Genomic DNA, 72089 nt, shown 5'->3' on the forward strand with positions numbered 1-72089 from the left:
CTTACTTTACGAAACGATTTGCATGGTGTTCCTCTGCCTGTCTCTCAGTGTCCTTCCAACCGTGCAAGGGGCCAGACAACAGAGCGGCGCTGTGCAGTGCCTAGCACTTTTCACGATTCACATGGCGACCCGATTTAAATTTCTGGCCACGGCTAGCACCAGAGTTAAATGATATCAGTCCTGATCTCTCGCCCTCCCCCACCTCTTCAGCAACCCACACTGACCAGCTGGATGAAATATGGTGAATAAAAACCCTCGATGGCTGATATGGCAATTGGGGGTGGCTGGGGGGGGTCTCCATCCAGCAGTGGATTGAGAGTGGCTGAAATGTCTTGAGTTATAGATCGTGGCTGACAATGATGTGCTGACAGTTGACATCATTCCTTGGGGGGGGGGGTCTATAACACTGGTACCTCTCTGTGGGGAAGTAAACTTTGGTTGCCTTAAGGATGGCCTCGCCCCCGTCATGGGAATGTGGACATTGCATCACTCGCCCAGGGCTGTACACAGGAGATGAGCAGAGCCTCGATGCTCATCTAAGCAAGGACGCTGTGGTGACGTCGTTGACTTGATGATGATGATGATGATGGTGGATGACAACGTTGTTGAGATGTGTATTTCACTGCTGTGACTGGTGGCACGTGATCTGCACGATCTCCGCCGTGCCCCCCCCTCCCCCGTAGCTCTGCGTGTTTTGTTTAGAAATCCATTGCGATGTCGTCACGCGGTGACCCGGGTGAGCATCGCGAGAGAGACCCATGGGCCACATCGGTTCTCACTCCGCGTGAGTCTGCCGATTATGTTACTGACGTGAAAGTCGAGCAAACTTGATGTAACAAAAAAAGAACATCTAGACCAGCGTTTTTCGCTAATTTTCAGAGAAGGGTGAGGCACTTTCGCCGACAAGACATCATCCGTCTGAGGGGCTGCCACGCATTTGAAACCATTGGGTTTGACAGCATCATGGGTGGGCTGTTTTGTCGGGGGCCGCACGTTAAGGGCCGCATTAGAGGCCACCAGGGACCGCCAGTGTTCCGCGGGCCTTGCAATGAAGAACACTGACCCAGACCCTACATAATTCTCTCCCCACCCACCCCCTCACCAATCCGTCAATAACCCGTGGTGGTGAAGTATGGTCAAAACTATCTCCCTGGCCAACACGGCGTGGGGAGTTCTTAATACAGCGGTGGATTGAAAATGGACTGTAATTTATAATCGTATCATCATCATGCAGCTGAAGCTGAAAACCAAAGCAATTGTAGAGGGGCCTCACTCAACCGCAGTACGTACGATCAACTAAGACAGAGATATAGCCTCTACAGACTGTTGGGCCAAGTGCTGTTAACGAGTAGCACCTATGAAGGCCTCGGTACACGAGGGGGTGGGTGGCCAGCACAACGCCCTACCGCCTGTGTTTCCCCAGTGGCGATATTTACACATCGCAGCAGGTATTAATTTGAGGAGGCCCAGGGCCGGTTCAGATAATTGTCGTTGGTTTTGGCTGTGAGCGGGAATCGAACTCGGGTTGCCGAGTTCGTAGCCGCAGCGCGCTACAACTAACCCACATAGCACAAACACACACAGACACATTGCGTGGGGGTGGGTAGGTACAGGCTCTCATCCAGCAGTGGATCGACAAAGCTGGGTTGTGCACATTCCAAGCAGCCAGCCACGTGGACATGACGTGCGGACTTATATAAACTTCTGTCTGCCCTCTCCCCCCAACCGCAACATTCACGGCCAGAAATTCCCCCTCCTTCTCTTCCCCCACAACTGTACCAGAAGTAAAAAAAATCCTCAGCATTCCTTCTGTGCTCCAGATGGGCCGATGTGAATTTCAGCCAAAGGGGGGGGGGGGAGGAAAACGAGAAGAGGAAGAGAGCTGGGAGTGTTTTTTGTCGGTTGCTTTTGTTTAGAGAAAGTCTCGAGAAAGTCACAACATTTTAAAAGCCGAGTTTCGAATTCCGGGTGGTACGGATTTGCCCTGCCAACGTGCAAAACTCTTGAACTCTCATCCCAACGGCTTTCGGAGCTGGGCCTCCTGTTGCAGCCGCGGGCGAACCAGTGAGGTCGGGTCGACTTGCTGCTCGAGCTTTGGCGAGACACGACGCGGGAGGAGGAACGAGAGATGTTTTGGATGAGGAGAGAGAGTGGGGTAGGAGTGAATTAGTAGCAAAGCCAGCCGAACGGTATTCATTTTTTCTCTCCATATCTACAATCGGCCAGCTAGAAAGTGCTTATTTTAAATAGTGTCCCGATAATTGTGTTTTTTTTTTTGGTAATTGGTAGAAATCGGATGGAATCCATTTAAGCGCGCTCAGCGGGTAAGACATTTACGTGTATTATAAGTACGTGTGTGTGTGTGTGCTCCTAAACACATTTGGAGCGAATTGTAGAAATGTTATCCGTGGTTGTTTTGCGAGTGGGCTAATTTACATAATCAACTTTAAATGAATTGTCGCGGGTAATTGTGGCAAATTGGCAAAAAAAATTAGCCACCAAGGCGTTAAGTATTAGTGGCGTAATTACCCGCTTCTCGGAATTGTATTTATGTTATAACTATGACAATAACCTACATCTCGTGTGTATGTATTGTGTGTCTGTATGTGTAAAATGTGTTTGCTTGCCACCTTACGGAAAACATCAGTGACGAGTATCTAAACCAGTTCTGAGCCTCTCATAGGTCAACTTAGCCTGAATATGTGTAGCAGCGCTGGGGATACAAAGGCGACTGGACGTTGTGCAGGCTTCACCACCACCACCTCGTGCGCAGTTACGGCCGTCACAGGTGCTCGCTCTCGGCACTTGCCGTTACTGCCTGTGTAGACTTTACAGGTGATCTTTGCACGTTTGTAAATGTGTCCGTAATGCTGAAAGCGTCAGTGAAGGCGAATTTTAAGCTGGTGATTTACAAGTGAAATGTTGTTTATCCAGGGGAAGCTCATTTACCAGAGGGTCCTGCTCCATTGGAATATTTGACGAAATTTCATCAATGACTTATTGGTATTTCCGTATTTTCCGGATTATAAGACGCATTTGTCTTTCCTGTGTTCGAAAGCAAACGTTAGGGGCGCGTCTTATAATAAGTAATTGTATGTGTGTGTGCTTGTGACCAGATTAGTGTCACTTTCTTGACACTTGGCACAACTTCGACGATGCGTCTTACATTCCGAGGCGTTTTATAATTCAGAGAACACGGTATCAAAGAGCATTTCAGCGCCTGTCGTTCGAACGTTGTATTAGGCGTGTAACGATTAGCAAACGAGCGATATTCTATACTCTTTGTTTTTTTTCGGTAAAATCACGTAGGTATAAAACGAAACAAATCACGACGTTTCGGGCGCAACACAAGCGTCCATCATCAGGTGGGAAAGCTTGTGTTGCGCCCGAAACGTCGTGATTTATTTTCTACCTACGTGACTTTACCGAAAAAACCAAAAAGCATGGATTCCTGCAGTCACGAAAGCTTCAAATCTATATTGAGCGATATTTTGTCGATTCGCATCTTGCGTCAAGGGTAACACGTGACCCATGCGGCCACTAGAGGCGCCACCATTCATTGCGGAATAGACAAGCAGGGGAGAGGGGGCAGGGGGCGGGGTGCGACAGAGGAAGGTTCATTCAAAAGAGAGACTTTGACTTTTAAACAACTTTTAATGCCGCCAGCAGCAAAAACACTGGAGGCGATTTGGATATGAAACACACAGTCACCAGCAAACAAATGAAAATAAACGCTACAAATCGACGCGCTGTAGCGCTAAAAGCACCGCGCACAATACAAAAGAAAAGTCACGTGGTGGTGGTGTCATCGCGCACGCCACGGTGACGAGCGAGCGCTTCAGAAGGTGAACACGAGGGTGCCGTCTACGCTGGTGGGCTTTTCCGGCTCCCCAGCGTTCGAAGAAGACGTGCACATCAAAAGAGAGAGAGAGACAGAAGCAAAATGCGATGGCTGGACATCGAACAAATCCAGCCACCGCATCGTGCGCTTTTAGATGCCCTCCTACAGCCGTTTGGAACGCTCCTTCTTCCGATATTAGGAAGCCACTATAGCTATGCGCTTCGATTAACAACTAATAACTTTAGAACTGATATTGTGTTTAGTTTGTTGTTCTCGCCCCACACCTCCGATTAGCACTGTTGGCTACGTACGGTGCGAAAGACGTTCAACATACAGACGTATGAGAGAGAGAACTTGGAAGCTAAGCCTGTTTTAGCCTGGATAGAGTTTCTGTGGGTGACCATACTAACTGCAAAACCCGAAGTAATATTAAAATGAGGCAGACTAGGTCAATCGTAATGGCCAATCACACCAGAGCGTGGCAGGAAAAGTGGCCGAAAGCCCTATGAGAGCGAGTAGCGCTTATAAAGTATGCGTTGGCTGAATGTGTTATCTAAAATTGCACTGCCCACTGAATGGAGCATTATATTGATACATGCTTAGAGTGTGTAATCTCCCGTATCGGGAAGTCAATTAGAGGCGTCGGATTATTAACAATTCCAAAAAAACAAACTCATGCAATGAAATTCAATTAACATTCCATTATTTTGAGCAGAATATTTTTGAAAAGTAGGACATTGCTTTTGAACGAATTATTTGTTAATTTAGAAAACCCATTTTCTCTATCAGGGTTTGAATAAAACGGCCACGGCAACCTTGGGGTTAAATAGCCAAGCCATCTCGTGAGCAAAGATAATACGCGAGGATTGATGCTGTTACGAGAAACAATGAGCTGAAGAAGCAAGAGACCTCGCATGCAGCTCGTGGTGTCCTTTTTTAACATTTTAACGCCGAGGATATGCGGGAAGCTCTCGGCAACCTCGGAAAATGATTTATTTGCCTTCAGATTTTACTTTGCTTGACTCATTCTCTAGAATACACAGTGCCATCCGGCTCCTGGTACGTCAAGTTCTCCAAACAACTGGCAGGGACAGCGAACATAGGGTCCAAGGCCAGCAACAGAAGTCGCCATTCCATCGCTAGTCTTGCCCCATTTGCCATTCATTCATCCCCACCGATGTTTATTTTTCAGTGGAACGGTCTGGAACGATGCTCCTGATCTTTTTTTATGTTTCACGCCACATCCCTCTCATCTTGTTTTGACCTCGTGGTCATCATTTTGGTCCACAAAATTATAGGAATAGAGGGCACAGAGATATAGGGTCAATATGAATAGGTGTCACTTGGACTCTCGTGGTAGTGCCTTCGGCCGGATAAGCCCCTCCTGAAAACCAGACGACCATCGTTCCAAAAGATATCGGGAGAGAAATTCAGCTCCGCTTCCAACCATGACTCTTGCCCAAAAGAGTCAAGTCATATATAATGAGCGACGTTTTGGGCCATGGCCCTTCCTCACTTCTTGACAAATGCACAGAGTCTTCCTTGTTCGTGCCTGCGCACCGCCACCCATGCAGAATCGCCGTTTTTTTTTTTGCCCAGGTCCAAGTCCACTCGTTTCCTTAACAGTCACGAACGCATCTGGCTTGCATTCATTTCCCTGACCCACGTGTCGATATCTCCGTCTCGCGGTGTTATTCCACGTGAACGCCTCCGTACGCTTCGCCACACGCATTGCGAGATGTAGTTCAATTATCTTTGCCACTAAACATCAACTTTTTTTTCCATACATCACAGCAGGTAGGGACTCAAAACTTTCTCTTTCGGGGAACATTTGGTTTGTTGCTCTTCGTTGCCAAGTTTTCCGACAGCACGCTGTACTTTAAATCATATTCACTCCGGTACTATTTCAATATTTGCCAGAGGTAACGATATTCATGCTCTGCTGTATTTTCCACTTCTCTCCCCAATGAGTTCCCTTTACTCTTTGGTTCTTTCCGTAAAGTCACGTAAAATTAATAATAGCTCACCAAGCTCGGAGAGAGACACGTATACAGAGAGACAAACACAGACACGGAAAGAGACACATACACAGAGAGACACAGAGAGAGAGAGAGAAACAGACAACTCCGTGTTGTTTGTCTATCTCTCTCTGTGGATGTGTCTCTCTCCGAGCTTGGTGAACTATTATTTATTTTATTTTTTCTTTCTACGTGACTTTACCGAAAGAACCAAAGAGTAATTCCTGCGGTCACGAAAGCTTCAAATCAAGATTAGTTCCCTTTGTTGAGAGCACTTCTTGTCCACTAATTTGGCTTGGTTTATATGTATCTCGAGCTCCATGGTACAGCCCTCCCTTCATATCCTGTTGCTCATTATCATTGCTTGGTTTCATTATAACTGTGTCCACACTGAATCTTGGATGGCTATAACGGTATCTGATCCAGAACTTCATGCTCATGTCTTTATATCTCCAAACCAGTTTTCAGAAAGTGTCTTTCGATATCGCTGTACGTGTTCGGAATCTCCCCGGGGATGGTGGTGATACAATGAACAAGCAATGTTGTCAGTAGCCTAACCAGGGGTGAATTTAGACCATCACCTATCTGGGGGAGTGGGGGTACTAAAATTAGTACCACATTGTGGGAAGCCTGTTGTTGTCCCACGAGTAGAGTTCTCTCTTTTTTGTTTCGTCTCGTTCACAGTGTATTTAGATTTATTTTCTCCACGACCTCAGCTGTTAAATCAGGTACGGAAGCTACCGAGTGAGTGTGCAGGCGGTGCAATTGCGTCGGGGTCCACTTTTGTCAGAGGGGCCCAAGGCCCTTGGCTACAAAGTGGTGGGGAAAATTTTGGGAGTTGAACTTCATTCCTCGCACGAGGTCACATTGCCAACCACCCCACCTACGTCGCTGTTGTAGATGTGTAATGTAGTAACTCCACGGGAGACGACTTCACGGGTAACACACTCTTTATTTTCTCAAACTTGGTTACAGGTGACTAACACCTACTTTGTATCTCGGGTGACAAACACCCACTTCGCTACTTGGCGACTAACGCCCACTGAGTTACTCGGATGACCAACATCCACTTAGTACTCGGGTGACAAACACCCACTTAGCTACTTGGCGACTAACGCCCACTGAGTTACTCGGATGACCAACATCCACTTAGCTACTCGGCGACTAACGCCACTGAGCTACTCGGATGACCAACATCCACTTAGCTACTCGGCGACTAACGCCACTGAGCTACTCGGATGACCAACATCCACTTAGCTACTCGGCGACTAACGCCACTGAGCTACTCGGCTTCACTAGGTCTTCAGCTCCGTCTTCGGGTCTTCAACTGGGTAACTCTCCCCGAGTGCTCTCGCGCGTCCCCCTTTATACCCCACCTGCGGACGTCGCTGCGAGCACCCACTTATTCGACCAATCGCCGGGTGCTGGCTACGATCCTCTTTTCCCACATCTCATCGTGCCTCACCACTCACTCCGCGCCGCCTCGTCATCTGTCACTCCCGGCGCGCGCGTCCACACCACGCCCACAACGCGTGCCCAACCCCGCACCCCGCGCCGCCCCGTGATCCATCACTGTCACAGTCGGCGCACGTCAATACCACCACTACATCACCCCCTACCACATAGCTCGCAGCCGCCCCGGCTGCTACAAAAATTACAAACCCTCCCTGTGTGCCCCGTAACACAACACAACAACAAGAACAACAACTAAGCTAACAACACAACACGACGCGAACACCACCATCCGCAATCCTCAACCAATGCCACCGCGACAACAGAACAATATATACAAACCGGCGAGTGACAATAGCAATGTGTATACAAAAAAAATAAATGGAAATTTTTTTTTTTTTCTTTCGACTCGTGCAGTGTCCCCTTTTCTTCCGAGCGTCCCTACAACGGGACATTACCCTGGCAGAGGGGAACACCGGGCGAGCTCGGTGTAGAGCAAAAAACGTCTTCATGAAAATTGTTGAGACCTAGCCCGAGTCCGCCTTGCCGGTCCGTCGTACGGCACCAGACGCGGTTGAACGTCCGGTGGTGCCGGCGGTTCAGAAAGACATCGGCCAGGCACCGAGGACCCGTGCGTGCCGCGGGGTTCAGGCTCCCGACGGTCAGCAGCCGTCAAGCCCGAGGCACCTGGGGGTGGGTCAGGTGGAAACACGTGAGGAGCAGCCTGCGACACCTCCCTCCCCGAGTCGACGGTCACATCACACGCCCGGTCGTTACGGCACAGAACGGGGTCACACGGTGCCGCATAGGGCTTCAGTCGGGAGGGGTGCACATACCAACGGCGTTTCCCCCATTTTATCTGTATACTCTGGGGTCGTGCAACCCGCACAATTTCCACCGGTCCCCTCCAAGGTCTCAACAACTTGGGGGACGTAGCCAACGGTGCATGTGGACAATGCAGCCAGGCCTTATCTCCTGGTTTCCAATCATGCGTATGCACCCTCCGCTCATGCAATCTCTCGTTCGCAATTTGCCGCGACCGCGAATTCAACCTCGCCGCCTCCCGTGCTTCAGTCAATTTTGCGATATTAAATTTGATGTGGTCTGCCAATTTAGATTTTGCACGTGGCTGGGAAATCCCTAGTTGGACGTCCATGGCCGGATCGGCCTCCCGCCCATACATAAGAAAAAATGGGGAAAACCCCGTCGCCGCATGAGGGGCCATTCGATAGGCCGCGAGTACCCCCGGCACCTGTAAGTCCCAATCAACCTGATCGTCGCAGACCTGTTGGCACAACATAGACGTAATCGTCCTGTTCAGACGCTCAACCATCCCGTCAGTCTGCGGGTGGTAGGGGGAAGTACGCACTTTCATTGTACCCAACAGGCCGCACACCTCGCGCAACAAACCGCTCGAAAAATTATTTCCTTGATCCGTCAGCAAGCGTTCGGGGGCGCCCTTGTCCAAAACATAACCCTGGACGAAGGCGTCCGCCACCGCTGCAGCCGACTGGTTGGCGAGTGGCCATGCCATGGCCCATCGGGTGAAGTATTCTACGCCAACCAGCAGGAACCTATTTCCCCTCGGTGTAGCAGGAAAGGGCCCAAAGATGTCCAACGCAACCAATTCGTTTGTGCGCGAAACTTGAATGGATTTCAGCAGTGGATTAGCTGCCAATGGTGGCGGTTTTCTTTCGGCGCACCCTACGCATCCCTTAAGAATGTTCGCCACGTCGTTACCCATCCCCGGCCAATAATAGTCTCGCTGGATTAGGGCGAGCGTTTTTTGAAAACCCAGATGCATGAGCCGTTCATGAGCTGCCAGAACGACCTTACCCCGCATAGAAACAGGCACAACGAGCACGTGACCCCGGGACATGTTGTCCCACTTCATCAAAAGGCCCTGTCTGCACACCCAGGAACCGACCCGCGCATCCCCTACCTCGGGAGCGCCAACTTTTCGACGTAGCGTAAGTAGGGAGCTGTCGGACATTTGGAGACGGCCCCACTCAATGAGGGGCAATGACAACAGCGAATCCCTCCCCGTGGGAGCGTCGACTCCCAATTGCACTTTGGACAAGTTAGCAGAACCGGCACACAACGAGTCCAACCACTCTGTCCCCTCATCACTTGGAGGATGCGACTCGACAGTGAAATCCGCTTGAGACACGAGCCGTTCCTCAACCGGTAGCGGCGCGGCGTGAGCCAGCACCGTTCCCTGCACAATTTCGGCCGGCCGCGACCCCGTATTCAGGACCCTTACGAACGGCTCACTGTCCCCTCTCACCATGGTTTTAGCAACCGCTAAGTCGAGGCCCCTTCTGGCCCTGTTAGACGGCCCCAACGGCCCCCCCTGTGCCACCGCGCCCACCTCGAGTGGCTTCCTCAACCGACGGGGTACCAACATTTTCGATCCCGGGGGCACCCTTACAGTCTGAGTTGCCAGCGCCTGCACCGTCGCACAAACCGTGCGTATTTTGGTAGGGCTCGTCAAGAACGCAAGCCGCCGACCTGACGGAAGCTCAATGCAGGCCTGATCTATGAGAATTTTGATGGGCATTCTGGACAAAAAGTCCGTACCTAGCAAACAGGGAACGGCCAGCGATGATGATACAAAAATAGGGCCCGCTAATTTAATGTCACCAATACAAATAGTCGCCCGAATCTGGCCGATGATCCCCAGGGATCCCCCATTCGCCGCATTAAATGGCACATCTACTGGCAGAAGGGGTCTACTTTGAACGGGAAGAATGTTATAAATAAGGTCCGAGATGATGGTGGCCGACGCACCCGTGTCAACAAGCACCCGGACCTCAACCCCGTCAATGAACCCCGTTACCACGGACGACCCGGCCGACGCAGCCACGATCCTGTGGGCCAATTCGGACCACTCGACTGCTTGCGGGCCGCGTACGGACCCCCCAAGCCGAATTGAACCCCCGGCACCCAGCCGCGAACCCCCCACCGCGAAGCGGCGACCCGAATGTGCCGTGTTTGTGGACCGAACGTGTGAGGTGCCGCGACTTGCCGGGTTTTGTTGGGATGACTTGTGGCCCTGGTCGTCGTCCCGACGTGGTCCTGTGGCGCGCTGACGCGGGGCCCGGCACCCGGCTGCGACGTGACCCCGAAGGCCGCAGTTGTAGCAGACGACGGACGTCGTAGGTTTCGGTTGCTCCAGCTTGCGGGGCGAACGTGTGGGCGAACGACCTCCCGTTCTCCACTCCCCCGGACGCGATGCAGCGAAGGCCTGCTCCTGCACCGCAGCTGGCTGAGGTTCGGCGATCGTGGCTGCCAGTACCGCGTTCCCCGCCAAATTGCAGACGACCCCCGGCCTGCGTTTGAGGACCTCGTACGCGTGAATGCTCGTGGCGATCGCCAGGGAGCAGATCTCCATCTCGTCTGCCACGTTGATGGGGACCCCCAACTCGTGGGCCAACACCAGCAGCTGCTCCGTCACCATGGCGTCCTTCCCCTCCTTATCCATGCGGGGAAAAGCCGCGTCCGCCAAGGCGAGCAGTGCCGTGCGGTAGGCTAGCGTCGTTTCCCCAGCCACCTTCCGCCGATCGTAGAACTGGTGGCGGCACGTGGAGGGCGGCCCGAACACCTTCGCCATCAGGTGTAGTGCGGCCTGGAGCGTAGAGCGGGACGACCTTGCAGCAGATGTGAAGGCTGCAAGCGCGTCGTCGTCAAGCATCGCTGGCAACGCACGCAGGGCAGTGGTGTCGGACCACCCCGACATCTCCTGATGAGCGAGGAACCTTCGTTGGAAGGCTCCCCAGTCGCCCCCATCCGCCTTGAACGCCGACAGCGCGGGCAATCTTTGCTGGAGGACCCGATCGTCGTCGACGTCGGAGAGATTTTCCCGCGCTCCGCTGGAGTTGTGTAAAATGTCGGCTCGGTTGTCAGGCGCAAAATGGAGGGCTCCGGCGCGCGCTGATGACGTGGGCTGCGCTGCGCGGAGGTGTCCGGCCACGTGGCGTCCGTGTTTCCCGCCAATCAATGGCGGCCCCTCAAAAACGGCGGGAACTTCCCGACTTTTGGCGCGAAGCGCCTCTTGGCGGGATCCCGCCAGCCTCGCTCCTTCATCCAACCCCGCAGCCATTTTCTCGCCCGCTGGAACGGAGATTGCAGCGGCGGCGAGCAGCAACTCCGCCAACCGGGAGTGTGCGTCTTGGAGGCTGGTGTCGGAGGCAAGCAGAGCGTCGGCCATCACCCCGAGGTGCTGCATCGGCGGCCACTCCTCGTCCTCTCCTCCCGAGGTTGGTGTCCCCGGTACGCCGTCGTCATCCCGACCTCGCTCGTGGGTACGGGTAGTCTTCCTTGTGTCCATACTTCTTGAAGACAGGTTTACTTCTGACGCCAGTTGTAATGTAGTAACTCCACGGGAGACGACTTCACGGGTAACACACTCTTTATTTTCTCAAACTTGGTTACAGGTGACTAACACCTACTTTGTATCTCGGGTGACAAACACCCACTTCGCTACTTGGCGACTAACGCCCACTGAGTTACTCGGATGACCAACATCCACTTAGTACTCGGGTGACAAACACCCACTTAGCTACTTGGCGACTAACGCCCACTGAGTTACTCGGATGACCAACATCCACTTAGCTACTCGGCGACTAACGCCACTGAGCTACTCGGATGACCAACATCCACTTAGCTACTCGGCGACTAACGCCACTGAGCTACTCGGATGACCAACATCCACTTAGCTACTCGGCGACTAACGCCACTGAGCTACTCGGCTTCACTAGGTCTTCAGCTCCGTCTTCGGGTCTTCAACTGGGTAACTCTCCCCGAGTGCTCTCGCGCGTCCCCCTTTATACCCCACCTGCGGACGTCGCTGCGAGCACCCACTTATTCGACCAATCGCCGGGTGCTGGCTACGATCCTCTTTTCCCACATCTCATCGTGCCTCACCACTCACTCCGCGCCGCCTCGTCATCTGTCACTCCCGGCGCGCGCGTCCACACCACGCCCACAACGCGTGCCCAACCCCGCACCCCGCGCCGCCCCGTGATCCATCACTGTCACAGTCGGCGCACGTCAATACCACCACTACAGATGTAACGTTAGCCTGCACTGTATATCTACTCTGGTATCTTCATGGTTGTGCTGCTGCACACACCTTCGATATATTTTCTGGCAGTTACCTCGTGCTGCTGTTGTCTGGCACGATGTCCGACGTTCCACTCCACGTGCAATGGAGCCTCTTCAGGAACTGAGTTGTACACGGCCAACGGGTTGTTTATGTATGCATTAATCGTTTGATAGTTTTGCATATCATTTGCATTCACTTATCTGCATAATCGGCTGTTAGGGGGAATATTAATTGCTTATATTGCCGAGCCTGAGACTCGATTCCAGTTGATCAATCGATTAACTGTGGCTCTCCTACTGGCTGGCGTCCTCTGCTACTAATGATCTCCCAGACTGCCCTTCGCTTGGGGGACTGTGCAGAGTAAACGGCAGCCTGCATAGGCCATGGGTCCAGGCCAGACCCCACTGGACTTGCCGCTTGGAGGGTGGCATCACTTTGGCAGTTAGCCTTTCTTGATGTGGTCATTAAGCAATTCGCGCTCATTGCCGCATACATGATTCAGTAGGCAGAGAATGTTGGTACTCGTTGCTGTTATGCCCCCTGTTCACAGTGGCCTCTGATAATTGATATAATTGCTTGCGAGAAACCGAGTTGCTATTTTGTAGAAATGCCAGCTTATGACTCGTGCGTGTGTGTATATATGTAGTCGTGAGGCAGTGTTAATGACGAATGTGGTTCTGGTTTACATTCAGATGCAGTCCTATTTAGATGCCTTGTAAGAACTGCCAGTGGGGAGTCGTGATTACGAACCAGACGGCTAACAACAGTGGTGAGTGCTATCTGGGCCATTCATGGCACCCCACCCACCCTTCACCAACCCGCAGTTACCAAAGCACTCAACGCACTCGTCAATAGGGCTGCGTTAAAACGAAAATACCATCCAAAAATAAAATACATAACAGGCGATGTTATCGACATAGCAACCTTATTTATAGCAGTTCAATAACCAGTGGGGTGAAGTATGGTCAATCTATCAAGCCGCCGTGAAGGACACAGCTCGGTGATGCCTTTATCCAGCAGTGGATTGGCACAGGGCTGTAAATGATTAATTAACGACACTATGAGACCTCCTTTACCAGTGGCAAAATATAGTAATAGGTTTTTACCCTTTCAACTGGTACAAAAACTGACACCTTTATACAAGGCATCATGTTTGCAATAACCACAACACAAGCAGTCAAAATGCAAACAAAAAGAAACAACTCTGATAATGATAATGATATGCACTGTCCGTGAAGTTGATCGGTCCACACCCGAGACAGCTTTTCTTAGAGCCTAGTCTCCATTGGTGTTGGACCAGACGACGCCAGTTGAAAGGGTAAAAACCTATTACTACGATTAATAAACGATTCTAGCTCCAGGTGTCCATGCACAGGAGTGAGGTGGACTGTGGCATCGGTAGGACCGTGAGACGTATGGCAACGGCATAGGGGAGTTTTCATCCAGCGGTGGATAGAAAATGTCTCATGATGATAATGAGGCAGATCATGATGATAATGATGATGATGAAGCCGCGTTGTCCCGTAATTGTCTTTATCAGTTTTATTTGATCCACCGCCGTCTGGGAGTTCTTTGCGTTATTTTCACGTCCGCTATGCTCGGGGTCACTCTCGCTAACTGCTCTTGAGGCGCAACCCGCGGAGAATTAAGCGGGCAAATGAACCGCGGTAATCCATTCCGGCGCGCGCTTTCACCAAATTGGAAGGCGCCTTTTCATTAAGGCACTGGAGGGTGAGTTGGTGGGGGGTGGGTGACGATGCCGCAAATTGCCGCTCGTCTCTGGCGAAAGACCCGGCTACAATTATTAACATTTCGAAAAAGAAAAAAAATTACGACACTGCTCTGCCACGGCATAATCGTCAGCACACCGCGCTTGCAGTCCGAGCAACTCCGGTGTCGGGTCGCCGTCCAGGCATGGCAGTTGAAGCAACGGGAAGGTTCACCGAACATCCCCCATGCCCTCTGTCCACCGAGCAGCGGTACAGATCTGTACGCCGCAGCTAGGTCAGTCGACCGGCAGGCCGTGCGTGGTGGGGTCATTTGTGGGTGCTCCCTCCTCCTACTCCAAGCCGTCTGGCCAGCGTGGAAGAGTAGGCCAAACACCCCGCTAGAGGTGCTCGCTGAAGCTGCATTTAGTGGAAGCCCTTCCACCGGCAGTGTCGTGCGAGCAAACGATTGCAGAGCTTCACCTTTCAATATTCAATAGGCGAATTCGACAGCCAGTGCGGAGACACACTTACTGGGGTTCTGCATGCTTGTGTGTGCTGTCAACATGAACGCAGTGCGCCGAGGCACGGGCTGTCAACCTCTGCCGCACGCAAGCGAGCGGTTATAGCCGCAATCGCTCATCCCTGGTGGTAATTTCCCAATGGGAGCACAAATGCTCATCGGGCTCGGTGACGGAATCATTCGCCGCACGCAGTTTTTATGACTCCGAGATCGCTCGGCAAGAAAGAGACGAGCGAGCGAGTGAGTGAGTGAGAGTGAGTGAGAGTGAGTGAGAGAGCGAGTGAGAGAGCGAGTGAGTGAGTGAGTGAGCGGGCTGAGTGAGCATTTTTTTTTTTAAGCAAAGCGTTTTTATTCCACAATTTTATCCGCGTTGCGCTATTGGCGTGAGAGCGAAATGTCCATTCCGAACTCGACGTGGCGCGGTATCGGAGAACAGACCCGATAAGGAGATATCGCGAAACTACTTCTGACATTCCTTCAAGTGGCCCTTTTATTTTAGCCACACACGATGTTCGGGGAGCACTATCTCGTATGCCCTGCTGCAGAGGAAAAGTTTTGCCAAGTCGTCGTGAAAATGAATTTTGTTTTTAATTCTCGGAGCCGGAACTTCACCAACTTCACTTGATGCGTTTTCCAGGTTGTACCACCCATGGATTGGCACGGTGTCTGCCTTTTCGCGCCACGTATAGTGAGCTAAATGGAAGAGCAGATCACTCTGTTTATGCAAAAAGAGTTGTCCGCTGCTGCTGATAACAACAATAATTCAGTACATTTCACGTTCCTACCATTTTCATAGTGCAATACTGCCGCGATGGTGCTATCGCCGAGGCTGACTGAGAAATATGTGCGGGACTGGACTACATTATGGAAGTGGTGGAAACCCTGGCAGGGTCTTGTCCAGCAGTGGAGTGACAAAGAGAGGCCTGTTATACTTACATGTGGAAAACACATTTCCAACGCTGGTGGCACCTGGCAAAGTAAAAGGGTCATATTATTCATATTTAGGCTGGTAAATACCGTACCCAAGCCAAAAAGCAGTTGGGGCGTTGGTGGCTCAGGATTTATTCAGGAGTTCTCAACAGACCGAAGTTTCTGCAGCTGGCTTCGGCCGAAATGCAGTTGCGGTAATATGGGCTGGTCAGATCGCAGGTTGAATTGAACGCTTTTTTTAAAGCGAACTAGTGGCCCGCGCGTCCCTTTGGACGTCATCGTTTTGTGTGACACACGGTAGAACCCTGCCGGCAGGGGACGGACGGTGTCCCTCTGTGCTTTTTTCCCCAATTAGGTGAAGTAAGGAAGGAACATTTTAACATTTGGCAAATTTGGAACGCGATGCTGTCATACAACCAAGTGTTGGCCCATGGGTTTCAGAGCGTGGAGGCGGTACCGTGATGGTCCAGCGTTCGTATCCTTTGATTTAACCGGCTTCTCAATTGTGGCGAGTCGATGTCTCAGCCAAGTCACCAACGAGTGCACACACAAAAAATTGTGTTCAATTGAGCATTTCACTTTATTTGGCTGCATTTTTGTCTCTGAGATCAGAAAAAATACCAGATTGAAAGCGTGCGGGAACATGTGACCCCAACTCGGACTGAGTAAGTGATGAAAGCAGTCCGTTTGAAGGTCTGTGCAAAAGTTCTGCGAAGCAAAAATATCTGACCCACGGCGCTGCGAGATTTTCGAAAGGATTCATCATCTCATGAAATGGTTCCAGTAGCGCAGTGGGCATAACATTTTGTTGGGGGGGGGAGAAAAAACATCTTCCCATATTGAAAATAAAGGTGATATCCAGCGCAAATGCTACATCGCGGCGGAAAATGAGAGTGACAATGAGCAACGGAGGGAGACGGCGCTCAGGATTAATTGTGACATTGGGATTATGCAAATGTGGATCACAGAATGGAAAGCATAATGCCAGATAACACACTATTAACATATTAAACGGAACGAGGCCGATAATTAATAAACACAATTAATTGCACGTAGTGGGAAATTAATTCCGTGTTAATGAAAGAAAACCTTATTGCGTTGTTATGAGTTTTACGACGCACGGAATGCTTAAAAGCCGCAGCATTGAGCGTGGTTGCTCGTTATTTTATGGAGGTATAAATACATTTCCAAGTGCCATTTAATTATCGTGATGCGCGAAATAATTAATGAATTAACATTTCACACACGTTAATGAAATAAAATAGGCTAATTAATGGGTGAGAAAGTGTTCACACATTAAATAGACACATGCTTTTTTTTGTTGCAATGTCCCCTTCAATACACAACATTTGCAAAACAGCTGTGAGCCGTGCATCTTACGAAGCCTTCGAAGGAGTAGCCAGAGGAGAGTGTGAGATTAAAATCCTCAGTCTCGGCACGAGCTGGGACGCACGCTCGATGGATTCAATTCAATTCAGGGTCACGATGGGCACCACGGCTAAAGCCAATTGGTGCAACCACTTCTCGCAAGATCGGTTTTACACATATTCGACTTTCGCGACCAATATTTTTGGGTTAGATCGCGTCAACATAAACTCGTCGTTAACCCACCACCACCACCACCGACACAGCCAATTAGTAAGGTTTGTGACGTAAACAAGATTTGCCCGAACAGTGTCCCGCCATCCGTTCTGAGCTCTTCCCCGTCAGTTAGCCAGATTTGTGGGCACCACTCCAATGACGGTGCCGGTAACCGGCCCCGCCCCTACCTGTGGCACCGTGTCCCACCCAGCGCAGCCGTTCCTTCCCCGTCAAATGCAACACCCAGTTGCACAACGTTCTCTCCGGCACTTCGACGTTGCTTCTCCTGTCTTGCCACGGAATTCCCAGGATCCGTCAATTGCATGGGGGGTGGCCTACATGTAGCAGTGGATTGGTCATGGCTAATTAAAGATATCTCACACGAAGGTACCGCACTCACCATGATTAAAGGCCAATTATACGTTCGTGTCAGCAATTGTCATCACCGATTCGCGTCAAGTTGCTAAACTACGGTGGCACCGCATGCATCCGTGTGGCGTTTTACACGCACTGCTCGAAAGGCAACGCGTGATTCATAACAGCAATCAATAGACGCAACGTAGGGAACTGCATGCGCTGTCTAAATATGTATATTGGCCCATTGGCGAATACCAATTTATTCCAAGTTATGAATCTCACCACCCGCCACCTCACCAAGTGCGATGAAGAATATAAATTTGACACGCGTTTGGCGAGGACGTTGGAAGCCGCATCGTATTGTTCACACGGATTCTTTTTGTTCTTGCAAGAGTCGCCTTGCGCTTGGGTGCAACGTGATCATTTTGTTCCCCCCCCCCCACCTCTCGTTTTTCATCAATAGACCTTGCGCCTCAAATCGACGACGGCTGATGGTCGGTGTTGGTAGCTGGGTGATGTTTGTGGGGTTAGGGGGTTTGCGTGGCTCGCTCGCTGGGGAATACTAAAAGTTCTGCACCAGTTTGTTTTAAACATCAAAACAAACATCAACGCAACACACAAACACACACTCTCGTGTTCAACATGGACGTGGTCTCGGTTATTATATTTTGGCGTAAGAGCAGGAAGCCGATGTTTTAAGCCAAGGGGCTTTTAGGAGGCTTTCAGAGAGAGGGAGATACAAAGCGAGAGAGTAAAGGACTCGCGGTGAGCCGGGAAGATTGAGTTCTAAGACTTCAGGGAAACATTTAGGTGACGGCCGTGGTGTAATTTGTGTGCACACTGGATTTGCAATTCAGAAGTCACCAGTTCGGCCTGATATCCTGGCATGGCAGTCCACGTAATTTGATGATTGAGTACAATAAATATTTAGATTCTGATATTGTTTATCGGCTATTTAAGATCTTGCTCGATGCAGTTCTGCTCGTTCCATTCGCCTAAATGTGACATCAGGATGATAAAATTGCGTGCGAACAAAATGTGTGCGCAACAATTGTGTATTTATAACTTGCATGCGTACAATAACACAAATTAGATGGACTGCGATCGATTCTTGCAGGCGCAATGTGACGTCTGCTAGTGGGGGAGGGTGTAACTTCCCGCTTGTCTGTGGTTCTTCACTGTGAGTGTGAGCGAATGCCATGCAGCGCATCGCAAGTTGGGGCTGTAATTAGCTCAGCTTCACCGACACGGAGAGGAGAGCCAGCGCCAGCCTGAAGTTACTGAAGTCTACCCGCGAGTTTAGTTTTGTTCCACGAGGACTCACGGTGAAAGCGCCGCACGCCGCTGGAGTGTGCTCGCCAAGATGCGGTGCGCTAGGAAGGGCGGCGAAGATTCGCCACGGCTTGAACGCCGCTGGCAGCACTGGCACCACTGCATCCCTACTCTCCTGCCTTTTGTACGTACCGCGTACTCCTGCACTGTGTGCGCGCAGTACTCAGAAGTGCACTCAGAGGGGGAGGGTGGAGTGGGGGAGGAGTATGGGGGGGGGCAGTTGTGCCCGTTCCCTCGCGACATTTCAGATGGCTGCCAGGTGCCATCCACCGTTTTTGAAGCGTTTTCATTGAATACAATTGTCAGTCAATAATGAGCAATATTTCATGTTTGTTTCATTCCGGAGACATTTTAATATTACACGATGACATTCGTATTAGTTTTGTTTTTTACGCAATCAGTGTCGTATCCCAAAATGAATGGTTTTGTATCCCACCGGAAAAAATTTGACACATGCAAAAAATTGATCGCAGTGTGTGCCACCCACTCAGTACCTGCACAGCTCTGCGTTGCAACAGTAAAGCTTTATTCTTCTTGTAATAATAATAAAATAGTGAACTTGTAACACCGTGCTGCCACAGCACAGGGCTCGCTCGCTCTCGTCGAGAGAGAGAGAGGCACGAGGAGGAACCACAGACGAGCGGGAAGGCAGTGCACAAGCAATTGCCCAAGCTCTGTAGTCCTCTATATATTGAGATGTTTTTGGTCAATTCATGAATGTTTACATGTGGGAGGAAACTTGAGTACCTGGAATAAACGCACACGTGCAACGGGGCAATACTATATCCCATACAGATTTGGAGAATATGATGAGTCAATCATCATATTCTCCGGATTATTAATACACATTCTGCCCCCCCTCCAACCCATACCCATCTAGGGAGTTACATTGTCTCACTTCTTGCGTACTGGCCAAATGTTTTAGAAGAGGTACCCACACTTTACCCTACCACAAATGTCCTGCCAATCAACTTAACTGTGGTTGCGCCCATTTATACTGCTGGCCGGACAATTGAAAGGTGATTCAGGAGCTTGCCCCGCTGTTTCAACCGAAGCACCAGGACGTGGGAGCGGTGGCCTCTGGGTTGCAATTCCAGTGTGCAAAACCATTCCATCGATATGTAGCCCCTATTGCCACCACAGCCACGTCCACAATTATACGTGTGACTAGGCTTGAATAACTTTATTGACATGACACAGAGCCTTCTGTCATTACCACGTTCCTCAGATTATAAAACGTAACATTTCCCTCCCCTCCCCCCACCATCATTCACTCTCATATATATTTTTTAATTTTCTTTGGATCGGTTCAGATACGATATGGCACTAATGTTGCCCGTGGCTGGGAATCAAACTCAGATTTCTGGAATTGTACCATAAAGTGTTACGTGCGGACCACTGTGCCACGCCTTCCAACATCGACTCACACACAGTGCACCGCTAACCACCACATTCAATTTACGCACACACACTCACAAAGGCCCCCTGTTTAGCTATACAGAGGAACTGAGCAGGGATGGTTCATGAGCACTGATTATAACAACCGGCAGGATGCACGAGGTATGCTGTGCCCAGCCCCACACATGTTTACGCACTACATCACGCACTTAATTAATGCTGAGTCAACCTAGGGGAGGCCTGCGACAGGGTCAGACACTGCTTGTTCTAACACTGATGTTTATCCCTTGCCGGGAATATAATTCAGGTCGCTGGGTTGGTGCCAAAGTGCACAATCCACTGCACTGCTGCCCTGCACTGCGAAGACAAAGATCCCCTTCCATCTGTATCGACTTTTGTGCAAGTGTGGTTAATGAGCATCGACGAAGGTTGTGCTGGCATGGCAGGCGATGGGGCTGTTCACACATCGCACCAGGCAATCGTTTAATACTGAGCTGACCGAGAGAAGGCGCAGGACCGCTTTAGATATCACTCGCCGCTGGTGTTAGTTGTGGAATCGAACTCGTATTGACGGGTTCAAAGCGCTACCCGTCTTCACAAGAAACACGCAGCAGGCACGCGCTCAGACAGCTGCCTCCCATCACATGTGCGTTTAATTTTACGGAAGATGAATACAATCTACAATCTGGCCCACATGGCTGACACTGCTGTCTGGCCGTTTTCTTTCATTTATGGCACCATAAGGTTCCCGATGTTGTGTTTGTTGCTATTGTGCTTAGTGGGCCTTCCCACGTAAAAAATAATTGTTCATTATTATTTATTTTGAAGCTTTCGTGACCGCAGTAAGCCATACTCTTTGGTTCTTTCGGTAGTCACGTAGGTAGAAAAAATAATAGATCACGACGAAAAAACTGCTGAAGTAGGCAGTTTTTCTTGCTGTGGTTGTCCCACCTGATGACGATTGCTTGCATTGCAATCGAAACGTTGTGATCTATTATTTTTTTCTACCTACTTGACTTTACCGAAAGAACCAAAGAGTATGTTTAGAATCATGGTTCTTCTTCTTGTCTTGTCAACCCTTACGCACCATCTTCCCGGTACACGCCACCCATGCGACCTGTGCACATTCACGGATCTCGGTGTGGGGGCTGCAAAGTCATAGCTTCGGGATTTCATTGGACGCCACGGCGGCGAGATGTTAACTACCTCGCCTGGCACACAGGAGGTCGTGAGTTCGATCCCGACCCTGACGCCTGCTATATATTTGGAGTTTGCGTGTTCTGCCCCGCGGTCGCGTGAATTTTTCTCCTTGACCTTCTGGTCTTTCCCTCCACATTTAGAAACACGCGTTTAGAGTATTTGGCTGCGATACATTTTCCACGTGATTAGTCAATTCGTTGAGCTATCATTTGTGGCTAGGTAGCTTCGGAAAAAATATGTATATAGCTCAGTGGGCCTTACCTGGTAACACAAAAAAACGTTTCTTTTTAAATCCTTTATTAAATCCTTTATATTAGGTTCGATTGCTTGCTTGCTTGCGTGCTTGTGTGCTTGCTTGCTTGCTTACGACCATGCAAATCTTTCGGTCGTTTTTTAACCCACTTCCCGTGATCCAATCGAGCTGACATTTTTCACACAGACTCGTTGTGCGTGACAATTAATTTTCGTGAATTTTTTCCAAAATTTTACACTGTTTAGGGAATTTTTTTTAAATATGTATTTACCAATTGCTTAATGCTGGCAGACAATCATCTGACCCATAGGTGGCAGCCATCTCAAGCCAGAGGACGAGAGGACTCTAGCCGCCACGCATATAAAAGATTTAGAGTGAAAAACTTTGTTTTTACGGGTTAATTTTTTACAGTTTTTGATTGGCAAAAACGCTTCGCCTCAAGCCAGGGGGCGGGCAGGGGGGGGTACTAACCACCCTCCTTCCCCGCCTCTCCACAGTCGCCACGTGTCCCTGCCGTTGCAGGCTGCTGCGGGGTTACGTTTTCAGCAGGTGCTAGCGCAGCAAAAATGACATCGTTGCACTGACCTGGTGGTCATTGAATTGCACTTCATTGCAGTACAGTGCAGCGTCCTGCACTGTTTTGATAGGTCTAAGTTGGCTGAGAAATACGTGCAGGTCTGGTCTGTGGAAGAGGTGGAAACTCTGGCAGGCCCTAGTCCAGTCGTGGATTGACAAGGGGTGTGGCGTTGTTACTCCTACATGTGGAAAACATATTTCTGTTGCATTTTCGTGCCAAAGTTCTGGCTCGCTGGTGGCAACTGGCAAAGTAAGAGGGTGCGGTGTTCATTTTGACGCTAGGTTGTAACGTACACGACCCAAAAGCAGTCTGGGGCGTTTGTTGATTTTCGGATGAATTCTGGAGCTACTCGACAGATTTAATGATGGGAGACGAGGGGAGTCAACCACGGACAGGCGATATAACCCAATGGCCTTAAGATTGTGAGTTGACAGATCGTGGGTTCAGCGCAAACCGCACAGTCGCGCACAGCAGGATTCTCTCGGTATTCCTTCCAAGCGCTCGGAGGAGCGGAGAAAAGACACGCGTGAGTCACGGCTGAGGTTCGCTTTATTGAAATATAAAAATCTCTTGCTTTGTAATTTGCTGCGTTTTTTTAAAACAAAGGGCAGCCTGGAGCTTGAACTTCCAAAAAGCAATAAAGTAATAGGGCAGCTACATTTTTGTCCACGCGAGAAGCCTGGCGTTGTCACGAGGCCTTTTTTCCAGCAGGGCCGTGCTGCTGGGTGCTCTGCATCGGTTTTGTTGTGTCGGTGCTTCTGGTTGTGCCACGCGTCGTTGAGCGCCATGTCCGATGTCCAATACCACATGCTGGGGGCTTCTCAACTCAGTTCCTGACGAAGCTCCCCGTATGCAGCACGAAACGTTGGACACCGTGCCGAACAACACGTGGTACAACACGAAAACAAGTCGGAGAGAGAGAGAGAGGAGATCCGGCTACACTGGGACGTTGGGCCAATTCAATGAATGAGTATTTCCCTGTGGCAGGAATCTGGAGTACCACAGAAAACCCACGCATGCAAGGAGATAACACTCAAAGTTCCAACGCACAGATGAGTTTATTAACCCAATCCCTTTCCTTCCATCTCTCGGCCATCTTGCACCCTCGAGTTGTTCGTGTCACACAATCTAATTTGAGCATTTCCGTGACCGTGTACGCACGCACGTATGTTGAACTTCTTTCGCACCGTACGAAGCCAACCGTGCTAATCGGAGGTGCGGGGAGTGTTTAGCTTCCTGCCGGGGGGTGGGGGGGGGAGCTGTAGCACCAGTAGAAAATCCACCACTCGTACGATCGCGATAGCAATGAACGCGCCGCACAGATGCAGCAACAGCGCCTTTGGAGACAGATGGTCCCCTCGCTCGGAGGCAGCAAAGCCAGAATATCTGAACCGGCCCCCTCATTCACTCCACGCGCTTGTGTGGTGTAAATGAGGAACAAGCACGTGCGGTGATGATCTCTGTGTTCAGTGAGTTTGTTTAAATTAACCACTTTAATTAATTACTTTTGAAAATCAATGGGGCGGGGGGGGGGGGTAACCAGCAGAAGTGTGACTTAGCCGGTGCGCTGCGCATTCCAGGGACCTGAGTTCGATTCCACAGCCCCACGGCTGGCGCCCGTGGAGTGCGATGCCTTAATCCGGTGCATGACCTCGCTACGGACTCAAGTGCCCCGGGCCTTAAATAAGTTATCGGTGGTCGTGGGTGAGCACCAACGCTGGGGGAGACAAAGGGGGTGGATAGGTTACCAGCGTCCCGCTCGTTCAGCGTCCAAGATTTCGATAAGGGCCGTCATTAAATGACGTCACGCACCTGGGGGGGGGGGGGGCAGACATTTGTGACGATGTGTGACGAGGGGGAGGGGCTTGAGAAACGTGACGTCACATCAAAATGCGCAACTTTAAATAAATATAGACAACACGTTCTACTTAATTAAATATACTTTTTAAATAAATGTTTTCTCCAACAACATCAGAGTGCAGCGCCACATTAAATAATGAACTACAATGACATTAGTTTAAAGCGATTTGAAGCATGTTTTATTTTTATTTGGGGGGGGGGCAGAGCTTTGTGACGTCATATTTGAGGGGGGGGACTTTTTGTGACGCCGTGTGACGAAGGGTGGGGGGGGGAGGGTAAAAAATCGTTCCAAAATCGCGTGACGTCATTTATGGACGGCCCCATAGGCGCTCGTTAAACGGCACTTGCAGGTGGAGAAATGGCGGAGAGTCAGCAACACTGCGCTCCGATGCCCGGTGACGTGGCTGTAGCGTCAGTGGTGGCAAGTGCAGTCTGAATCTGTCCCTGGTCCCCCAACGTTTGCCAACCCGGCGCACTGACGAGCCGTGGTGAAGTATGGGCAAACAACCCCCCATGACGAGCAGCACTGGTGAGAATCTCGTCATGTACGTGTTTGACAGATCGCTGAAAACGTATTACTATTTTTTGCTAATAAATTACTTTCAAAATACATTATATCCCTGCGGCTTAGCTGAGCAGTTCATTGGTGTGTTTGACGAAATAAATGTTGCCGTTTCTTCAAAGTAAATATGAAAAAGTACGTACGACGTGAACGCATCCAGATTGATTTAAACAATCGCGCAGGTAATACTAATAACACGCAACGGTGAATCAGGGGTGTTATTAACAGGATTTGCATGGTGTCGGTGACTTTGTACTGCGTATACATGGCATTTTTCTGGCAGTAATGTCGAAACCATAGCCTTAGAATTCTTAAGCACCTTCATTGTTTATATATACTCATTTTGTTTTTGTTCTCCAAAAATACACTTGACTTAGACACGATGTCATGGCAGGACTGTGAGAGATGGTGGCGGATTGGGGAGGCCTTCATCCAACAGTGGAATGATCGTATCTGATGATGGCGATGACGGTGTACATAGAGACACATTAAAGGATATCAAATATTCACCACTTGTTCGCAAAGCAGGGGGAGGGATGGACATGCGCAACAACTATTTCTGACACTGCGTCTGTTTAGCAGGTGATTGCCTGCGGCTGAACCACTCTCAACATTGTCTCTGGAAGCCTCGGGCAGAAATATTGAACCATACGAATCATAATGGTGTTCTGGCTCTGCGAAACTTGGCTATTAACACTAAACCCCAGGAATCGCAATGGTGCCTGAGACAGCCGTAGCTTATTCATCTCACAACTCAGAAATGTTGATTCTCCGAGTTAAATCGATTTCCCGATTTCGCTACCTGTTGAAGATCAGTCCGGTTGGGGCGAAGCTTCGTTGCGTGTTGATGTCGTACTCGGTCGTGAAAAGAGTCAATGCACTAGGGAGGAGATTCTTGAAAGGTTGGAATTTGATCAACACATTGTCCATGTAACAGTCTTGACCCTAATGCGATCAATAGGCTGCTTCAAGAAATTTTGGAATACATCTACTGACTACCACGTGGCCGTAGCCAAAAATAAAATTACGACCATTAGCACGTGCGTGTGTGTGCAAAAGAATATTACAGCAGCATATAAAGTAAAAAAATCATGATAATCTTTATAGAGTGTCTTTCATACCATGAGGTTCAAGGCTGCTTCACTCGAGTTAATATAAAGCAAACATTCACACATGCTGTACAAACACTCATAAAATAAGATAAATACACAAAGAGAAGGGAAAACAAGAAGATGAAAAAATAAAATGATCGTGAGATGCCAAAATAAAATCACAAGGCGAAGTCATAGAAATAGGCGTGAAGCCTTGATTTACAAGCAGCCACTGTGGGTGAACCTCTGACAAGATTGGCCAGCGTGGGCTTCTTTCTCATGTTTTCTCACTCGGGTTGAACGCATTGATGCCTTCGCTCTGCCAATTCGCCTGCAACTGTCGCTTCTGAGCAAAACGTTGTTTATAAAAGTTCTCTTGCTATTCGGAACTTACCCCAATTTAAAACCAGCCACATTGATCAATGGGTTGGCCAAAACTTGGGAGACACAAACCAGAACATGAGGACTATTTGTAAACATGCAAACATAATTTTGCCCTAACAACTATACGACGACTTCCATACCGCGCTGGCATTTCAATGTATTTCCGAATACAAAAATGCATGAAGCTAGTTGTAATTACTGGCGAAACGTCGTATTCAGATTGTAAATGTTGTGGCTTTGCTCTCCAACACACCTGTGTGCTGTACTAGTGACGAATTGGCCACGTTCTGTTTACGTGACAACCCTTACTAGTTGGCTGTGTCGGGTGGTGGTGAGTTTTAATGACACATTTATCTATTTACGCGATCTAACCTCAAAACCTCTATTATTGATTATGGACGAAAATGCATGTTGAAAAGCATTACACTGGTGCACATCATTTTTCTAACTTGTTCTAATGAGTCTTGAGACTCATTGAGGCTTATTAATCTGAGTTGATAAATTACAGTATTATTGAAATATATACAGGTTTGGCATTGCGGTCGTCCTTGGAGCAATTTTCCTCAACCATATCAATGTCGAATTTCCCACAGTTGTCTGAAGGTTATGAATAGCATATGGATACCGTGTAATTTGAGTCTGAAACAACTTAGCTTTTGTTATGCACAACATTAATTAATTTGCTCTTTCTATAATTAATGAGTGCTCTTACAAGCCATAATGCCTTCTGCACACTATGCGTACAATGTGGCTGCTATCGGCCCTAATTTATTTGCCAATGAAGGCTGTGCAACATTTCACATTCATTTTCCGCTCGCCCCGTTTTCATTTTGCTGCCCGATGGATGTGAAGTACCGTTGATGACTCTTGGACACCGTTGGTGAGGCACACGTATTTATTCCGTACAAGTAGTCACAACTGTGGACATACAATACTAGAGGGGGTATCGGCCCCCTCGCCCGGCTAGCTGGGAATACACTGCTAGCTATCTCTGACCTACCTCCTAGTCCTCCACTAACGGGCTAGGGGAGGCTGTCTGGCCCGACACTGGTAAGTCGGGCTACGGTACCCGGAGTCCCAGAGCACTAGCTCTGGTTCTCGGGACCACGCCGCTGGCTCGGTCCTGCGCGGCCCTGACAAGGGCGGCGTCCCAGGGGAGTCCAGGGCTCTAGCTAGACGATCTTCGGTCTTCACTGGTTTAGCTTTAACATTCTGCCCCGAGCCCTCTGACACATCCCCCTTTATACTCCACCCCCGCTGAGGGGTGGGGCCCCGGGCTGCCTGGTGCGGACGTCGTTGAGAGCACCCCCCCCGTGCACTCACGTAGCCCCGCCCACTGTGTTTGTTTCCCATAAGCTGCCATGCATAACGGCTCTCTCTCTAACACCCCTACAGATGTTGTGAGCGCCGCTAGCATTCGCGAGACCCCCACCGCCGTTGGTCGCAAGCAAGTTTGTAAATCGTAATCTTTCCCATCACACCAAGTGCTTGGCTTCACTTCACTGGCTTCTCATCGCACGAGCGTATGGGCACCCAGATCCTCGCCCTCGCGTTCAGAGCCATCCACAGCCTTGCACCTCCTCCTCCATACCGCAGAAACCCTTTCCACGCCCACGTACCAGGCCACTCACTCACCCACTAACTTACTTACCCACTCACTCCTTCCTTATTCGTCCATCAAAGGTTGATGATGACCATGACACGCTTCATTTGGGATAAGTCTGGGGTACGATGAGAGCACAGATGGCTGAGGTTGCCAATCTGAGCCCGGAACACTCTGTGGCAGACTGGATATGATATGATGGTAGCAGCCTGCTGGGGAACGGGTCTCTTGATACGGGTCTTGCACTGTTGTCTCTTCACCATGGTATTTTTGGTCCTGCTGGTTTCAGAGGTGGTAGCACCGTCCCAGATGAGATTTCGCCAGGTCGGACGATCTTGAGCAAGGCTTTTCCATGACTTTTGATATCTGTTAAAGCTCTTGAGGGAGGCCTTCAGGCTGTCTTTGAAGCCTTTGCTATGATCTTCCAGAGGCCCACGAGGCTGATGGTGTCGAAAGCCTTCCTCATGTCGACAAAGGTGAGGTACAGGTCGGAGTTTTGCACTTGGCATTTTTATTGCAGTTGGCGGGCTGCAAACACCATGTCAGTGGTTTCACGTTTTTTTCTGAAGCCACACTGGCTCTCGGGCAGCAGGTTTTCTGTTAGACGATTTAGGAGGTTTCTTGCAAAGATTTTTTCCCGGAATTGACAACAAGGATATACCTATCTGATTGTCACAGGCTTGGCGATTGCCCTTCCTCTTGCAGAGGTGGATAATCGAGGCACCCTTGAACTCCTGAGGGATAGTTTATTGTCTCCATAATGACTGGAAGAGGTCGGTTAGCGTCTCAACCAAACGAGGCCCTCCTACCTTTTAGACTTCCGCTGGGATGGCGTCAGCTCCCGGAGCTTTTCCCGATGAGAAGAGACTGATGGCTTTTTTGGTTTCCTCCAGAGTGGGTGGATCTGCAAGTGACAGGTTCATTTCAACTTGAAGCAGCCTATTGATCGCATCTTCATTTATGGATGAAGGCTGATGGAGGACTGAGTTTAAGTGTTTGGTCCATCTTGCAAGGATTTGTATTTCTCTTTGAGCAGTGTGGTTCCATCTGAAGTCAGAAGAGGTGAGGTTCCTGTAGTTTGTGGGCCATAAACTGACTTGAGTGCATCGTATAATCGCTTTGTGTTGTTGCTGTCGGCATATGATTGTATCTCCTCTGCTGTCTTGGACTCTGAACTGTTATCAATCAGGTAGGCTGTGTGCAGACGATGTTTCAAATTGAGTGCCTGAATCTCCTAATAATTTTCGTCGAATCAGTCTCGGTGTTTGCGTGTGGCAGCACCAACTGTTTAAAGCACTGTTGAGTAAAGCAGATTTCTGAGAGCTGTCCAATCTGACTCAGTATCTTCAGAGTCAAGGATTATGGACTCCAAGCGGTGGTCTGGGCTTTCAGCAAAGTTCTGCTAGATGCTGTCCTGTTTTAGCTGAGAGATGTTGAGTCGCTTAGAAAATGTTTTGCCTTGTGGACTTCTGGGAGGTTTTATTTGGATGTTGAGATTGGAGATAATGAGTATGTGATCTGTCCAGCATTCTGCACCGCATATGACCGTTGTCACTTGGACGCCATGCCTGTCTCTCCTCGAGACAATGACATAGTCAATAAAGTGCCAATGTTTTGACTGTGGGTGCATCCATGAGGTTTTCTTGCGGTTTGCAGGTGGAAGAAAGTGTTTGTGATCAGTAAGTCATGCATATCACATGTGTTTAGTGGTAGAAGGCCATTGCTGTTGTATTTGCCAACAATATATGGACCTATGATCCCATTCCATGACTAATGGTAAGTTCCAACTCTGGCATTGAAGTCGCCGATAATAATGAGTTTATCTTTGCTGGTTATAGCAGCAATTGTAGTCTCCAGGTCAGTATATAACTTGTTTTTGACCTGTTAAGAGTTTGTCATGGTTGGTGCATAGGCACTGATGATGGTGACCTGCTTTTTGCCTGGTAGATGGAGCTTCAGGGTCATCAAATGGTCTGGGATAAGCTTGACAGTTGGTCGGCCAGGTTAGATTTTACTGCAAAACCAACACCAGTGTGACGTCTCTCCTCTTTTCCACGGCCACTCCGAAAGAAGTAAACCGGATTCATCTTCTGCAATCTGTCCCGTGTCAGCTAGCCGGGTCTCACTTAAGGCAGCAATGTAAATTTCGTATCTGGCATGTTATCTGCCTACAAGTGCCGTACGTCTCCCAGGTCTGTTCGGTCCAGCTGTGTCCATAAGTGTGCGCACATTCCAAGCACCCATATTACTTCGTGTATCTTTGATATTCTTTGTTCGACCTGATGATGGTGTCATGACTTGCGCTTTTAATTTGATTTAAGTGAGGGACAGTTGCGCAGCTTTGACCTCGCTCTCTAGTCCAAACTCATCTGTATCCAGTGGCAAGACGACGTCTAGACGGCTATAGATGATGCTGGATGCAGTGGATGGTCGGAGAAGACCTTCTGATAGTATTTCTTCCACCAAGAGTTCCACCGATCCAACTCAGATACTGAGTTTGCCGGGTTAGTTAACCGCCACCCGGGGTTCGGCGTTGGCAGCTGCTGGAAGTAGCGACTCACCAGGTGCAAGATGGAAAGCACCTAGTGTGCGCCTACGGTAGCAGCTAGGGTGTCTCCAGAAAAGACTGACTGAACACCCACTCACTCACTCACCTACTCACTGATCCACTCACTCACCCACTCGCTCACCCACTCATTCACTACACTACAGGTCACACCACTTCTCTTTCTGCCTCTTCCCTCACACTGCTCCACTTAGGAATTCCCCCTCATCGTCTCTTTTACACCAAATGCAATCATCTTTATCAAGAACGGTATTACAACTTCAAGAGTGCGGGTTAATGTTAGCTACTTTACATTTCGGGCCTGTGCTCGGCAGCCAAATTCAAAGTCAAATTATTCGGTGATTCTGTATCGGTGGTGTTGCACAAGCAAAATTAACACGTGAACAATTAAACTCAACACCTTCGTACATGATACGAAGAAGGGCCAGTTCGTGTAAAGCAATGTTACAACAAATTCAACGTCTCTTTTTCCATCACCAGGTGCACGTTACCATGGTGATAGCCTGGGCCCACTGGGCGGCCATCTTCCTGGCACTGGTGCTGCCGTCGTCGAGGGTGCTGGGGGCCCCCTCGGCAGAGGAGGGAGCTGGAGGAAGGAGCAAGGGCGCAGAGAGAAAGGGGAGCGCGGGGGTGCGGGGAGGCAAGGGGGTGCATGAGGTTGAGGATGCATGTGTGAGATGCTGCGACTCCCCGAGGTGGCCGCCTCGTCACGGTGATAGACTCCATCAAACCACGACAACAGCAGCACCGCAGATCGAGATCTCCATCCTCAAAGGTGAACGCTGCTTGCCGCCGCTGCTGCTGTTGAGTTGCCACAGATTATAGTACGGCCCAATTGGAGCTGACATTTCTCGAGTTAAAACATGGTAGCAGACGTTTGGGAAAATAGATGATGATGATGAGAGGGAGTAGTTAAAACTGAATTATTTATCTTGTACGAATTTTGTTACAATGTTACTATCGACATCTACGCACAGAGCGATGCGTTAATTCATTTAAAGCGCCCGCAGAAATGAGAAGTCTCGTCTCAACGTGATGCGACTCCAAAGTGGGAAGGGTTTTTTTTCGTTATAACCTTCGGCTGTGGAATATTACCTCAGCCTCCAGGCTGCACTCTCGCCAACTCAACACACATTAACAAGGTGGATGTGTTCCCAATTCCACCCCAAGCCCTATCGGCCAATTAATGAGTGTTTACATGAGAAAAGCCACAAACTAACCTCTTGTAAATGTACTGCAATCGGCCCTCAGAGCTGTCTTAAATAATTAATGTTTGACACCAAAAATGTGTTAGATGTTTTTGTGGTGCAGTCCTATAGGCTGAGAATCATGAATTGGCCGCAGGTGAAAGTGTGATTTCATCTCCCGTGTGGGGAGCGACAGTGTTGCGGTGAGCGCGCTGCACGACGAACCCGGCGACCCGGTCGACTCAGCCTCAAATGAGTACCTGGTGCGGTGTGTAAACATCACCACTAGGGAGACAAAGGCGGCCGGGCGTGGTGTTGGCCACCGACCCGCTCGTGTGCCATGCCGGCCTTTATAGGTGCTCGCTAACAGCACTTGCTCCTACAGTCTGCTGAGGCTATACGGGGGATCTTTGTCTTTTTGTCATCTCCCGTGGGACCTTGGCAGATGTCGGCTGTGCACGCGCATTGCTGCTGCTAAGTCTATGGCATATACCGTGTTCTACCAATTTAATCTATTTAAACTATTAAATGATTTTCTACTTACCAGGTAAAGCCCACTGAGCTATTAGCTCTCCTTCAGTGGAGACTTGGCCACAAATTATATCATGTGGACATTTCTAGCAGCCAAACAATCTAAATGCATGTTGTTTCTAAAATCTACACGACCATAGGGAGAACACGAAAACTACAAATATACAGGCGAGGCAGATAACAGCTCACCACTGTGGTGCCCATTTATACGGTGCTCTAGAAAGTAAAACGCACCTTGAACCTGGGATAGGTTTTAATAAAACTAAGCAAATCTGGTCTCACCCACCCTTCAGTTTTTCTACGAAAGAAGTGTGTCTTATAATAAGGAGAATATGGTAAGTAGTATTTTTGTGTTACAGTGGAACCTGGCAAACCCCATTTTTATTCCGGGCCATGGATAACATCAGAACCGGTCGTACCTTCCCATCTTCATCAATCTGCAATGAACAGTTTGGTGAAATATGATATTAAAAAAACCCATGATCGACATGGCATGGTGAGGCTTCCAAATATTGGTGGATTGTGAATGGCGAGATTTTATATTCCATTCAAGATCCGGTCATGTGACTTACTCTACAAGTAGCTCCTATACTTCGTATTTCTTGCTCCCCTTGGCCAATGAGATACTTCATGACTTTTGTGATGTACACTTTGGGTACCTTGTAGAAATGCGCTTTATAAGGACAATTTATTATTTGGAATCAGAAGTTCACTTCCCAAGTGAAGCCCATTGAGCTGATAGAAGCTCATTTTCAAAATGGGTCAATGATATTCTCAATTGTGGCACCCAAACCACTGGAATAAATTGGTCGCTGGTCTCAATATTACTCTTTCGGTAACGTCACGTAGGTATAAAATAAAATAAATGAAATCATGAAGTTTCGGGCGCAACACAAGCATCCGTCATCAGGTGGGACAATCACAGCAAGAAACAATTGCTGAACCAAAGAACATGGATCCCTGCAGTCACGAAAAACTTCAAATCTAGATTGGTCTCAATATTGTGACCCCGACTATCTCTGTCTGCTTTCAGGGCGTTGCTTTTATGTTTACTGCTGCCAAACCCTGTGAATTTCTTTAGAAAACACCATTGGTGACAGGGAACTTGACTTTGTCATTTTTGTTCATGCTGTTAATTCAAATAGGGAATGCATTTGTAATTCTTGCTGTTATGAATGCCATGTTAAAATGTCAAGTTACTCTCACTAGTGTCTAGCATAATGCTATTTTGAATTGCTCACTAGATTTTCATTGTACAGAGAACTGGTTGGTATTTGTTTTATAATTTATTCATGTTTATCAAATGTCTCTGCATTTGTTCCATGAAGCCCCTGTAAACCAGAACCTTTCCATGCAATGGACTGGCTATTGTGTACCAGCCGTTCAATGCAACCCCTCTAAACCCTCTCTTCCCATGTAACGGGTTTGGCCGTTTTGGCTGGGTCGCCATTGACAAAAAGCTTCTCAGCTCAATGGACCTGACCCAAAATAAACTGACTGACTGCCAGTGCCTGATAGCAGCTCACTTTAATTTAAAATGTTCAAAATTCGGCAAATAAATTCAAATTTGGCAAAAAATATGTTTTATTCTCGGCAGAAATAAATCCAAAAAGAAAATATTTTCAAGCGGAATTGCTAGATATGTGCTCCTCTATAGATTTATTGAAATTCAGCTTCTACGCACGTAAGTTTGCTCACAGGCACTAAATATGTTAATACGTTTTACTATTTTGTTTGTAAGGGAACAATCTGCCCAGATCATACAAAATAACCGCCACAGCATGTGGCTCAGTGCACATCTACCTGCGCTTTGGGAAATCCACTGCTGGATGAAGGAATCCCCAATGCCGTGCAGGCTCGGGGCTCGAATGTGGTGGGTGTGATTACTTGAACCATATTTCAAGCTGGTCAGTGTGGGTCGCTGAAAGACTGGGCGCATACATGTGGTGGCATCTTCACCTCCTCCTCCACCCTCCTCCTCCTCCCTCCTCCCCCCTCCTCCTCTCCCTCCTCTTCCTCCCTCCTCCTACCCCCTCCTCCTCCCCCCTCCTCCATCCTCATCCCTCCTCCTCCCTCCTCCTCCTCCTGCTCCTCCTCCCCCCTCCTCCTCCCCCCTCCTCCTCCCCACTCCTCCTCCCCCCTCATCCTCCCTCCTCCTCCCCCCTCCCTCCTCCTCCCTCCTCCTCACTCTTCCTTCCTCCCTCCTCTTCCCTCCTCCTCCTCATCCTCCTCCCTCCTCCATCCTCATCCCTCCTCCTCCTCCCTCCTCCTGCTCCTCCTCCCCCCTCCTCCTCCCCACTCCTCCTCCCCCCTCATCCTCCCTCCTCCTCCTCCCCCCTCCCTCCTCCTCCCTCCTCCTCACTCTTCCCTCCTCCCTCCTCTTCCCTCCTCATCCTCCTCCTCCCCCTCCCTCCTCCTCCTCCCCCTCCTCCTTCTCCCTCCTCCCCTCTCCTCCTCCTTCCTCCTCCTCCCTCCCCTCAATTTCACATCAAGGTGGTACGGCCCAGTCAAGCGTGTCCGGAGCAGTGCAGTGCATCGCCTTGATGTCTCCTTCGTATTTGTGGGTCGGGCATTGCGTCGTTGTACGTTGCACGGCCTATTCTGGATGACCACAGTCGCACACTAGAGCGTTTACAATTTTTCACTTGTGCATCATATGGTGGCACTTGGGTATAGCACGACCATAGATGTTGCTGCCCTCTCCTCTGTTGCTCACAACATAGCAGCACAACCCCGCAGCAGCAACAGCAGCTTATAACACCCGTGTAGTGCATGGCGCTCGCCCATCCATGCATTGGTGACGCCAATGCATGTGTGGTGTGTGTGGAGTGCAGCAATCATTGTGCGGAGTTTCGGAGTATGGGGTTCGGTGTGTGGCTTGGTGTTGTGCGTTTGGCGAGGATTGTCGTACGTGGCGTGTGGTATTGGTACGGTGTAGGGAGTGTGAACCGAGTGTCGTGCGGCCGATGTGGCAACCCTCGCTCGGCGTGTGAGTGGTCTGCGGTCGGTGCGCTGTACCACGCGGATGTCCGCGCGGCGCGCGATGCTCGGCGTGTCGCCCCACGGCACGCTGCGCGGTGTCCGCCTCGGCGGTGCCACGCGTTACGTGCCGGCGGTGTCAACCACGCCGTCTCAGGCTCCGTCAAAATCTCTCCCCGTCACGTGCGCACGCAGGCGACCGGGGCGCCCGCGGGGACCACGGCCCGCCGGGATACCTGGGCAAGGACGGCGCGATGGGCACTGCCGGGCCCTCTGGCCCCAGGGGCCCGCACGGCTCACCGGGCTCGCCCGGCGCCGACTGCAAGGTCTTCACGTCGGCCTTCTCGGTGGCCCGGCGCACGGCCCTGCACTCAGGCGACTATTTCTCGGTGCTGTCCTTCGACACGGAGTTCGCCAACCCGGACGGCCACTTCAACATGTTCACCAGCAAGTTCTTCTGCGTCGTGCCGGGCCTCTACTTCGTGAGCTTCAACGTGCACACGTGGAACTCGAAGGAGACCTACGTGCACCTGATGCTCAACGAGCGGCCGCAGGTGGTGCTCTACGCGCAGCAGAGCGACCGCAGCATCATGCAGAGCCAGAGCGTCACGCTGGAGCTCGCCGAGGGCGACGAGCTCTGGCTGCGACTCTACAAGCGCGACCGTGAAAACGCCGTCTACAGCGACAGCACAGACACCTACGTCACCTTCAACGGATACCTGGTGCACCCCATAGTGGAGTGAGCTGGCTGGAGGGCACGCGGGCGGGCGGGCGAGCGAGCGAGGGAAGAAGTTGTGTGAGTTCGCTGCGATGAGGTGTTTGAGTGAGCGGGCGAGCAAGTTTAAGGGAGCGAGTGAGAGAGGATCGGCTGAGGGAGCGAATGTGAGCGAGCGAGTGAGATGATTGAGTGAATGAGAGAATGAGTGAGGGGATTGAGTGAGGGAGCAAGTGACAGTGCCGGACACCTTCGTCACCATCGATGAACACCTGGGTTGCACACGGACGGCGTGAGGGAGTGAGCGAGTGAGTCGGTGAGTGAGAGAAAGCGAGATAATTGGGCGAGCCACGCCAGTGAGGATGGAGTGCTCGGCCCAGATGCACCGTGAGCCAGATCGTCGGAGTGACGCGCCGCGCCATCCACCATGCGTGCGAAGTGTGCAGAAATTCGTGAAATTCCCGAAACTGTTGGAATGCGAGGTTGGCCGGGAGCTGGAAGCACATCAGCTATGCTGCCATCTCACTCGCGGCTCAAGCGGGAAGATGCAACTCGGATTGCGAGTGACTGTGCCATCGTCCATGCCAAACATACGGCGTGTTTGTGAAGCCATCTGTGCGGACCATGATGTGTCGTCCTCTCGTACGCGCGTGTGTGTGTGTGGAGTTTCGTTACTCTGGTATACTAGCACAGCGTAGCAAACCACTCAAATCAGTTCCTGAAGAAGCTCGCAGCATGTGGATGCGAAACGTTGGACACCCGCTGGACAACACGCGGTGCAACTCGAAATCACATCGGAGAGTTGTATGTTACAACCACGAACAGCCACGCATCCTAGTCACCCAGGGATGTCGGAATTGTCACTCGCAGAGGTGGGCCATAAACGGGCGTGTAGCATTTCCTTTTGGGCAAAGCCATAGGCCAACGGCGGCATAATTTTTGCATATGATGTCAGAGGGTCTTTAAAGTGCAGTTCGCAACAGGCAGCAGACATGTTTTGGCAATTCCTTGAATAAATTACCCGATGGCAGAGAAAACTGAACCGCTCACTCACTCCGAGTGGTGTGCATAGCGATCTATAAACTATCCTGCGAAGATTACGAAAACCCCATCCTGTGCTGTGCTTTTCTTTCACGTGGCATTATCGTGGTGGAGTTGCGCGCTGCCCTCTAAACCCGACGAGCCGACGTTGATTCCCGGCCACAGTAAACATCGGAGTGGCAGGTGAAATCTCACCCCGGTCATCGGTCTCCTCCGGGTTCATTGAACCTCACATAAGTACCTGGGGGTGTGGTGTAAAAACATCAGCACTGGAGAAATAAATGTGGTCGGGCGTGGTGCTGGACACATCGCCCTGACATGCGCCTTGCATGCGGCCTTAATAGGTGCTCGCTTACAGCACTTGCCCCAACAAACTATATTAAAGGTTATGTGGGAAATATTTGTCTTCGGTGTTTTTGCTATGGCGTGTGCATCCCACTGGCTCGCCCCCCACTGGACATCTGTGAAAACGAGCTTCATAGCTCGTCAGATTTCTTCAGGATAAATAAAGAGCCTGCTTCTGCATCCCATAGGGCACGTCACATTACGAATACGATTTCAGTGTCGGCGAGCCCAACGAACCCTTATTTCCTCTTCGTCATCTGACAATTTGTTTTATGAATTCCACAATTGATGAGTTTTGTCAAAATGAGGGGGAGGTGCGGCGGAGCAGCGATGTTTAATAAAGAAACTCAGCGCAGAATGCCACTGAAACTGGGTGGTCCTGTCGACGTTTGTAAGAGACGCGTGTCGGCAGAATGTCAATGGCACACGGAGAAAACGTGAGTCACGGCATCCAGCAAATATCACCGCGGTGTTCATTTGTTTCGTCTTGAGACTCGACGCGCGAGCGCGGTATATGAGGGCATTAGTCAGTTGATGCATATATCCAGAATATGCGCCGTACACACACAGTGATTGATGCAGCAACACCCACAGAGCCAGCCTAAGGTACCTTTGATGATTTTTCTGTGCCAAAATAGCGATTATATTTCTAAAAACAAATGAATGCCCAGAAACACCTCACCGAGTCTCAAGGCTCTTTGTCAGCGGGAGGGAGGCGATGTTTCTGCTGCCGTGTCGAATCCCAATTGAGTCATTTGCAGGTAACTTATACGCATTGGGATGTTGGCAGTCACCAGGTAAGCTGTCGGAAGAAACCCATGCCAAATAGGAGTAGAACGTACAAACGCCACACATAAAGGCACCCGAGTCGGGAATCGAACCCAGGTTCTTCTTGCTGCGAGGCACGAGTGTTACCACTGCACTGGCCCTGCCACCAAATTGCCAGCGGCTCACTCAGTGTTAGAATTCTGAGGGTTCAACATTAACGTGTAACCAGCTTAGCAAGACAATTGGATGCACACCAGGAAAGAGGGTTTCTTTAATCTCCAGATGAAATTCATATTAAACTCGCCAGCTACGTCAGCCTCGATTTCCCGTCTAAATATTTTCCAGTCGCATTGATTCAAGCAACAACAACAAGAAGCTCGGACTGGGCTTTTCTTCAATCAGTTCTCATCAGCACGATGTGCGGCCTTCTCGTGGATGAACAGGGTCTATCGATCTTCTTGGTTCTTTCGGTAAAGTCACGTAGAAGGGAAGTAATAAAATAATAAAAAGAAAAATAATAAAATAAATAAAACATAATAAAATAAATAAAATATTTTATTATTTTTTAATATTTTATTACTTCCCTTCTACGTGACTTTACCGAAAGAACCAAGAAGATGAATCCCTGCAGTCACGAAAGCTTTAAATCGAAAGGGTCTATCGAGTATGTAACTTTTAAAATCGTTACTGGAATTTGGTAACAACAACAACAACAAAAGCAGCCAGAATTAACTTTGTTATTCTTGGGTCTTTCGGTAAAGTCACGTAGATAGGTTCAAAGAAAAATAACAAGCCCCAAGAATGTTAATTCCTGCAGTCACGAAAGCTTTAAGTAAAGATTTAACTTTTATTATTAACGTAAAGTGACGGTGACTTCCCGCGTGCGCCACGACTGCGTAAATGATCGTGGACCGCGAGCCCAGCAACGCCAAGAGACCGTTTCCCTGAGCGGATGGAAAGCGAAAACATTCTCAGACACGGCAATTCATTTTCAGGACGAATTAGAAAGGTGGCAAAATTAACCAATGGCGCGTGACCAATTGCATGATTAACTGCCGAGCTGATGACGCTTGCTTTGCGCCTAATTTAATTCGAAAATTAGACTCGCCTGGGAATGGCTTTTGCAAACTCAATGATGGGAGCTGTGCAAAGCGGTGACGGTGCAAGCCCAATGGGGGAAATGGGGGAGCGCTATGCATAAATAATTGTTTTCTCCCGCCCCCACTCACGTATGAAACCTGAGTAAGATGACAGAAGTGATATAGATGTCGTGGTACAAAAGAAACGTGTTCACAATGGAGATGCAGCGGGAGAAGAGAGATGCAGGCAAGGTATGGAGGCGATGAAGATTAATTGACTTGTATTGGGTTAATCGGCTTTTTATGTTTAAGAGCATTTGAAATTTAAGCTACTATTCGATGCAACCCTTGTTTTTATTCGGCGCCCCTTGAGTTGCTAGGGGACCCTGAGCTTTTGCTTGCTTTGCTACCTCCTGGCGCTGCCACTGAAGCAAACACTGATTCCTGCCCTTTGGGGGCATTGGTTCATTATTCAACCGGGGATAACCCTGGGGGAGCTCGTTTCTGCAGTATTGCTTTTCGACATGTTGTGGTTAAAGGTGCAGCCCTGGAATGGCTTGCTTATGACATTGCTGGCAGAAGGGTGTGCACTGGAGGGGAGCTCTCGATAAGGCACCTCTAGAGGGTAATTTTCGTCTTCTCCTACACTGCTGGACAGAATAATTTGGCAGCGGTTAAAGTATCCCACACGTCACCTCCACAAACGTGATCTGCCGATCGACTAATTATGGCGCATCCATTTACAGTGAGGGAAAAAAGTATTTGATCTCCTGCTTATTTTGTACGTTTGCCCACTGACAAAGAAATTATCAGTCTATCATTTTAATGGTAGGTTTGTTTGAACAGTGAGAGACAGAATAACAACAACAAAATCCAGAAAAACGCATGTCAAAATGTTATAAATTGATTTGCATTTTAATGAGGGAAATAAGTATTTGACCCCTCTGCAAAACATGACTTAGTACTTGGTGGCAAAACCCTTGTTGGAAATCAGAGAGGTCAGACGTTTCTTGTAGTTGGCCACCAGGTTTGCACACATCTCAGGAGGGATTTTGTCCCACTCCTCTTTGCACATCTTCTCCAAGTCATTAAGGTTTCGAGGCTGACGTTTGGCAACTCGAACCATTTATACTGCTGGCTCCAGGGGCCGGCAACCTGCAGCTCCTCACGGACTGTTTCGTGACATCTCGTCTTCACGTGCAGTGCGGGCTCTTGAAATATTGAGTTTGTCTTCTTGCAGTTTCGTTTGCTGATCCCTGCGCTGGGTGGACAGAGGGCGGCAGGGCCGGGGGGATTGGTGCGTTCACAAATCTTGCGCCGATGTTTGCTTCACCTGCCGCGCCAGGAGATCGGGTCGGACCGGTGACCCCCCCCCCCCCCCCCAGGATCGCGAGTCGAGCGGTGTGCCGACCGTCATGCCGCACGGCAGCATCCCACTGTGTGATTTGACAGCTCGATTCACGCTCGCTTGGAGTGCTCGTGCATGGCAATCTCGTTTCGTTTTCCCTCGCGCATCCCTTTCGCGGTTCGTGACGGCGTGCTCGTGAGATCGCGGTCCTCGTTTGAATGCGATGTTTTTTTTTCATAATATAATATGTTTTGTTTCGTTGCCACATGTGGATATTAAAACATGAGCATGGCACGGGCGTGTGGAAACGCAAACCCCGTACGACGCGTCGTGATGGTTGCAATTACGGCGGGAACGGCTGGGTGGGTATTGTCTGTCGGCGGTAATGGCCTCGACGCATCAGAAATCAATGAGGTGTGTAGGCGCGTAATGTGCAGGCGACGGTTAGGCAAAACGGAAGAGCGGTTCTTAATAATTGGCAGCGAAAGTTTACATTGCGTGGTCGTGGGTCCCCAATTAATGCAAACGGATTACCAAAAAGAGGGTTTCTCGAATGGTTTGTTGAAATTGGAAGACAAATAATAAGCGTATTCATCTTCTTGGTTCTTTCGGTAAAGTCACGTAGAAGGGAAGTAATAAAATAATAAAAATAAAACATAATAAAATAATTCTCCGATAACGAGAATTATTTTATTATGTTTTATTTAAATATTAAAAATAAAACATACTAAAATAATTCTCCGATAGTGAGAATTATTTTATTATGTTTTATTTTTATTATTTTATTACTTCCCTTCTACGTGACTTTACCGAAAGAACCAAGAAGATGAATCCCTGCAGTCACGAAAGCTTTAAATCGAAAAATAAGCGTACTTGCAAATTTTAACCGACTCGACATTTCGCTGAAGCAGAGGCAGTTCACAGCCTGGTGAGTACTTTGCACGGGAAACTTCCAGGGAAGCGCCACCTTTTGCAAAGCTCGCATTGGAAGGTGGCCTGAAAATTCTAGATTTGAAGCTTTCGTGACTGCAATGATTCATACTCTTAGTTCTTTCGGTAAAGTCACGTAGGTAAAAAATTAAATTAATATTATTATTATTTTATTTTTATTAATTTTAATTTCATTTTTTACCTACGTGACTTTACCGAAAGAACTAAGAGTATGGCCTGAAAATGTCAGTGTCGCAATGGATTCAAGAATCCATCTGTGCGGAGCGGTAAGTACTACCCCCTCGTATGCATGGTGTGTTTCCTCCAGGTGCTCTGGTTTCCACTCTGGAAACAATTCTAAACGTGCCAATGTAGCAGGACACTCTTGAAAAAAGAATTGTGAGTTTCACTCATTCTTGTTTGTGGGGCGCCACGGTGGGGATGGAGATGATATCTCCCTCGCCTGCTACGCAGGAACGCGTGGGTTCGGTCCCGAGCCCTGGCGTTCATCGAGCTTGGAAAGTGTCAGATGGTGACAGTCGAAGAAGTGAAATTTAGCATGTTAAAGAAGCGCTGCAAATGAATGGTTACAATGGTGCACAAATCAACAGGGCATTGAATGCCAAAACCAAATCAAATAACACGAGCATTGAAAATGCTCAAGTAATTAAAACGATCAAAATACCGTACATTGCAGGAGTAACTGATAAACTAGCCAGATGTTTGAAAAAACAAAACATCCTAGTCAGATTTAGCACGGTACATAAAATACAGAAATTAATATCTGGTACTAAAGATGCATTACTGAAGCTATCAACCGAAGGTGTGTACTGGACTAATTGCACTTGTGGTAAATGTTATGTTGGGCAAACAGGACGAATGATCAGCACGAGACTAAAAGAACACCAAATAAATATTAAATATTCCAAAATACAACTTTTAAGCAGTCGCAGAACACGCGTGCCAACAAGGACACGCATTTTACTTTGATAATTTTGAAGTTCTGTGCAAAAATAGCTACTACTGGCCAAGACTAATTCGAGAATCATTCGAAATTTAAAGAAAAAAATAATAATTTTAACCGTTCGGATAGCTACCGACTTAGTGCTGCGTGGAAGCGAATCATGAAATAATACATTGTTTAAATGCCTGCCTATACAGGCCACCATACTTCAATAGGGATTACCGTTGGTACGGCTATTTTAATAAACACAATGGACAGAAAGGACAAGATCAAAGGGCTCGCATAATGCGCATGCTTAATTTAATCTACCTCCCCCCCCACGTTGCGCAAGAGCGGAGAAGCGTGGTCACCACATCTACGCCTCTATATAAGGAACGAAACAGGTGGACTTCTCCACAAATCTGGCTGTCGCCTGATGAAGCTAGTTGTAATAACTGTCGTACTCCGATTGTAAATGTTGTGGCTTGGCCCTCCAACACACCGGTTAGTGTTGTACTAGTGACGAATTGGCACGTTCTGTTTACGTGACAACCCTTACTAGTTGTCTGTATCGGGTGGTGGCGGGTTTAACGACACATTTATATATTTACACTATCTAACCCCCCCCCCCCCAAAAAAAAAAACTCTGATGGATGATATTGGTCGTGAAAGCCTACGTATTAAAATGGCAAGAGGAGGTGACGTCACACGGAGTCTCACCCGTGTGTTTACTGCCAAAGGTGCTGTCTTGCGGTATCTGATTATCGGATGATGCCGCAGGTGTTCGCACGAATACATTTAAATGGGTACTTCATCTAAATCGTCCGAAAATCATAGAAAATTATCATAAAGCCCAAAAAAAAATATGTTAAGCTTGTTTGTCCGTGAGAGCATCGGAGTCTGAATAATCTTTTTCAAGCGGCTCATTATATCAAGTTGGTTTGCAGTTGGGCTCTGGTTTTGCTGCGTGTAATCCCTATCAAGTAATTTGCAAGTGATTTTTCACAATTGGAAATGTTCGACAATACCATTTATATTGTACGGGTTTTTTTTTTGCAATGAAAGGAAAGCCAATAAACCCGGAGAGAATCTATGCAGAACATGAGGAAAACATTCAGATTCCACGCAGAAAGGCGCACCGAGTCGGGAATCGAACCCAGGTGGTTCTTACTGTGAGGCACGAGCGTTATCACTGCGCCACACTGACACCCAACTCCTCCCCAGCTTCCACCAGGCCGCCACCCTTAAATCCAACATTTTTAAATCTGCTTCTCATTTACTTAACTACACACACACATTACACGGATACTGTTAAATCTCAAAATAACCTCGATATCTACGTATGACGTTGCTAACTTTGCCTTCCCAAACTAAAGAAAGAGCACTGCACATTAAGCAAAGAGTACAAAAAAACTATTACACCAATTTTAAGAGGCTCATTGTCTTATCTGAATTCCACCGATATTTTTCTCTTTCATAGCCTGGAGTTTAATTGAATCGCTATCGCATGGTTTGGTGGTGTTTCAGCGCTGGTTGGGCGCCTGCTTGCAGTCTGTGCGAGAAACGTTGGCATAGATGTCCGTCTTTCAGCGGCAGGTTATTAAAGCTCTTAAAGCCATCGCCCGGTTTCAGCGCAACACATCATGTAATACCACCAGGCCATTACGTGGCTTCTTCACCTTAATGTATTTCCAGAATTTCGAATTATATATGTATATATCTGTGTGTATATATATATATTTTTTACGTAAGCTGGAAAAAAATAGCATGGGGGAAAAAAAAAAACACGTGCCAAGTTTGGCAGACGAAATTGTCAGCTTATTTGTATGTTCGTAATGTTTTGGAATATAAATGTAATTTATTGAGTGCGGTTTGTAAGGTGGTATTTTCCCCATTTCTATTCCCAATGTGCAATTGGCGCCGTGCCACGAGACGCGAGACACAGAACCCACTGGGAAATCTCGCAGACAAGTGTAGCCTGTGGTTTCTTTTCCTCTAAAGATTTTCACGGAAATTTTGATTTTCAGAATTACCCAGCAAGTGGGCCTTTTAAGCCTTTACACAAGAGGGGGCGCATCCCCCCCCCACTCTGCCACGAGATTTGCGTTTTGTGACGTGGAGGTGAAACCGATATTTCATTCTCACAGCTGGAAATGAGCCAATTTGCATTGGTTTCCAGGCTGAGGCCATGGACTCGATGGACGTGTACAATTTGTTCTGTATCCCAGGTGATCGGCATTTTAATTGTAAGCCAAGCCGCCACATTTAAACATCTTAAATATAACCTTCTGACTTTAATGTGGGTATGACTGCACATATGACTTTGTCAAACGCTTTCTCACAAAGGGAGCGATTTAGGAGTGGTATTACGACATCATTTGATTAGTACGCATGTCTGTACGAACGATCGCCTCAATTAGTCTCAAGATACTTTTTTTGCAGGAAGGGTCCTGCCAAGTAATTTGCAGGTAATTTTTTTCAGCGTTGATAATTTGGCCCTTTGACTGAATCTGGCCAGGTGGCTCCCCGTTAAAGCGAGCGGCCCACAATCGGGGTCGCAAGTTTGGGGGGGACACTCAGCCAAACACCCCCCCCCCCCCCCCACCTTCACAGTTTTTGTCCTGTGGATAGACCCGACCCCATCGGGGAAATGTGTAATTTCTGCTCCTGGCTCAGGGCTGTAGATAGGAGATGACCTCTGCATCCATGCTCATTTGAGCAGGAAATCGCTTTAGCTCTTTTTTGTGACTTGGACTTACGGTGAGTTCCCTACAGGTCCATGCCAACAGGGGGCAATGTTATTCCTTAAATGCCCTGAGTGGCGATGTCCCGACAATAATGCGATTTGGCTGCAAAAAGAAAAGCCACGAGGAATGAAAATCGATTACCTCAAAACTCGCTGCTATCGTTGCAGCCCGCTTGGTCATTTTAAAACGGACGCTAAATGCCCCTCGGGACCCCTCCACCCACCTTCTCCGTACGCTGCAAGCTCGTGGCATTTTGGCCCTGTTTCCGCCAGCTTGCGATTGTTGACATTCTCCGCTGTAGCAATTTAATCAAATATCTAATATCGTAAAAGGTGGTACAACTATATATAAATGTATACGACATTCTACTGATTAAAAGATGTTCCAGAAAGTTGGACGCACCCAGACCTATGCCTGGTGTCAATAAAGTGATACTGCTATGGTCACGCACCCACACAAAGACAAAGATCCCCCGTATTGCCTCAACAGACTGTTGCAGGACGTGCTGTTAGTGAGCACCTATGAAGGCCGACACGGCACAAGGGGATGGGTGGCCAGCAGCACGCCTGCACAGACACACACACTCCTGCAGGATTATCAGACGCACCCCTTTTGCTTTAAAATATATGAAAAACAATTGCATCTCATAATCCGGAGAATAGTTACACAGTGGTTAAAATCGCCAGTATATGTAACGGTAGGTCATGGCAGTATTTATTAGAACGCCAAACATGTGTACATCGGTACTTTTCAGAATGGTTCCTTCTCAACTGTTTCTGATAGATGAATATTTGGATTTATACCGGGACTTGCAACATCACCCTTTGACTGCCGCGCATATTTGCAATATTACGGCGTTAAATCGTTGGACTGAAGCTGGTGGCACGTATATCGAAGTGTCCTTTTTCTCGAACGTAGAAAAGAGAAGAATTTAGCGATGCAGAATCATGGCAGATGAACACAATGGTACGAGCTCTGTGGGTCAACGTTCATGTCTCTCAGTCGAACTCAATGGATGAGCCTCTCCCATTGGTTATGCATCAAAGGATCGTGAGTGGTGGCAGCAGCTTGTGCAGGCATTCATCCAGCGGTGCATTGATCACGGATGATGATCATAGATATATAAAATAACATTCCAATACGGCCTATGTGTGCAGGATTGTGATGCAGATCTTGGGAAGGAATTTCCATTGGTATGCACTGAGCTATGAAAATCCGAGGCGTTTGGGATATTCTTAGTGGCCAGTTGTGTTCAGGGAGTTTATCCCCTATCAGAGACACTGAGCCGGCCCCGCTGAAAGCCTGGGTTCGACTCAGGGTTTCAGCCACCCTTGATGAAACTGGTTTCTCAAGCGTATTAAGGTGACGGTCTTAGCTTGGTCACCGATGACTGCACAACAATACAAATAACCTCTTATGTACTTGTTTTATTTGTATAATGTGGTTTACATGATTGAATGGGGCATTGTCAATGTAGGTCTTATTGCGATGCGGCAGAAACAGAAACGTGCTGCTTGACGACTTGGCGGGTACAGGATACAGTGGTCAAGAGTTAAATATCTCCAGATGGGACAGGGTGGGAGTTTGAGACAAAGACACTGCCGTTGGGCAGAGGACTAGAGAAGCCACGTGACAAACACACTTTGAAGGGCCATATGGAAGCTGTGCCTGTATTGAAGTGACTTCATTTCTTCAGAACTGTTTTTTGTGTTTAGTTTGTTGTCCTTCCCCCGCATCTCCGATTAGCACCATTCGCTACGGTATGGTGCGAAAGAAGTTCAACATACATAGTTCAGATGTAGGTGTGCGACGTCACCTTTTGGGACTGTTCTCTGACACAAGGTGGTGCGCTACTCGCTTTGAGAGCTCTCAGTGGATATTGTCGTCAAGCCATGACAGTTGGATGGCAAGAGTACATTTGGAAAGCGATTGGTGAAAAAAAAAGATTGCATTAAACGTCAGCAAACCAGTTTAGTTGAGACAAACCAAGCACATTGACATTATACCAAACACAATGCATTACGATTGAATGTTGCTGGTAAGATGTGTAATTTTAGTTCATTTTGCGGAGCTTTCTTCTAAAATAATCTTCACCCAATTTGCTAAATGTGAGTGTATTAATATTATTCATAACAATTCAGAATAATATTAGTAATAACGTGTATTAATAATAATATAAATAATAATTCATAATAATATTAATGACAATAATTAATAATATTGCTCGTTATTTACCCTGCAGAGTTGATTAATCTTAGGACTTTTTTTATTTAGGGGTGCCACGTTGGGATGTTTGGCCAGCTTCGTTCATGAGTGTGAGATGGATCTGGAGAACCCGGAGAAAACTCACCAAGCATAGCAGGGAGGTGACACACAGCACAGCCATCTCCTGGCTGCACATCGCACTTTTGGTGACTCACACAAGTGTAGTGACATAGAATTGGTCACTTAGCAGCAAAGCGCTGGCTGCTGGCAGGGAAGGGGATCTGCAGCTTACAGCAGCCCTAACTGACAGCAGGTCACGTGATAGACCCGAGAGGGATCTAGGGGAGGGTTCACGGAAGGGGCACACCGAGAACCCGCTAGTAGGATCCAGAAGGGGGGCGTGGCCGGGGGCGGAGCCAAGCCACGCTGAGAATATAAGAGGGGCACCCGGGAGGGGAGCTCGGGGCTGTCGTTTGGAAGTTGGATACCCGTCGTCGTTGCTGTTGAAGATCGTCGCCTTCGGTGCTGTCGTCCTCACCTGACATTGCGCTGTTAGAGGGTAGTTGGCTGTCTCGGTTCAGCGCCGTCAGTGTCAGACGGCTAGCGTTGTGTGTAGGCTAGCAATTTACATAGAGTTGATAATTGTTTTTTTTACCCTTTTTTCTGGCAACAAAAGTGACACCTTTTTTACAAGGAGTCATGTTTGCATAGACCACAATACCTGCAGTCATAATGCAAACAAAAAACATAACTCTGATAATGTATGCACTGTCCTTGAAGTTGATTGGTCCACACCCGAGACAGTTTTCCTTAGAGCCTAGTCTCACATGGTGTTGGACCAGATGACGCCAAAAGGCGCACGAGTTATGTTTTTTGTTTGCATTATGACTGCAGGTATTGTGGTCTCTGCAACCATGACTCCTTGTAAAAAAGGTGTCAGTTTTGTTGCCAGATAAAAGGGTAAAAAACCAATTATCATATTTTCTACTGGAAAATGAGGTTCCAATGGTTATGTAGAGTTGTGTATAAACGAGAGAAAAGAGTGTGTACCAGCGTAGGGTGTGTATTGTGCAAAGGGTGCACGGTTTAATACAATAACTGCCTCCAAGAACGTACTTCTCCAAGTCAGTCACTACACAAATATGAACCAGGCGCAACCCTGCATTGCTTCCGAGATGTGACGACATGGTGGTGCATCAAAGTTGGTTTTGTCACAGCACGTGAAACACATGTGAAACACGCAGAGGTGATTGTCAATTGTTCTTGCAACGCTTCGAAACCATTCTTCGTTTCCACTGTGGTTAAATATTTACTTGGCTTTCACCATTAGCCCTGTGGAGGCTATTATTTACTTAGGCCGGGTGGTATTTCCTGCCCACGTAGTTTAAATGAGCTTTGTTAACGGGCCGCTAATGGTGTCCACGTGCCAACTCGATTACGAACGAGAGTCACAACGAGGGCACCGTGACCAGCATCCGCTTCCAACCTGCATCGCGAAAGGAACGGCGGCAGCTCACAAACGACCCTACCCAGGGCTGTCCGTAGTGGGGGGCAGTGCCGGGCCCGGGGCGAATCGCGTGTGTGCCCCCCCCCCCCTTCCTCCCCCGCCGATGCCTTCAAACTCACCCCAACGCCAGTCTTCACGCACTCTCCAGTGGTCATTCCCACGGCGGTGGCGGCTGCGACAGGAGTTGGGATAACCGTCGAACAAAGGCGGCCACTGCATCGCGCACCTTTGGGTACGCTGCTTCTGCGGCCGTCTGGAACGCTCTCCCTTTTGAAATGAGGAAGCCACTGGAGCTGTGCACTTTTACGTCATCCGGATTGGAAACTCCTTTTTTTGTGTTTTGTTTGTTGTCCTTCCCTCCGATTAGCACGTTTGGCTATGTACGGTGCGAAAGAAGTTCAACATACATGCTTACATCCTCACTCGTCGAATACCCAGGGCTGTTCAGCATGATGTCCGACGTTTTGCTCCACATGCTGGCAGCTTCTTTAGGAACTGAATTGAGTTCACTCTCTCCCTTGATGATATAGCGTGCTGTATTCCCCATTACAGATAGGCGTGGTGAAATATACTCTAACAGCCCCTCCTGGCGACAGGGCACATTGGCAGGCGTTCATCCAGTTGTATTTTGACAAAGGGCAGTAATTGATTGATGTTATTGTTATTGTGCATGGGTAATAGTTTAGGAGCGTACAGCCCTTAGTCACTTTACTCCAAGCCGTGTCGGTCGTAGTGGCCGATTAGCCATACTTCACCATGTCGGTCAATGCAGTTTGTTGCAAGGCAGGAATCGGATGTTTGCCACTGATGCTAACCGTGCCCTGAACATCAATCCAAGGTCACCAGTTTCATAGCACAGTTTGCCAACCACTCCATCTTTAGCACGTAACTAAAGCAAGTTATAGTAATCGTCTGCACTTATCAGGTGCCGTCCACAGTGGCACCTACGTAGACAAACTGATACCCCTCCCACATATCTTCCACTCTACGTAAAAAAAAACCCGTAAAAACAAAGTTTTTCACTATAAATCCTTTATATGCGTGGCGGCTAGAGTCCTCTCTTCCTCTGGCTTGAGATGGTTGCCACTTATGGGTCAGATGAATGGCTGCCACCATTAAGCAATTGGTAATTAAATCTAATTCATTTTTTCCTAAAAAGTGTAAATTTTGGAAAAAAAAATTTCACGAAAATACATTGCCACGCACAACTAGTCTGTGTGCAAAATGTCAGCTCGATTGGATCACGGGAAGTGGGTTAAAAAACGACCGAAAGATTTGCACGGTCGTAAGCGTGCAAGCAAGTGAACTTAATATAAATGATTTAATAAGTACGTTTTATGCATCCCATCAGCCACACGATCTTCTGTAACTGCAATGTTCTGGGCCGCATTGGTTCAACAGAAACAAACGCGGGCCCCATTTGTTTTGCCATTCAGTGTCTCGTTAAGTCGTCATGATTGCTTGTTGAAGCAATACTCGTGAACTATAGCAGGCGTTTATAGTTCAGGACCCTTTCTGTTAATTATGGGTCCCATTTCGACAGGAAACTATGAAACACATTACTTGGTTTGCGGGTGGAACAGCATGCATATTTGCACGTCTCATGCTCTGCCCTTTAGTTCTGTATAACTTTCAAAACAAATCAAATAATAAAAATAAAAAAGTCCAATGCCTATGAGACTAGCATATCTGTATTTAATACTATTACACCGGTTAATTGATTCTGTCTGGTTGCAAATACGTAAGAACGTTTAAAAAAAATATTGTAATTTCTCTCCTGGAAGGCTCTTCACAATATTTTTCTCTCCCTCTCCTCTCACTTTAGTTTTATATTCTGGGGGATTTCTGAGCCAGAGTCAAAACGTTTCAGAGCTACAACTGCAGCCTCCCCCTCAAAGCCGTTGGAGCTGAGCGCCGTGGGCCGAGTGGACTGGGGCTCGAGTTGAGAACATCGCCGCATCAGCCACGCGCATCGCCACTCGTCAAGGCGCATAGACCATCACATGAGCTCCGGTCGTCATCATCGCAGCAGCAGGGGATTTTTGGCTTGCCATCAAACAAAGACGGCGCTCTCAGATGCACTTTTGCGGCTGTCTGGGTCGCTCTACTTTCCAATAGTAGTAAGCCGGTGGCGCTGTGCACTTTTTAAACCATCTGGATTGAAACCCCATTTTTTTAGAACTGCTTTTTGTGTTTAGTTTGTTGTTGTTCTTCCCCCGCACCTCCTATTAGCACTGTTGGTTCCGCACGGTGCGAATAAAGTTCAACACACATAGAATCAGTCATATCGGCCTCCGCTGAGTGGCTTTTTTGTATGATATATATTTTACTAGATATATATTTGTTTGTAAATAGAGAACGGAGAATACAAAGCGGATTTTAAAAAAGAGGGAGAAAAAGCAGCAGGTAACGCGTAGCAAGCTCGACTTCATACACCCTGAACATTAGGGGTCCAACGAGGACGTCTGGACTCGCTGCCCTACCGCAGGAGGGGTCAGGAGCAGTGCATTCAAGGGGGAGAAATAATGTAACCAAACAGAACCATGAATAAAATAACATAAACGCGATGTTCAACTTTGTCACTCTTGGTTTCTCCAAGGTGAATTTTTTTTCTTTGTTTTTAACCCATTAGCCAGCCCCATCAGGTGGCATTTGGATGAAGGCCTCCTCAATCCGCCTCCATCCCTCATGATCATGTGATGTAATACTCCACCGAGCGCCTACTCACGAGCTAATTTCACTGCCTCCTCTCAATTGGCGGACATCGTCTGAGACATCGTCTGTTTCTTGGCGAGCCGCTCCGTCGTTATCCTTGACAAGCAGTTCGCATTCCTTCTAGCGGCGTGTTCTACCCAAGCCCCTTACTTTCCTGAACAGTCTGAACGATGTCTCTAAACGAGTGTTCTTCATTGCACGGCTCGCAGGCCAATGGTGAGCCCTGAGCGACCTCTAGTGCTGCGCCTCGCGTCCGGCCCCCCGACTATACACAAAAGAGTGAAAACACCCCCATCATCTTTCGATTTAAAGCTTACGTGACTGCAGGGATTCATCTTCTTGGTTCTTTCGGTAAAGTCACGTAGAAGGGAAATATTAAAATAAAAATAAAAATTTGGAGCGCTGTCTTTCGGACAGCTCTGTTTCTTCACCTGAGGACTTGTGTTGTGGCCGAAACGTCGTGAGAATTTTATTTTATAATGTTTTTATTTTGGTTATTTTATTATTTCCCTTCTACGTGACTTTACCGAAATAACCAAGAAGATGAACCCCCATCATCGTGCTGCTGTCAACCCCAAATGGTTTCAAATGTGTGGAGGCCCGCACACCGATGTCTTATCGGCGAAAGTGGCCTCCCTCTGCAAATTCGTGAACAACACTGGTCAAAACTGCGTGTGTGGTGTCTCATGATATACGGGCAGTGCACGCGCAGTGCAGTGGCGTCGAGTGACGTACAAAGGCATGGCGAGAGGAGAGATCTTATTGTCGCGATCGTGCTTTTTACCGTCGAGTGGTCACCTCGCGTGTACGTGCGCTGTTAATTATTCCTCTTCATTGTTTCCAGTCAGGACGCGCCTTTTCCATCCACCGGGTTTCTCGTCGTTCACAGAACGCGTGACAATTGATTTTACCTCTGCCACTGGGCTGCCTGCGTGGAGTATTCTACCCAACGCACACACGGAGGTGTATCTGCAGATTTCCTCCTCGACCACCGCTGACTGATGAGATGGTCTCACTTGCAGCTGCGGAGTTCAGATAAGACTCCAACCAATTACTCCTCGGTATTATACCCCCCCCCCTCCTCCCCCGCTACAGCCCCCTCCCCCACCTCTCCCCCCATATCAAAGCACCTTGAAGTTAATCCCCCCCCCCCGCCCCGGAAAGAAAAATTAAAGGAAAATTCCTGCTGAATAACATTTACATGCTAATTGGAACACCGGGATGGGTTCTAAAATAACGAGCCGCGTGAAAAGGAAGCTGCGGGACTTCCCCTCCCCCTCTGCGTCCGCCCAGCGATAAGAAGACACATCTTCAGGGGCTGCGAGATAAAAAAAAAATAAGAGAAAATAAGTGGTCGCTATGAATGCAAGGCTAAACTACCGACGCGTTGTGTCAACAGGGGCTTTTTAGCGCACAGGCCTGCTGATGACCAGGATATTAAGCGTCGTTGTAATGTCTAGCGATCATAAAAGCATTCGAACTTTGTATGCCAGAGCACGCGTTGCACAACCGCCGGTTCCTTCCACTCCTACACGCAACCTCCCACTGCCACCACCACCACCACCACCCATCAACAACACAACCACCACCCATCCGACAACACCATTACCACCCACCAAAACCCACCGACCCGCCCGCCGACACCACCACCACCCACCACAACCACAACCACCACCATCCGCCTGCCAACACCACCCACCCACCAACAACACCATCAATGCCGCGGCTGTGTTTTTTTATTATTATTAAAAGAACATGAACGTAGATTCTCAGGGCCAGCAAACACCGCTGGGACGCAACGGTCTGTTTGATGATTGTGTGGCTGTGTTTCTGGCCCGCCTTGCACTCCGTCCAGCAAGGTGAAGCTGCGGCAGGTTGGTCAACTCACACGGGAGACGAAACGTTTGTGCTCGCTAAAAGTGTGTTCGGGTTATACCACGGGCATGATGTCCGACGTTTTGCGCTACATGCCAGTGCAGCTTAATTTGAAAATCTGACCAGCTTGCCCTCTCCTTCGATTATATAAAGGCATATTTTAGCACAACTCAATTATCTGTCTCCACATACACTCCATACATATAAACACATACATATATATATGAACATATTTGAGTCCATATTCTATGGGTCTTTCGGTAAAGTCACGTAGTTAGGTTCAAAGAAAATAACAAAAAAACAACAACACATTTTCTTTGAACCTATCTACGTGACTTTACCGAAAGACACATAGAATATAAATTCCTGCAGTCACAAAAGCATGAAGTTAATATTTTAGTCCATCAGCCTTTTTGGCTTTTCATATCAATATTTGAAGGCAGTATTTATCTCAGCAAGCACATGAAGAGACCAAGAAGGTCGAAACCGGTCCTGAATGTGCTTTGCTCGACCAATTGTTGCTTGAAAATATAAAAATAAATTCTGGGAAGCCTCCAACAAAGGGGCTGATGGTAAACTATTCATGAATGCAGAGACATCAAAAACGGCGTTTTGCTTAGACTGTCCTTGATTTTACCCATGATGTCCTCGATTACATAGTGAATGATACAATGCAGTGTTGCTATACAATCTGCGGCCACAACAACGCGGCTATTAGAGTGTTGGGGCTGGCAACCCCTACATTGCGTCTTGCCGCAATGTCTGTTTTAATCATGCATTGCGGCTCTTTAAATATTGAGTTTTGTAGCGAATTTGGAGAAACAAAAGAAACGACTCTCTGCTTGCCGACCCCTGCTGCAGTGAGTCGAGACACGACCACACTGTGCAGCTGACCAACCTAACTGGACCCCCCATGGAGAATATTTTAGAGCCGATGATGGTAGGCCGAGCTCGCCACTGCACTGCCACTGACCAAAGCGAAGGGCCCCGTGGAATGAATATTAGACGTGCCGCGCTATTGGCACCAGCACTGCTCCCGTTGGAAGAGATGCGAGGATGGCGCCACAGGCGTCGCGTGTGGCCCACGGTGATGGGGTCCTGCGAATACTACCACGGATTGTTTACCATGCCAAGTGCGAATGCACAGGGCTTCGTCAATCCACTGTATGGGTCATGGGTGTTGTTTGACCATCCATCGACATGGTGGGGGGGGGGGGGTTACCCAAGTCTGGTTCAGATATCGCTCACCACTTGTGTTCGCCGTGGCCCCGAATCAAAGTCAGGTGACCGAGTTCATTGTGTACGTCGCGAAGCAGTGCGCAACACGTGGATGGGATGTATTAACTCGCACATTATACTATTTAAAAAGTTGAAAAACCACGCCTACGCATGGCTGCGGCAATGCTTTCCAACATGCGTTCCACCTCCCGAGTAGTTAATTAGCGAAAGTGACACGTGACCTCCCGAGTTAATCACACCGCGCAACATGTTAATGATTGTTGCCTGGGTCTCCTCTCGGCTATTTAGTCCCTGAAAGCACCCCCCCCCCCCCCCAAAAAAAAGCAAAAACAACCTCTACCATATAACTTTATTCGTATTGAGGGCATCTTCACGAGAGTTATCGGTGACCCCGTGTTACGCACAAGACAGACGGCCGGACGGGATGGAGCTGACCCACATTAACGCTTGCAACCTGAGCTGGCAAGCGGTGGCAAGACCCGGTGAGCGCCTCGCTGCTGCGAACAGCGGCCACGTGGAGCGACCACCCACGGCAGAGAGTAATTCGGAGCGGCTGAGAAGAGGAGAAAAGACAGGAGATTAAACAAAAAAACCTATCCGTTCAGACGAATCTCTCCCGGCAGAAATAAATATGATTAGATAAGGAAAGATGATGTGAACCTTATAGTGGGCGCCTGCGGTGAGAGGAATAACAAAGTGCAGGTCGGCGGGAAGCTAGCCCCTCCCTCACCTCCCCCTCAACCCCCCTCCCCTCCAATCTCCTCCAACCTCCCCTCCTCCTCCCCCCAACCTCTCCACCCCCCTCCCCTCCAGCCTCCTCTTCCACCCCCCCCTAACCTCCCCCCCCAACCCCCCTCCCCTCCAATCTCCTCCAACCTCCCCTCCTCCTCCCCCCAACCTCTCCACCCCCCTCCCCTCCAGCCTCCTCTTCCACCCCCCCTAACCTCCCCCCCCAACCCCCCTCCCCTCCAATCTCCTCCAACCTCCCCTCCTCCTCCCCCCAACCTCTCCACCCCCCTCCCCTCCAGCCTCCTCTTCCACCCCCCCCTAACCTCCCCCCCCAACCCCCCTCCCTTCCAATCTCCTCCAACCTCCCCTCCTTCTCCCCCCAACCTCTCCACCCCCCTCCCCTCCAGCCTCCTCTTCCACCCCCCCCTAACCTCCCCCCCCAAACCTCGCCCCCAACCCCCCCCCCCAAACCCGCCCTCCCCTCCAACATCCTCTTCCCCTCCAACCTCCACTCCTCCTCCAAACCTCTCCTGCCCCCCCCACCCTCCCCTCTAGCCTCCCCACTTCCTCCACAAACCCACAACCTCCACCCAAACTCCCCCCCACCTTCCCCCTAATCTCCCCCCACCCACCCACCTTGCCCATGCTAACCCATCCCACATCGAGACGTCTTGTCGATGGGTATTGTCACTCAGAAGCCCTGGGAAATGTTTCTGTTAGCGGTGGATGTGTCCGTGAATTTCACGGAGGCGAGACGCGGCCGACCTTCAATCACCTGAACGAAACCGGTGGCGAAAATATTCGCGGCCAAACATTCGCGGCCTGGAAATCATCACGCGCGAACGATGGCTAAGAAAGATCGCTTGCTCACAACAGCGAGCGCAGGAAAGCGTGGCCGACCGATGAGACGAGATAAACCAGTCTTGACTGAAGGCGCGGGCTGCGTTGATTTAGTACCCTAATTAGGGGCTGGTGTGCACTGAGGGAGACCCACACGTGCTAATTGGCCACGTGTGGGCTGCGTATGAAGCAAACAACAGAAGCTCACGACAATTGTCAGTCACGCCGAGTCTGGATGAATTCCTTCCCACGCTGCCACCGTCTCCCGCGGTCTTGCGACGGGTCCCGCGGTGGCGAGATGTTAACTGCCTCGCCTGGTATGCAAGGAGGTCGTGGGTTCGATCCCCATCCTGTCGTCTGTATATATTGAGTTTGCATGTTCTCCCCGTGGTCACGTGGATTTTTCTCCGGGTCCTCCGGATTTCCCCTCCACATTCAGAAACACGCGCTTAGAGTGCTCATACTCTGTGGGTCTTTCTGTAAAGTCACGTAGATAGAAAAATCATAATAAAAAAATACGCGCTTAGAGTATTTGGCCGCTCTGCGTGTCCACACGATAAGCCACTTAATTGGGCTATCATTTGTGGTCAGGTCGCTTCTTAAAAAAGAAAGTAAGCTATAGCGCTCAGTGAGCCTTATCTGGTAAAAGTAAACATCGTGTCTAGTTGAGTTTTAGGAAGCAACGGCGTCCATCTCACTCCTCCAGCACGTCCCCGCCGTTGGCCGCCACTTCTTAATTTGAGTCTTAACCACTGGACACCATCGGCGCCTTCTACTGTGGCCGTGACGTGTCCTGCACGCAAGCCCGCTTTGCTTTTCTCCAACAGTCAATACGAGGCGGTGGTGGGAAGAACAAAAAGAGGGAGAATTCGTAATAATCAATAATAATATAGCGAGTGAATTTTCGCAATGAATTGCACAGGGAACAGCGGCCACTTAGAAATTGGCTCTTGGTAACTGCTGCGCGCATAACCCCACGTTAGTCATTCGCTTATTGTGTACTGCAAGGCTGCATGCTGATAAACTGTGTAACAAAAATAGAAATGTTGTTCCTGGGTAGTAAGTGCTATTTTCTAATGGCTTATGTCTCAAAAGTACAGGAAATTGCTGTTATTCCCCACAAACTTTGCTTTTGTGACCAGGACATTGAAATGTTTAAATTTACCTATTTTAATGAGAAAACGTGGTGTGCATTTGTGTCATTCCTTCACGTAAAGTCCTGGTCACAAAAGCTAAGTTTGTGGGTAATAATAGCCATTTTCTATACTTTTGAGGCATAAGCAATTCGAAAATAACACTTACTACCCAGGGACAAAAATCGTGTTACATAATGTGGAGTGTAAAAATCAGCCCGCTTGTTTTTCCACTGCTGGATGAAGGCCTTGCCACACCACGCCGGGTTGTGTGCGGTTATTTGACCCAAATTCAACACGCCGGCCAATGTGACTTGGTGACGGTGGGGGTAACGTTAATGCGGGAGCATAGGAGTAGATAACAGTAACCGTTAATCGAAGCAAATAACCCATCGCCATGCATGGTGGTGGTACATCTAAGCACTTTTGAAGGCTCAGCCCTGCCTGGGATCCGAGATCTGACGAGGTCGGATGCGTTCACGGCGATTTTGGTCACAAGCGGGAAATACCAATACCAGGATTTAATATTCGTGTGAGAATAAACTCGTACACTCCCAACTGGCGCTCTCTCCTGATAATTTCTCTATGCCATGCTCTGCTGTAATTGAGCTTGAGATGAAAATGCTGAAATGGATGCGGGAAATGTCTCTCTCGGGAAAGGTGATGGTGGAATGAAGAAGTTGGAGTCTTCGTTGCGGTTGCTGATATTCTTGAGAAGATACGGGAGCGCATTTTGCGTGGTGTAGTGGGAGCGGTGGTGTCTTGCTTAGCGCGCTGCTCTTTGAACCCAGGAAATCCCGAGTTCGATTCAGGGCCATAGCTAACATCTGCGGAGAGTGATACCTGACCCAATGCATGCTCAGCTCCTCTCTTCATCAACCCACACTGACCAGCGCGGTGAAGTATGGCCAAACGACGGTCATAACTAAATGCGGTTTGGAAATACCTTCGTCCGGCAGTGGATAGATATATGGCTGAACATTTTGCATGTGGAAGGAGACCACATTGCTCAGAAAAAAAAAAACATGCGTGTGCATGGGTTTTCTCTGAGCAACATCCTAAATAAACCGATCAACTCTGACCTATTACACCTACCAAATCAAGAATCGCTCTGCGATAGAAACTCGCAGGGACGCCTTGGGGCGCCTCAGCCGATGCGCTGAGAAACTGACGTCCTCTCACTGATCAACCCATTGGCAGAGTCAGCGATCTCCAGCCTGGCCCGGGAGCTTGTACACACAAAATAGCTGGATGCAAAATTAAATAACGCAATGCGCATCATAACGGGAAGTCTGAAACCGACGCCAATTCCCGAGCGAGCATTCTGCCACGAAATACCCACAGAGAGATGCAAACTCAGTTTAGCACGGGTGCCTACGTACGGTGCGAAAGAAGTTCTACATAGATACGTACAAGCTGGACGGGAGCTTACACGTTTTCTTGGCAACGACAATCACCTACAAAATGGGACCTTTTTTGGCAGTATAAAAGTATGAAAAAGATAAGAATAGGTTTTACCCTGTCTGACAATAAAACAGGTGTTAACATGTTAAAACACCAAATATAAACCTTTTGGAAGGAATCATGCCTCCATTGACCACACACACTTGTGGTGAACATGTAAACCAAACATACTCTGAAAACATATACATTGTCTTTGAAACTAAGTTGTCTTGTGGTTGTTGTTGGTTGTTTGACTTGCATCCCACTGGGATTTTTGCACACAGCGTTGGTGTACGGTGTATTTTCTGCAATGTTTTGCTGTCTTTTCTTGGATTTTCTGTTTGCACTCAGTCACATATTCACTTTAAGATGTTTTTTGTTCATGTTTTTGTTTTTTGTTTGTTGCGGTTGCACCCGATTCAAGAGCCGAATGGCTCACAGGGCTATACCTAATAAATGAACTTGGACTTGAACTTGATTGGTCTACACCAGAGACAGCTTTCTTTAGAGCCTCGTCTCAACCACCTCCACGTCAATCAAGACCACACCACTGTAGTTTGCGCTCCTTCAATGAAGGGACAGGTAACAGCAAAAGCAACTCAAAATCTCTGCCGAAGCCCTCTAGTGGCAAACAGACCTCGACATTGGCATCTGGTTCCTGAAGCTATTGCCATGCGCAAGAATAGAACGTTACACGTTCTACCCTGCTCTTTGTTGTTGTCCGTATGACGCTTTGGGCCATTGTGCCTACGCTCAGCAACCGTTATTTAAACACATATATAAATATACAATGCGGTCAGATTTAATATACGGGCCATGAACGCGATACAATTCGTCAAAACGGTAACATTCAATTGGTTTACTTTGAGATATATGCAGTTGAAGCGTGAAGAATAGGCACTGTAATATACCACGAAATATGATTCCTCCATCTTCAGTAGCTTGGGACGCAACGGCAAAACAAAGAGAAAGATCTCCCGTGTAGCCTCTAACAGCCTATTGGGGCAAGTGCTGTTAGCGAGCACCTTGTGAAATTCGGCACGGCAAACGAGGAGGTTGGGTGGCCAGCACCACGCCCGGCCGCCTTTGTCTCCACGGTGCTGATGTTTAAACACGACAGCAGATACTCATTTACAACTGAGTCGACCTAGGGTAGGGCCCAGGTCCGGTTCAATTAATTTTCGCCACTGTTATTGGCCTTGAGCGGAAATTGATCCGGGATCGCGGTTAGGTTCGCAAGTGCAGTGCGCTGACCACTACACCACCGCTTCCCATTTAGGAACACACACACACACACGCGTTAATGAGATAGAACATGTTGATGAGATTCGGACACGTTAATGCGATAGCAGTGGCTGATTGAAGGTCCTCACTGAAGGACGGGCAACTGACGGCGGTGGGTTGGCCTAATGCGAATAATCCTCGCTTTGCCAGATTAAGCATTTTTTTGTAAGTTAAGGATTTTACGAGCCGCGTGCGGATTCATGTCACGCTTGCGCTATGCGCGCGACGCCCGCGCTTGCTTGAAAGAGCCGTGGGAAATGAAGTCATTTCAATGGTTACTTTGGTCCAATGCTCGGGGTTCATTCAATTAAACGCAACGCTCTGTGATCGCAAGTTAAGCACGTGGCTGTACCAGCAGAGCTTTTTTTATCTTTCCGCCGCCCGCCCCCCACCCCTTCCCCCACGATATGCGACGTTTTCGTTTTTAATAAGTGATGATGCGTGGACCCCGTGGTTTCACCTAGGCTCGCCAGGTTAGCAAAATTATATTAACATTGTTGAGAAAATGATTATGATATTTACGTTTTAAGGCACCTTCCCTATCAAAATATATCATAAATTAACAACAACACAACTCAAGCACGGATAACATTCTATGGAAAAACAGTAAAAACCGATAATACTAATGACAACTACATTCGTACTATGGGTAGAACGCAGACAAACTGCGATTTGTGTGCAAACCTCGACTCTGAAAACTCAATACAATTGTCAGTGACGCTGTGTGGCCTTGAAGGAAAACATCTATAATATATAAAATCACATATGAATAATATATATAAACATAAAACATACGTAACAAACATACATAATTTGTGACTTTTGGCAATGACCCTTCTGCATAGCACATGCATATTATAATAACAACTAATTATAAAAACAAATGTTTCCTTTTGGGCAGCGTTATTGATGAATATGCTGAGTCGCTGTGTTAGCTGCGCTTGTTCACCGCTGCCAAATGCAGTACCTATAATAATTAGCATCACTGTTTAAAGAACACATTATATTATTAGTATACACTCTACACATAGGCTCTGATGCTAGGTCATAGCAAAAAGACGTGCCGCAGTTTGGACACGTGACGAAAATTAGTCTGAACAGGACCGTGTACTGACGGATGTGACACGCACGAAAGGAAACAAAGGCGGTCGGGCGTGGTACTGTCCATCCGTGTAGGCCATCATAGGTGCTCGCTAACAGCACTAGCGCGCTTTCCGATTCGCTTCTGCGGCCGTCTGGAACGCTCTTCCTTCCAGCATTAGGAAGCAACCGAAGCTATGCACCTTTAAATCATCTCGATTGAAAACTCGCGTCTTTAGAACTGCTTTTTGTTGTTTAGTCCTCTTGTCCCTCGCCGATTATCACGATTGGCTACGTTCGACATACTTGCGAAGATTGCTGAACACCAGGCGAGGGGGAAAGGGATTTGGACAGGGCGGGATGAGGTTGTGCGAGGAATTCGTGACAGTTTGCGAGAGAAAGACAACCGCAGCGGAAATTCATCCGGCCCCATTGTTGCTAACTAGGTGATAAAACGGACAGATGATGATGATGTAAATGAAGATGAACAAACATTCGGTGGTTGTTGCTTTTCGGATTGTTTCCGTTTTTTTTATATCCCCGAAGATAAAAGTGTATTTGGTACTTGCAACATTGGCTAAATTGGATACTCCGCGCAAGTATTTAGGGCGATAATCTTGCTGTGGATTCTCACAGGATCGATTAGAGGCCATATCTGCATGGTGAGTACTCTCATCAACGCTATGCACTCATCACCGTGGCCATCAATATGATGGGCATTATCATCATCATCAACATCATCATCATCATCAACTCAAGAATGTGCTCATAGTTATTATCACTACTGCAACAGTCATCCCCCCATTAATCAGGTCATTAATGACGTCCCTCGTCATCGCTTGAAGTGACGCAAGCCCCACCGCCCCCCCTTGGACCCGTGTGCTTCACCTTTAACAATGCGAGTTCAACCCCGACGAAGCTTGAAAAGCTGAATGGAGGTCAACCAAAACACCTCGTGAAGGACCCAACGCAGACGATCCCTGGGTTCTGATCATCCACGAAGCTCGTGGTCCACCCCAAACTGCATCCTCACAAACCATTGCAGGTGTCCGCACCTGCTGGACGCATTGACAAGTAACAACTCTCCAGTGTGCGACTGTGATCATCCAGAACAGAACGCACAACGTGTAACGACGCAATTCCCGATTCACAATTACGAAGGGGACATCACGGCGATGCACCCCCCCCCATTACTCCTGTCGCGGTCGTCTGGCTTGACCACCTGGATGTGGGATTCTAGTTGTTGCTCTGCATCGACATCAGCAATACACACGACGGTCACTACTGCCATGAACAAAGTTCATCATCAGTATCATGGTAATCACTACCCTCCTCCACGATCATCACTACCGCTATAGTAATCATCACAGTCGTTAACCATCCAGCGCTTGTCACGCAATGTTGTAATATGTCCCGTGATGACTGCACCGCATGCTTGCCCATGACCGCATGCGATGCAAGATCACAAATCGGCCCACGATGTTCATGAAGGCTCGTGCCCACGCAACGCATGCTTACAAAACACGAATACAAACAGAGTGGGTGGAAAAAAAACGTACGACTAATTCGCCAATTAACGTTAATTAGAGCAAAATTACATCACGTGTGCTTGCAGATACATTTAAAATACGGGGGAACTAAAAATACACCAGCAAATTAACGTTCAATAAAAATATCCACAGCGCGTCCTTGCAAAACATGTTTACGTATTCGGAAACAATGCCAAATGAAAATTCCAATATGAACATTAAATGGGGATGAAACTTTCACAGTCCATGTTTGCGATCACATGTGAAAACTAGCAAAACACATTTTTGAAAAAAACAACAACACACTAGATAATTAACGTTACACACGGCCGACGCTGCAAAATGCATAACTTTGATCAACTCAATCCTGGCTGCTCCATTGTCGGTTTCTCGAGGAACGGGCGGCGAACGGGCCTCGCGTGTGAAGGGGCTCGATTCAAGGGACCCGAGAGCGCGTCTCTCGCATGCTTGCGCCAGTGACAGATGGCTCCATCACTTGAACACATCCACGCTCGCTCTCCCACCTGCTCGCTCGATCGATCGCTCGATCGCCCCTCTTCCCCGCTCGCTCGCTCGCGCCACGGACTTCACTCAGGGCGGCACGTCCACCACCCTCGACGAGGGATTGCTGTGGTGGTTGGGGACCTCGGTTGACGAGGCTCGCACCTGCCACCACCATCATCGCAACCACCATCACCACCAAAGACAAATATCCACCGTATAGCCTGAACAGACTGCTGGGGCAAGTGCTGTTGGCGAGCACCTATGAAGGCCCGCATGGCACAGGAAGGGGTGGGTCGCCAGCACCACGCCCGACCGCCTTTGTCTCCCCAGTGGCGATGTTTACACACCGCATCAGGTGCTCATTTAGGGGAGGCCCAGGACCGGTTCATATAATCGTCACTGGTGTTGGCCGTGAGCGCGGCGCGCTAACCACTGCGCCACCGCTCCCCATCACCACCACAACCCCAATCACCACCACAACCCCCATCACCACCACTGGTGCCGCCAACCACCTCCATCATCACCATGATCACCGCCACCGCTCCTATTCCAACAACCCCTCCCATCATTAGCACAGCAACCACCAACATCAACCACGCGAGCCGCCATAGCCACCAACACCCCGATAGCTCCTCTTCTTGGTTCTTTCGGTAAAGTCACGTAGAATGGAAATAATAAAATAATAAAAATAAACATAATAAAATAATTCTCACGACGTTTCGGCCACAACGCGTCTGAAGACTCTACTCGACTGACCTGCGCTCCACCTGAGGACGGCTGCTTGCGTTGTGGCCGAAACGTCGTGAGAATAATTTTCTTATGTTTTATTTTTATTATTTTATTATTTCCATTCTACGTGACTTTACCGAAAGAACCAAGAAGATGAATCCCTGCAGTCACGAAAGCTTTAAACCCCGATAGCTATCAACATCGCTAACCTGGTGTGGTAAAAAAAACTCTCAAAGTCACGGTCAGAAGGTCGTCGTCTTGGCCTCATGCTGTTGAAGCCACCGCACCTCACGATCACTGCTGTGTCACAGCTCGAATGAATAGTAATTGTTGTAAAGTTTATATCAGATCTCAAAGAACCGTCCTTATAGTAATCACCACCGCCACACCACCACCACCGCCTGGCTTCAGCTCTTCCCCGTGATCTCTAGACCGCTGGCTGCCACTCCGGTGCCCGACTCGCTCGGGTCTCGCTCGGCTGCCCCTCTTCCTCCGCGCGCACGTGTCCCACCCATCACAACCTCAATTTCCCTGGTTAAATCGACACTGCATTCCCCCCCCCCCACCCCCGTGTTTAATTAAAATAATTACAAGTCGCTCACCGTGTCTTCTAGCACCCCCTTAGCATGTGTCCGCTGTTGTTCACAGGCCAGAGATGTAACTTACATTTCCTGTCGTTTATCCACCATTGGTTGTGATGAAGACAATGTCAGAGAACCTGAGATGTCAGTAGATTTGGGTAATACTGTGCACGATGAAGCCCATCTGGGGAAATATTGTGTTAGCTAAGATTCCATAATTCGATCCGTTCCTTTTTTTCACCGCCTCTTGCCGAAACTAATTAAACAAAGATGTATGCCTTGCTGCACTCCGACGAGCTTCGGTTTCACGCCACGTGCTGGCGGCTTTGGGGTACAAACTCCCCTCACCCCGAATAGAGATCGAGGAGAGCGACAGAGCAACGACCGCGACAAAAACCAAAAACCCCTCGCAATAGTGGAATCCTCCACTGCCACTTCCCACCCACGACACCTGTCGTGGAACATTGCCCGGCCGTAATATTTTAGGGCCGATCTGCTGACCTGGGCCACCCTCTTGGGTGCACTTTGTCCTCATGTGCGCGCGCGTGTGTGTGTGTCCTTCACGCCGTGTGTGTGTGTGTCCGTCACGCCGTGTGTGTCCATCACGCCGTGTGTTTGTGTGTGTCCGTCATGCCGTGTGTGTGTGTCTGTCACGCCGTGTGTGTGTGTCGGTCACGCCGTGTGTTTGTGTGTGTCCGTCACGCCGTGTGTGTGTGTCGGTCACGCCGTGTGTGTCCGTCGAGCAGTGTGTGTGTGTGTCCGTCACGCCGTGTGTGTGTGTCCGTCACGCCGTGTGTGTCCATCACGCCGTGTGTGTGTGTCCGTCACGCCGTGTGTGTGTGTCCGTCACGCCGTGTGTGTGTCCGTCTCGCCGTGTGTGTGTGTCCGTCACGCCGTGTGTGTGTGTCCGTCACGCCGTGTGTGTGTCCGTCTCGCCGTGTGTGTGTGTCCGTCACGCCGTGTGTGTGTGTCCGTCACGCCGTATGTGTGCGTGTGTGTCCGTCACGCCGTGTGTGTCCATCACGCCGTGTGTGTGTGTCTCGCTGGCCACGAGCCATCTGGAAGCCGATCGTGCCACGAGCATAGGGGATTGCACTTAATGACGAGACCGTAATTAACAGCGAGTGCAGGCAAGCGTCGCAGCCGGTGCCCACCCCCTCCTCACCCGCCTTCCCTCCAGCGTCTGGAGACCCCGAGGGTTGGCAGGCTCGGATCGCGCTCCCACGAGCTGCAAACGCGACGTGAATTGATGAGCCTGCCCTCGCCAAGCTTCACTTCGACACGGCGTAGCCCGGTGCACAGTGCTGTGCGCAATGTCATTTATAAAGGGTGAATGGACCAGTGCCCCTTGTCTAACTTTAGGACGAATGCACAGCAGAGTTCAAGTGCTTCAGACGAGTCGGCGATAGGATCCACGTGTTCCTGTTGCCGTTCCTCAGTGTAATTCCTCTCAATGCCTCTATGCACACTTTTCTGCTTGTGTTCCATGTTTTACTTTGCCAGTGTCCACGTGTCCGATCCGTGTGTCATATCAGGTATTGGAACCACATGCAAGCTGGGGACATGGTATTGACTGTGAAAATAATAATAGTGGGCGTGATATAACACGTAGGCTTTCGCGAGAAATGATATTAATCGTAAAGGATTTTGGGTTAGATGGCGTCAATATAAATGTGTCGTTAACCCACCACCACGCGACACAGCCAATTAGTAAGGTTTGTCGCGTGAATAAAACGTGTCAATTAGCTATTACTTCAGCACATCGGTGCGATGGCGAGTAAACCCACAACGTTTACAATTTAAGATATGCCGTGTCGCTAGTGATTACAACCAGCTCCATCAAGCGATTTGCTAAAATTGTCAATTCTGAAAGAGAGATTGAGAGAGATGGTGATATCTTGAAGACTTGCATCTAGAAGTGGATAGAGCATGGCCCATGAAATTAGGCTTCTACCATCACACTTGAGGATGAAGGAATGTTGATAGACAGAAAAGACATGCAATGTTGAGAGTCCCAAGATAATAATAGCCCAGTGTTTAATTAAATATTCAAATGTTTACCCATGAATCCTCAAGCGTCACGTGATTTTTGTTCATGAAAGTCCTGCATTTGGGCAATTCCATCCATGTGTAATGCGAGCATAAATGGGGTTCCTGCTGGGCTCTGGCCCAATCACACAGTCCGGTCTGCGGGGCGTGTGGGAGGGGCCGCCGTTCACCTCGGCTCCAATGGGAAGCGAGGTGAATGGGGGCGGAGCCAGCTGGGCAGTAAGGGAAGGCCGGATCTGACGATACGGAAGGGGAGGAGTCAGGGTCACGTGGGGGGAGAGGATATAAGTGGGAGCCCGGAAGAGATCGAGGTCAGTTGGGGAAGTTAAGAGGCTGAGCCACTTTGGGTGGTGAGAGGAGATCCGCGCCATCGGCCACGTGGCCGAAGGACCTTCAGCACGCCGTCGGCCAGCGGTGTGCAGGAGTGAAGGAGCTAATGGAGGAGCGTGCGCGGCACGCGAGAGGAGACGCTGGTCCCTTGTCAGGACCAGCGGGGTGTGAGGAAGAGTGGAGGAGAGGACGAGGGAGCGCATGCGGGGCGCGCGCGAGACGACGCTGGTCTGCGGAGGGGACCAGCGGGGTGCTGAGAAAGAACCTAAATAAAAGATCAACGGAGACCAGCAGTGCCTGACGGAGTCTTTTATTACACATGAGTGCTGGCTTCACGTGCGATGAAAGTATGATACCGAGAGCATGCCCTTGCATACGCAAAGGGAATGGGTGGCACTTAATGTGTCCGCAACGATATGTTCACAACCCATTCGCTGTAGGCGTACTGCCATTTTCTGTCCAGTGGTTTCATAATAAACACCTCATTCGCGACCCAAACATCGCGCCTCCCGCAAACCACAATAGAACGTCAACAGGCCGATGCGCACATCTCCTTCGTGAATGGGGAATGAAAGGGACATGCCACAGTGGTGCGACTGTGGCCATGCAACCGAAGCTACGGACCACATCGTGATGCACTGCAGCTTGCGCTCCTTCAATGGGGGAATATCAAAACCCTTAGGCTGTTTCGGTAAAGTCACGTAGGCAACACAAGTCTCCGTCATCAGGTGGGACCGTCACAGATAAAATTACTGCATCAAGTGAGCCTTGCAGTCACGAAAGCTTCAAATCTAGAAATATCAAAACCACACGGACGGAAACTCCTGAAGCCCTCTCGTGGCCAGCAGACCCCGACATTCGCTTCGAGCTCCTGAACATATTGCCATCTGCAAGAATAGAATGGTGACTTTCTTGAATATATGTGGAAATTATTTGGACAACCCAGACGAAATCCAGGGATAAATGCGTAATAACGTACAAAATCTACACAGATATATTGGAAACCTACTTTCTTTACTATTTCCTACAGGTAAAGTGTCTCTTTCATGTCTCTGGTTATGTTTTCTCTGGTTATTCTATCTGCTCGCTCACTCCCCGCGCTTGCATATTGAACTAAGGTGGCCACATGCTGGGCTGGAATTTTTAAAGGAATTTTTGTCCCAGGATCTCATTAAAAAATGCTAATAGCTGCTGCCCAATTTTTTTTTTTCAAAGCCCCGCTTATTACGGCTCTTATTAAGTCTTAATTTCGTATGACTTGCAAAGCAGACGAGAATGATTTCGAGCGCGCACATATGTGTGTGTGTATCGGTGTGTGTGTGTGTCTCAGTGCATCTTCGCCGGTTGGAAACATTTAGGCTGGCCTGCCTACGATCCATCCTGGGTTTAACCAGGCTGGATTGTGTGAGGAGCTCACAAATCCTTGAAAAATCTGGGCAAAGTCCCATCGGTGAGCTCCTCCGGCAGGCAAGGCTGCGTTGGCTGGGTCATGTAGCCCGCATGCCCAGCCACCGCATGCCTAAACAGCTTTTGTTCGGCCGGATCGAGGGGGCTAAACGGGCGCGGCACGGGCTAGAGAAGGGATGGAGTGATGTGGTACAGGAGGACGTGGAGCTGAGTGGACTTGCCGATGATTGGTACCAGCGGTGTCAAGATCGGCCTCAGTGGAGGAGGCTCGTGAAGGACGCTACTGGGCAATTGGAGGCAGTCGCCCTACAACAACAACGGAGGGCGGAGGAGCGACGCTCACAACAACGAGCGGAGCGCCGGGTGGCTAAAGCACAGCAAGTTGGTACAGTAGGGGGCAAAGGTGGTGCATCAGCCAGTCATCTCGGTCATCTCGGTCAGTCGACCCGTGGCACTTGCTGGGTCTGCCCCGTGACCTCCTGCCAGCGGGCGTTCGACACTTCACGTGGCCTCAAGGTGCACTTGGCCTGGCACAAGCGTCGTGGTGACGTCACCGCCACTTAGTGGCGAATGGCGGTTGTTGTTGTTGTGTGGAGAGCGGTAGTGCAGCGGTTAGCGCAGTACGCGACGAACTATGCGACCATAGTTATTTTCTCGCTCACGGCAAACACCACTGACGATTATCTGTACCGGTCCTGGACCTCCACTAGGTCGACTCAGCCTCAAATGAGTACCTGGTGCGGTGTGTAAACATCGCCACTGGGGGGACGAAGGTGGCCCGGGCGTGGTGCTGTCCACCCACCACTTCTCGTGCCGTGCCGTCCTTCGTAGGGGCTCACCAACGGCACTTGCCCCAACAGTTTTTTTTTGTCTTTGTGGGGTGTTGCGTGCATAAATCCCTGTGTGGGTGTTAAAGTGGTTAACGTACGGCGCTATGAACTCCGGTGACCTTATTCCCGCTACGGCCACCACCGTCAGTTGCGAGCGATGTTTGAGTTGGTACACACAGATCGAGGTCGACTCAGCATTAAATGAGTACCTGGTGCGATGTGTCAACACCAGCACTGGGGGAGACCAAGGCGGTCACGCCACCAGCGACCGTTTTGCTCCGTGCAGAACTTCATTGAAACAGAAGATTCGTGCTGGATGCAACCACTTTTGCTCACGTGATTTGTAACTTTGATCTCCACCATGTATCGATCGTTCAATTTTAATGTGCAATGTTATTGATGGACTGTGTGTTCTGGAACTGTTGTTGTTGTTATTTTTGTTGACCTGCCCATGCTTGCCCATGCTTGTGTAATGTAGGAACTTGGCAGGAGACGACCTTACGGGTAGCACACTCTTTTATTAACACCGACGTATATTACACGGGTGACTAACTCCAGCCTTAACCCATGGGGTTCCCCCGGCTACACCCACACGGGCTCTTACGCCCCGTAGCCTCTCGGAACACACCCAGCCGGGGTGTCCGTCTCGACTCTGGGTCCCACAGTCTCGGTCCACAGGGACGTCAGACCACGGGTCCCACAGTCTCGCCTCCGAGCCACACAGGGCCCCGGCCCTCACAAGGACAGCGGGACTAGGGGTCTCAGGGCGTACCTCTGAACTCCGTCTTCGGTCTTCGACCGGTTAACAACTTCCCGAGTGCTCCCGCGCGTCCCCCTTTATAGTCCTTCATGCGGACGTCGCTGAGAGCACCCACCCCAGTTGACCAATCACTGCGCGCTGCCCACGATCCTCTTTCCCACCTTGTGTCATCGCGCACAACCACGCACCCCGCGCCGCCCCGTAATCTCTCACTCCCGGCGCGCGCGTCAACACCACGCCTACATCGCGTGCCCAACCACGCACCCCGCGCCGCCCCGTGATCTCTCACTGCGGGCGCGCGTCCGCACCACCACTACACTTGCACTTAGTATTGGAAAAAAATCAGCAAAAATGTAAGTACTGTACTTATGCAATTTGTACTCATATATTTTATTTCTTCGTATTTATTTACATTAGTGACGTGTTTACCTTGTCTTCATTTTGACCTCCTACGACGTGTTTGTATTGTTTGTTGCTGTAACTTGCTGACCCGCCCCTACTGGACATCCGTTACAAAATGCTTCATAGCTCATCGGATTCCTCGAGGATAAATAAAGATTCTGATTCTGAATTGGTGCTCGCTGAACAGCACTTGCAGAAGGAGCGGTGGCACAGTGGTTATCACTCTTCTCTATAAACTCAGTTGGCTTGAGTTGTATTCCCTGCCTCGGCTAAAATCAGTAGCGACTGATATCCACACCCGTCCATTGGCCACCCCCTTCATCACCCTGCACTGACCAACGTGGTGAAGTATGGTCAAGCATCCCACATGTCCGACAGGGCGTGTGAACGTCTTCATTCAGCAGTGGATGGACTAATGGCTTTACATTACAAACAGCACTTAAATTTCGATTTAAAGCTTTCGTGACTGCAGGGATTCATCTTCTTGGTTCTTTCGGTAAAGTCACGTAGAAGGGAAATAATAAAATAATAATAAATAAAACCTAATAAAATAATTCTCAGGACGTTTCGGCCACAACGCTGAATCATTCATTCAGACGCTGTCTTTCCGACAGACCTGTTCTTCACCTGAGGACGGCTGTTTGCGTTGTGGCCGAAACGTCGTGAGCATGATTTTATCATGTTTAATTTGTATTATTTTATTATTTCCCTTCTACGTGACTTTACCGAAAGAACCAAGATGATGAAACAGCACTTAACCCAATATAAAGACCACACGGGGAGTCTTCGTGTGTGTATGTGAATTTGCCCTGAAGCCAAGTGTTACAATTAATCTGTGACAACCAAAACGCTTCCTTTGCGATCTGAATTCAATGTCCGAATTTAACCCACGTGTCGAGAAGTATTGTGAGCAACCAATGAGAGGGCGACCAGGAGGAGGTGCGAGCGGGTTGACAGTCGAGGATGACGTAACGTCACGGGTTACGCAAGGGGCTTTCATGAGAGCACTTTGGGGCCGTCCATAAATGACGTCACGCACCTGGGGGGGGGGGAGGGGGTCAGATATTTGTGACGATGCGTGACGAGGGGGGGGAGTTGAGAAATGTGACGTCACATCAAAATGCGCAGCTTTAAATAAATATAGACAACACGTTCTACTTCATTAAATAGACTTTTTAATAAATGTTTTCTCCTACAACATCAGAGTGCAGCGGCACGTTAAATACGCACTACAATGACAATAGTTTAAAGCGATTTGAAGCATGTTTTATATATTTTTTTTTTGGGGGGGCAGAGCTTTGTGACGTCATATTTGAGGGGGGGGGAATCTGACTTTTTGTGACGCCGTATGACGACGGGGGGGGGGATCAAAAATCGTCCAAAATCGCGTGACGTCATTTATGGACGGCCCCTTTCGGGAACATGGGCGGAGCCAAGCTGGGGGGAGGAGCCGCCCAAGGGGTTCTTAAGGGTGACCCCGTGACGGGGGCGTGGTCGTAGTGGGGAGCCAGGGTATGGATCGGCTGAAGAGGATCTCTCTCTCCTCGTCGTGGAGCGGTGTTGGCTGAACCCCCGCTCCGGGCAGACGAGTGAGAGAGCCCAAAGGGTAGGCGAGGTTAGGACCCAAATAGTGATCAGTGTCCGGGTGAAGGACCGAGTTAGAGTGAGTGTAGGATGTCGAGTGTGTGACAGTGTTTTAATAAAGGGCAACAGCACTCATAGCATTCCTCAACTCCGCGTGGTTCTACTGCACTACATATGTAACAATAATCTGCTGTTGTTGGCTTTAAGCTTCAGTCTCGTACAATATATATATTTGTTGTCATGCTTCCGCCAGTTTGCAACCGAGTGTGCTATCGGCGTCACGGCATGAGCTGATGAATCCATTCTGATCTGTCGGCAGAGCAGTGTAACCCTCTTAGAAAACGGCCCACAGAAGCAGATATCACAGAACAACTTCTGAG

At 49.0% G+C, this 72089-nt stretch overlaps 1 protein-coding gene and 1 long non-coding RNA gene across 2 annotated transcripts; one reads left to right on the top strand and one right to left on the bottom strand.

The window, feature by feature from the left end:
- Nucleotides 1-1819: 1819 nt before the first annotated feature.
- Nucleotides 1820-38390, top strand: LOC144721654 (complement C1q tumor necrosis factor-related protein 1-like). Its single transcript, XM_078599471.1, has 3 exons — nucleotides 1820-2324; nucleotides 30822-31116; nucleotides 35234-38390. Exons 2-3 carry the CDS (start codon nucleotides 30834-30836, stop codon nucleotides 35779-35781), a joined length of 831 nt encoding a protein of 276 aa, XP_078455597.1. The 5' UTR covers nucleotides 1820-2324; nucleotides 30822-30833; the 3' UTR covers nucleotides 35782-38390.
- A 16442-nt stretch (nucleotides 38391-54832) lies between these two features.
- LOC144718803 (uncharacterized) lies at nucleotides 54833-56800 on the bottom strand. Its single transcript, XR_013585479.1, has 2 exons — nucleotides 56000-56800; nucleotides 54833-55048 (listed from the first exon to the last, which is right to left on the bottom strand). It is a non-coding gene; the product is annotated as an uncharacterized LOC144718803 (long non-coding RNA).
- Between the last annotated feature and the right edge of the window lie 15289 nt (nucleotides 56801-72089).

This window comes from Lampetra planeri, chromosome 1 (genome assembly GCF_965212315.1).
Source record: "Lampetra planeri chromosome 1, kcLamPlan1.2.h2, whole genome shotgun sequence".
NCBI classification, from domain to species: Eukaryota; Metazoa; Chordata; class Hyperoartia; order Petromyzontiformes; family Petromyzontidae; genus Lampetra; species Lampetra planeri.

Coding starts and splice junctions, on each gene's coding strand:
- LOC144721654 (XM_078599471.1), top strand. CDS start 30,834: ATGGTGATAGCCTGGGCCCACTGGGCGGCCATCTTCCTGGCACTGGTG. Junction 31,117..35,233: donor CGAGATCTCCATCCTCAAAG/GTGAACGCTGCT, acceptor GTGCGCACGCAG/GCGACCGGGGCGCCCGCGGG.